Consider the following 72,089-nt stretch of genomic DNA (forward strand, 5'->3'; position numbering starts at 1 on the left):
CATATATATAATTATCATTTGAATCAAATATCAAAACCTAAACTTATGTCACAAATATACATTGTAGTATAGGAGAGCACTTATTTCCTCAATGTGGGAAACACTAGTATATCCAATACCAAGACTGAGTAACATTAATTTTTTTAATTGTCTCAGAGCATTTTCTGCATCATCTGAAATTCACAAGAAATGCTTACAGTGTAACATCATTCTGAGTTGAGAATCAATGGTGCATTAACAATAAACAGTAGTAATAGTAAAACATGCTTATTTAATCCTGACAAAAACCTTAAAAAGAAGTAATTATTAGCCTAATTATAGAAATAAAGAAGTCAAAGTTTAGAGAGGTTTCATTAACGTTTTTTCCAAAATCACACAGCTAGAAAATTCAGGAGCTGAAGTCAAATCCTGATCGTATTTTGATTTGATAAGCAAACTGCTATAGTTTTACCTATGTCTTACATCTCCTCATATGACTGAATTTAATTATCTACCAGTAACGCTGAATTCCATAAGGCTATACGTGTTGCAGCAAATACTCGGTGCCCAGAAGAGACAAATGACAAGCACTTGGGGAATCAGACAAGACTTTATTTTGCACCGGTGCCGGCCCAGCGGAGTGACCTCCAAAGGCTGAGCATCTGGCTCGGGTTTTACTGATCTTTTATAATATGTGCTTCCGGGTTGGGCAGACTAGTATCGTGGAGCTTCTGGTTCCTGGCTGCTGGCTGATGCAAGAGGCAAGCCAAGATTGCAGAACCCAAAAGCATGCAAGGGGAGTAGCCGGCCTCGGATGTCTGGCTGCCCCTTTTTATTTGCGTTTACCAGCTTTCCTCCTCACAGAAGTCAACTATTCAGGAGACTTCTGTTAATAGATTGGTTTGATGAATTCTCTAAATATCAACTCCCATAAAACTGAAGAGGCATGGAGGTAAATCTGGCATGATTTAACTGAAAATTAGATCAGTTCCACCCTTCACAGATAGAGATTTGTGACCTATACAATAAAACAGAAGAGTGCCAAAAATCAAGTATAAAAAAAAAAATAGGCCTCTCATTAAATTACGTTTCATGGACCTTTGTTACTTTAAGCCGGAATCTTGACCTGAGTGGTATCACCTGGGAACACTGTCTGATCTTTTGGCAAAATTCCAGAAGACTTTGTTCCATAACTTGACCACAAGAGAAGACCTAGTTCATTTTATGTCTTTGGACATTGTATAGTTAACAAAGCGTGATAAGAGTCAACTCTTTCTCTTAAGGGTATGGTTGCTTTAATTATATGCATCAACCTTTTCAGCAGGATAAGAAAATGTAATAAAATCAGCTATCAGTTTAAATCTGTTTCTATTGCTGGGAACATCCAGTTTTCTTACTTCAAATCCCATTTCTTGCCTACAGTCATAAAAAAAAAAAACCATGATAAATACTGTTCACAAATATGCCAGGTATGGCAAAACTAGAGAGTCAATACCCCGCATATGAATACGTATTGCTACTTTTACAACAGCTGGCAGAGCATTTTTTTCCATGTGATCCTGTTAATGTGAAACAAATTTAAATGAACAAGCTCATTTATAAAATACAGGCTCATTATGGTTTCAGTTGACCTTCTTCTTCCTTAAGTTATTGTCTACTCTGCAACTAACATTTATTAAAATTTCAACATCAGATAGCTTAAAAAAACTTCATAATTACACTTTCTCAAAAAGAATGCCACTTAAAATTTATTTTTAATGTATATTTATTTTTGAGAGAGAGACTGAGACAGAGCACAAGCAGGGGAGGGCGAGAGGGGAACACAGAATTGGAGGCAGGCTCCAGGCTCCAAGCTGTCAGCACAGAGCCGCACGTGGGGTTCAAACTCACTGGGGAACTGCCAGATCATAACTTGAGCTGAAGTCGGACACTTAACTGACACCCCATCTAGTAAAAATAATGTTTTAAGAAATTACGAAAAAGAAGAATACAAATAAAATTTTCTCTTTCTGTATCCAAGAAAAAGAAAAGGAGAAAAAGAGAAAGAAGAAGAAACAACGAAAAACAAAACAAAACAATTTAAACAAAAGCAAAAAAGCAAAAAAAACCCTAAACCCAAAGAGATGAACCACCAAACACAATAATGAAACCCGAATAAAGTTACATCCAGTTTCCGCTGGCATTCAAACTATAAAGCACTCTATATTCCGTACACTAAGCAGGTGAAGAGACTTGCGGTGGTCTTCTAGGGTGCTTGGAGGGCCCAGTTGGGCGGGGTGTGGTGTAAGGGCTCCATTCTCCACTAGGTGGCACTGCTGAGCTTACCGGGTGGTTAGATGTGTCGCACACACGCATCTGTGCGCATGTGCAGGAGAGGTGAAAATGGTGTTACCCAGCTTCCTGGTTTCTGACGCAGGAACTCTGAGCTCTCATTGACCCGCAATCAAGCACCCGTCATTTGTCTCGGGCTTCTGTCCACTCTCCTCTTCTCCACTGTCCAGCCCAAGGCATCAGCCTGCCAGGTGGCACTCCCTCCTGAGTTTTATCTCAGATGGAGCTATGTTTCCAAACCCCTTGCTTCTGAGAGTCCTGCGGCTTGGACCTGCTCCAACCCTCTGGGGAAGGGTCTCACTGAGCAATGGCTGGGTGCCGACCAGCCCCAGAAAACTTACTGTGATTGCACAGAGGCAAATTTTAGAGATTATGGTGAATCATAACGCAGTGCAGGTGCCAGGTTTCACTGCATTCTGGCATCTTTGCTCCAATACCAGCAAACGTGGCTGTTCCCCCCCAGGGTCTGCCGTGACCTTTGCCTATGGGGAGGCCATAGGGCCTCTACCAAATGCCCTCCAAGCAGGGGAACCGCTTCTCTCCATGTGCCCCCGCACATGAACTCTGGGACCTCACTGCCTCCTCCTTGGGATTTGCCCTTCCTCCCCACCAGAGCACCGCCAGGTATTGAGCTCCATAATTTCTGACTCTGCGGTCCCCTGTTTTATAGAGTCCTAATGGTATTGAAACCCTGTCCTTTCTTCCTGTCAGTGGTTTTGGAGAACATATTTCTTGTTCAGTCCCTTGTGTGTGTTTCCATTCTTTTTCTTTCTCTCTAGCTACTTTCCAGGGGAGTGCTTTTCCTGTATTCTCCCAACGTGCTGCACTCTACCCCCACCCCCTTTCTCTGTCCTCTCTCTACAAAAACAGCTCCCTACCCTCCACGGCTTCTCTCTCCCCCGGTTCACCTCTCTGTGCCGCATACCTACCACATCCTGTGGCTCAAGTAATGCAGATTGTTGTATTAATCCTCAAATCCCTAGGTGTGCAACACTTTTTGCTGCTGATCCAGCTGTATTTCAGGGATGAGAGAAAGATGAGAACTTCCATGCTGCTCTGCCATATTGGCCCCTCCCCCCGAAATTTGACAAACTTCTCAAGTTTTATTTTGACATCCATGTTTCTTGTTACCGTGATTTAAATTGCTTGCTTCCAAAACAAAACAAATAAAAAAAAATCTAAAATAGATAATAGATACCTGGTAATACTAGAGACTAATTCATTTTAACAAGACATTAAATGTCCTGCTGTGGCATGCTCTTCCCCATTGCCTGCTGTATGGTCCATGGTTAAAAGGCAGATATTAAAAGGCAGGGACCAAATAAAAATAATATTCAAGAGAAAATACACTGTCAAGCAAATTTGAAAGTAATTTTTGATATGAAAATATTGAGCAATTTTTCACCCATATATGGGTTAGTAGAATAGGAGAAGCCAATGAACAGATAAAAAATATCCATGCAAATGATTCTGGTAAAGGTAAGCATTACCAGCCAGGAAAAAGATAACAATATGTTTTATTTTTAATTTTTTAAATTATTATTTACTTGTTGAGAGAGAGAAGGGGAGAGTGGGGGAGGGGTAGAGAGAGAGGAAGACACAGAATCCAAAGCAGGCTCCAGGCTCCCAGTTGTCAGCCCAGAGCCTAATGCAGAGCTGGAACCTATCAACCATGAGGTCATGACCTAAGCCAAAGTCAGTTGCTCAACTGACTGAGCTACCCGGGTGTCCCAAAAGTTAACAATGTATTGCTATTAGAGTGCTTATTTATGTAAAATATAATTAGACATCTCTCACTCTATACTTAAAAAAAACCAGTTCCAAGTGGATTAATGACCTATGAAAAACAAACCTGCAAAACAAAAGCAAACACCTCAAAAATGCAGACCATGAAAAAGAATTGATAAATATGGCTATTCAAATTTCTGCACACACACAAAAAGACATCATAAATAACCTTAAATAAAAGCCCCAATCTGGGAGAAGATATTTGCAATGCATATAGCTTATAATAGATTGGTAACTGAAGGGGCCCCTGGATGGCTCAGTTAGTTAAACTTCTGACTTCAGCTCAGGTCATGATCTCATGGTTCCTGAGTTCGAGCCAGTGTCGGGCTCTGTGCTGACAGTTCAGAGCCTGGAGCCTGCTTCACATTCTGTGTCTCCCTCTCTCTCTCTCTCTCTCTCTCTGCCCCTCCCCTGCTCACACTGTCTCTCTCTCTCTCAAAAATAAACATTAAAAAAAAAGTAGATTGTTAACTGAAAAATAACTCCAAATCAGTAAGAAAAAAGATAAGCAAACCAACAGAAACAAAAGGCTCAAGTATGTAAAAAGATAATATTACAGAAAATATGAACATTCAACAAACAAATGAAAATACGTTTGGGGTGCCTGGGTGGCTCAGTCGGTTAAACGTCCGACTTCAGCTCAGGTCATGAACTCACGGTTTGTGAGTTCGAGCACTGCGTTGGGCTCTGTGCAAACAGCTTGGAGCGTGGAGCCTGCTTCAGATTCTGTGTCTCCTTCTCTCTCTGCCCCTCCCCCACTTGTGCTCTGTCTCTCAAAAATAAATAAATATTAAAAAAAATTTTTTAAAGTATGTTCAACCTCACTAGAAATCTCATAAATGCAAATTAAAACGATGAGATTCCTTATTAAAATTATCAGTTGAGGGGGGCGCCTGGGTGGCTCAGTCGGTTAAGCGGCCAACTTCAGCTCAGGTCATGATCTCACGGTCTGTGAGTTCGAGTCCCGCGTCGGGCTCTGTCTCCCTCTCTCTCTGCCCCTTCCCTGCTCTTGCTGTGTCTCTCTCTGTCTCAAAAATTTAATAAAAAAAAATCAGTTGAGAAAAACCGACAATATCAAGATGTGGTGGGTATGTAATGAAATAGCACTGCTCATACAATACTGATAAAACAGTAAATTGGTATGACTGACTGGAGAGCAATGTTACAATATCTCATGATAATGAAAACGCTCATACTTTTAATGTTTATTTATTTTTGAGACAGAGACAGGATGTGAGTGGGTTAGGGGCAGAGAGAGGGAGACACAGAATCCGAAACAGGCTCCAGGCTCTGAGCTGTCAGCACAGAGCCCGACGCGGGGCTGGAATCCACAAGCTGTGAGATCATGACCTGAGCTGAAGTCGGACACTCAACCGACTGAGCCACCCAGGTTCCCCAACGCTCATACTTTTAGAACTACTAATTACTATTATTAGGAATAGCCCCAGAGAACCTCTTCCATATGTATACAAGGAAATATGCACATACATAAATATTCTGTAAGATTGATTGTAGAGAAAGTTAGTGTATTAGGATTCTCCAGAGAAATAGAATAAAGGAGAGGAAGGGTGGAAGGGGAGGATGAGAGAGTGGGGGGAAAAAAAGGGGATTTTAAGGAACTTGGTTCACATGATTACAGAAGCTGACAAGTCCAAAATCTGTAGGGTAGTCTGACAGATCGGAGACCCAGGAAGATATGATACTGCAGTCTGAGTCTGAAAGTGCTATGTTGTCATAATTCTCCTTTCTTTGAGAGAGGGTTGATCATTTTTAATTAAGGCCTTCAACTGATTGGATGTGACCCACCAATATTATGAAGGGTAATTGGCTTTAGTCAAAGTCTGCTGATTTAAATGTTAATCTCACCTAAAAAATACCATCACAGAATCATGTAGAATAATGTTTGATCAAATAGCTGAGTACCTAGGCCTAGCCAAGTTAACATAATGTCAACTGTCATAGTTAGCAACAACCAAAATGCCCGTCCAGAACAGAATAGGTAAATACATGGTATTATATTCATAAAATAGAGTTACTCTATAAAACCAAAAGAATGTGCAAACCAGAGCTACAAATATCAACATTGGCAAGGTATGAAAGAAAATAGTAATGAAAAATAATTTCAGTTGCAGAAGGTATATATAGTATGCCATTTATATGCTCTTAAGACACATGAAAAGTAATATTCTATGTTCCATACACACACACACACACACACACACACACACACACAAAATGGGAAGAATAATGGCCCCACAGAAATGTCCATATTTTAAACCCAATGTTATGTTACACAGCAAGGGTGAATTAAGTTGCAGATAGAATTAAAGTTGCTAATCAAGTAACCTTAAAATAGGGACATTATCCCTGATTATCCAGGATGGTACAGTGTAATCCCCAGGGTCCTTCAAATTTGGGAGAGCAAAGCAGAATTGGAGTCAGAGATAGAAATATTGTAATGGAAGCATTTGCTGGTTTTAGATGGAAAGAAGTTCTTAGTCGAGGAATCTCGGTAGCCTGTGAAGATGGAAAAGGCAAGGAGGATTCTACTCTAGTGCCTCCAGAAAGAAGGAAGCTCTTTCAGTATCAGTCTTGATTTTGATCTGGTATATTAGTCTGTTTAGGGTACTATAACAAAATATCACAGACTAGAAGTCTTAAACACAGAAATGTATTTTCTCATAGTCCTCAAGACTGGAAGTTCAAGATCAAGGTGCCAACATGATTGGTTTCAGTTGGGAGCTCTCTTTCCGACTTGTAGATGTCCCCTTTTGTATATGTCCTCACAAGGCCTTCCCTTGGTGCGTGTGCATGAGAAGACACTAATCCAATCAGATCAGCATCCTTTATGCTCATTTAACCTTAATTACTTCCTTAGAATAATTAAGTTATATTGGTGTTAGGGTTTCAACATGATTTTTGTGGAAACACAAACATTCAATTGATGCCTACTAAGACTCATTTCAGACTTTTGACCTCCAGAACTATAAGATAGCAAATTTGTATTGTTTAAAGCCCTTGAGGTTTTTTTTTTCAGTGGTTTGTTATAGCAGCAATAGTAGACTAATATCGGTTTGGGATCTGGAAGTGGGGTGCTACTGCCACAAATACCTAAAAATGTAGAAGTAGTTTTAGGATTTGGAAATGGGTAGAAGCTGGAAGAATTTTGAGGAGTGTGAGAAAAAGCCAAAATTGCCTTAAGTAGATTGTTCCCAGAAATTTGGATATAAGGGACTCCACTGTCAGTACTCAGAAGGAAGTGAGGAACATGGTAGAGAAAATATGTACTATTTTAGAGGACATCTCCATAATCATGAACAGACTGATGGTAGAAATATGGATTTAAAGACAGCAAAGGGGAGGGTTCAAATGAAAACAAACAATGGAAACTAGAGGGAAGGGGATATTTGTTTTATTATGTCAGAAAGCTTAGCTGAACTGTATCCTACAGTAACTGTACAGTTACTGTCTTTTTTTTTTTTAATTTTTGAGAGAGAAAGAGAGACACAGAGCATGAGCAGAGGGGCAGAGAGGGAGAGAATCCCAAGTAGGCTCCACACTGAATGGAGCTCAAAGTGGAGCTTGGTCCTATCACCTTGGGATCATGACTTGAGCCAAAATCAAGAGTCTGACCCTCGACCGACTGAGCCACCCAGGTACCCCAGTATAAATTACTATCTTACTTTTTTAAAATTAGTAAGTATCTCACAGGGAGTTACTTTGAGACAGTGTAATACAGTATAATACAGCAGCATAAGAATACCACAAGTTTTTACCACTGATTTTAGCAGCCGTTCATGTTTTCTTGCGGGAATCTATTATGATGAGAACTGGCAAATGGTGATTTTCTAATTCCATTATTTCTTCTACATTTTTTTTAAGTTGGCTTCTGCAAAAACTAACTTTCCTTCCTTCTTTCTCTCTTCCATTCCTTTCTTTTCTTTTTTGGAGCAGAAAAGTTCTTGGGGAGCCTTGAATCATATTTAAAAAATGCCTTCTTACTCTAGCTACTGGATTAAATGGTGATTATTGTTTTCATTGCCATAGAATAATTAAAGGGAGTCAAGATAAACACACTAATGAACTTGAATTATGAGGATATTCCTTATTCTGCTTCTAACTGGAATCATTAGGTATCTCTACTTGTTCATTATGTTTGACCAAAAGTTGCTATCAGCCCTCCTCCCCAACACCCTATCACCCATCAACTCCCCTCCCATAAACACACCCAGACACAACAGCTCTGAGATTTCTAGCCAGTCCTGAGCTCTCTGGGAATGCCTGTGGTGCCTGATAGCTAGCTTGGCAAGCCCTCCCCTTCTGGACCTGGCACAAATAATGCCACTAGGAAACAGCCAGGCAAATCCCCTCTTTTTACCTGGGATGCTGTGTGTACCAATTCTAAACTGTACGTGAGCGTTTCGGTTACCTCTCATTGATGGGATCCGACATGGGGGAATTCTTTGGACTATAATGAAAGGGGGTCTAGCTCCCCAGTCATCCCAATATTTTCAACACTAGGAGCTAGTGGTGTTGTTAGGGTTCTACTGAAGATGAACAGGAATCCTTCCCCTAAGTCCTTATTTTCCTAAACACACTTTTCCTTTGCAGCAGCTAAATTGTAGGTTGGACATCTCCTCTCACTCAATCCAGGCTTTCTTACAAAACACAGTATGAAAATTCCTTTGTTTCGGACAGGTAGAAATCTTAGTTTATAGCCCTGGTATGAATTTATGCTTTTGCTCCTTTTAAAGGAGAATTTGTAAGGGAAGAGGTGGTAAATGTGTAAGGTTCAGAATACCATCGAAATTGATTGTTCACAGTTTGTTTAAAAACAAAAATCAAATATGCAAAGAAATATATCAATAATTTTTAATTCAGTTGTTTGATTGTTCATGTAAATAACAGACAGTTACTGCAGTTTCTACTCAGATGGAATATATACGTTCTATTTAATACCTGAGTGCTCTCCTAACTATCATGCTCTGTGAAAGACAGAATGAATACAGGAGCTAAACATTCCATGTGTAAATAATTACTTCAAAAATTATAACAATCCTCCAGTTCTATAATGAACTTTTAAATGTGTCCTTCTTTAGGACATGTCTTTTTCAGAAAATCATAAAAAAGTCAGTAATTTATATTCTTATCAATAATGAAAATTTTTTTATAGTAGCAGATTAGCTTACAAAAGAAGTTTAATATACTGTGACTTGCTGAACAAAAGACAAATACACGTTTTATTTTTCTTTGGTAATATGAATATTAAGTGTTAGTTTAACATAATTGTAAAGGAAACAAATTATATTCATTTTTAACTTGTTTGAACATACATTATTTGGAAAATAACATGATTGTTATGTGTGAAATAAATTGGAACCATATTTAATAAAATGCACATTTATATTTTTAAATTAATAAGGACTTAATTTGGTGTAAAATTTGAAAATAGATTGTAGTTCAGAACAATTTGCCACAGGAAGTTTCATGATTAAATGTAAAAAATTAACATGTCCTTTCTCTAAAATACACAAGGAAAAGGAAAATGTATAAAACAAAACAAAATGCATAAAAACATTTATAGGTAAGTGATATAGAAAATAAACTCTATAATTTGAAAAGTCATCGCATATACCAGGCATCACAGTAGAATTCACAAATGCTAGAAGTCATTTCAATAAAGAGAAAACCAATTAGTTTTTCCTTGACAAAGTCCCAGTAAGTACACAGACTTCACACTTTCTGAGGCTTTCATTGATCCCCTACCACACTCCTTCTTTTTATTCTGTGTTTCCACTCCTTTCAAAAAACATGAAATCCTAGATAAAAACAAAAATACAGAAATGAATTTTCAGCAACAAAGCACAGATCATAAATGTTAAGGGGTCTGATGAAACATAACATATCTGTTTAAGAGAAAAATTGACCAAATAAGCAGATCTGGGAAAAGTTGATAGCTTTAGCCTTCCATTTTAACAGCAATTAAATCCTGTAATTCTATTCACTTACTGATTACCTGCATGCATTTACATTTAAAAAAAATTTTTTTTAATGTTTATTTTTGAGACACCGAGAGAGTGCAAGTGGGGGAGGGGCAGAGAGAGATAGAGACACAGAATCTGAAATAGGCTCCAGGCTCTGAGCTGCCAGCACAGAACCGGACGCGGGGCTCGAACCCACAAACCGTGAGATCAAGACCTGAGCCAAAGGAGGATGCTCAACCGACTAAACCACCCAGGCGCCTTGCTCTGCATTCATTTAATTAATCCTCTGGTAATTTCTTTAAATTTCACTTTTTCACATGCCACTTAGAATATTCCTCTTTCAATCTTTCTTCCTTTCTCCTTCTCTAGTAATACAACTTTTCTTGAGACCAGAATACACTGTACACATTTCAGATTTTTTTTAGAATGACAGCCATCTTAGAGGTAGCAGGCATCTTAAGAGTTTTGGGGCCCAGTTTTATGATTTCTCCTGCAAACTGGTCCACCACGGTTTCTCCCAACTATCTCACTACATCAGTGTCTAACCAGACCCACTTCCCTATGATTTTCATCAAGTCCTATGGATTTTCTCTCATGTCTATCATTTTCCCTTATCTGTTCACAAAGAAAAAATTGAATTCTTATCACCATTCACTTGCAGTTGCACTATTGCAATTTTACCTCTCGTCAATTCACTTCTCATCTAGGCACCAGGATTTATCTTCCTAATAAAATAACGATTTTATTTATACCTAGTTTAAAACCAACCAAATAATTGTCAGTATCTTCCCAACAAGAAGTTGTCCAATATTTAGAAGTCCTTTAGAAGAGGCCCAATCTACCCCATAGTCATTTTCTGATAACCCCACCACAAATCCCAATCCCATTTTTCACCTATCCAAACACCCTGGATAATAACCTCTCTTCCCTTCGCACACCAGATCTTTAGTGATGGTATATTTACCTTTGGTCAAATGGTTCCCTATGGTTAAGTTTTGATTTTACTTTTCATGTGAAATAAACAGTGAAAACACAATTTTTAAACAGAACTGTGGTTCTATTTTTAATTTATACAGAAAATATTGAGTCTATCCCCAATGAGATAGAATAGCAAAATAAAATCCCAAAGGCCACTCATCCAGCTTTAATAATTAGTTAACATAACCTATCTTGGTTCATTAATTACTCCATCCCCTAGATCCCCCTGCCCTCACTCTCTTTATTTAAAAGTAAATCTTTGATATCATACCATTTTATACTGAAACACACTTCAGTGTGAACCCGTAAAAATTTGGACTCTTGTTTTTATATAAGCCGAATATCATTAGGATATCTTGAAAAAAACAATAATCCCTTAAAATATCATCAAATAGCCAATGTTCAGATTTCTCTTAAGTCCTTCTAAATGTTTTTTTATACTGGTTTGTTCAAATCAGTATCTAAATATGAGCTATAAATTACATTGAGTTGATGTCTCTTAAGTCTCTCTCTTATTAGGTTATTTTTATCTTTTTATTTTCCCAACATTTATTTGTTGAAATAACTGGATCCTTTTTCTGTATATTCTCTCACTTCCACTTTTTGGGGATTGCATCCCCAATGTCAGTGTTTAAGATACTCATCTAGTGGCTCTAAATCTTCCTTGCATATTGGAATCACCTGTCAGTTCTAAACAGCTTGCAGGCCTGATCCCACTTCCCGAGATTTTGATTTCCTATCTGGATGTAGTCTTGACCTAGGGAGTTTGGAAGCTATTCAGGTGTTTCTATTATGCAGCTAGGGTTGGAAACTATTGTGAGCCCTTGAACTTGGCTGCATATGGAGTCACCTGGGGAGCTGTACAAACTTCTAATTCTGAGCTTCTAATTTAGTTCAATTGGGGTATGGCCTGATACTTGTTTTTTGTTTGTTTGTTTTGTTTTTTCTCTTTTTTTTAAGTTTCCTATCTGATTTGATGTGAAGGTAAGTTTGGAATCACTGCTCTGTCCCACATAATTCCTCTCAAATGGCAGTTCCATCTAATGGCTTGACTAGTTATTTACTTTTATTGCAGTTTCACTCCTGTAGTAGATGATTTAATCAATCAGGAGGAAATCTTGTTTTCCTGAGTCTATTCCATGTAAGCCCAGATTCAAGCCAAGTTTCTTTTCCAATGCACTGATTTCAACTTTTAAATAAAAATTCCAAAGACTGAGGCCCTTCCTTATCACATGAGGTCCGTTTGTTATCATATGAAATTGCATAGACTCTCTAGAGAAACTAGTTACCTGTGAACCCAGAGTACCAGGAGAAAATGAAATTTAAGGGCTTGAATTAAATGGTGATCTTTGAATAAAGCCTATAAACTTAACAAGGTCATTTAAAAATGTACAGTTTACTAAACCATTTCAGAATGGTACTAGAGAAACCACCTAAACCCAAGATTATTACGGATAGACTCACAATGAGGAAACATGCACCAAGCATTACAGCTTTCATTTTCACATCAAGGTCTAAAGGGAACTGGATACCAAAGTTATCAGCATCTGTAAATGCCTCTCTCACAAAACCAGTCCACTGCTTGGAAATCTTGCCAACTATAGTTTCTTCATCAAGAGATTTAATCTAAAATGGGAAAAAAAAAGATTCTTAAAGAATTCTAGAAAAATGAAAACAAACTACCGTAAAAGTTGAAATAAAATGAAATTTAAAAGTTGAAATAAAATGAAATACTCTATTAAAATTATGTACCATACTTAACTATGAACATTGTATCACTCATTACATATATATGGATTCCTGTATCTACTTTTACATGCATGAAAAACAACTTTGCTGTAGAGAACTTACATGAAAGTAGTTCTGCTTAAATATTTAACATTTCCTATTCTACATTATGATAGGTAGCAATAAATGAATTGATCTAAAACAAAATTTAGGCAGGAAAAGACACAAACATAAAATGTTTCTTAGATGAAATTTCTAGAAGCCATCAGGAAGGTACTAAACTAATCCCCCATGTTACTTTTGTTGTAAGAGAAGCACAGAGAGTTTACATAGGCTGAGCATTTAAATGTGAGGGAGGGTTCACTGCCACCATCAGCAGGAAAATGTGAAATGCATAGATCCTGGAAAGGAGGACTGGCAGTTTTGAGTAAAGGAAAAGTTAAGTAACCAATAAGTAACTTGATGGGATGCCCCGGGTCAAGGGATAGGTTAAGACTGGACAGGGGTGGATGGACAGTGAACAACAAGAAGGATACAAGATAAAAAGAGCTCTGAAGTAAAGTTTTTCTAATTTTACAATTCTGCCTGAGGAAAGCCCAGGGCCATCGTAAAGAGTTGAACAGATTGTAGCTGGATAAATGGACTTCACCAAGTTGGCATGTGGGCGGATGAATGGAGCCCACACTCACCATGGCGTGTACATGGAGAGTTCTGTGAAACCAGAGGGGGAAATGTCCTTTTCAAATATGCACAAGGAACCACAAGTGCTAGCAACACCCACTGAAGCTCTAGTTCAGGTTGAGAACAGGAAAACAAATGTGGGGAAACTAAAAACAGTTGACTCATTTTATTTTGGTGTGGGTAGATGGGTTCTTTAAGATTTGAAACAAACATCTAATATGATAACTGTGATAACATCCATTACCGCTCAGCAAATATTCATGCACTACCCTCCCCCCGACAACTGTAGGCCCAGTATATATTCCTGCACACTGATAGTTAGGCTTGGCCATGTGACTTGCTTAACCAATGGAATGTTAGCAGATGTGACAAGAGAAGAGGGCTTCAACGTGGCTAAATGGTTTGGCCTGGCTCTTGCTCCCCAGTGATCAGCCACTAGAAATGCATGATCCAGGTAGCTGCATTTGCTACAGCTGCAGAATGAATATATCTGGTATAGACCTGAGGCCAATTTCCAGCCCAAATCAGAGCCAACTAGCAGAGTTGGATAGAGTCCCTAAGACAAAGTTGCCCTGCAGATCCATAAGCATGAAAATACATACCACTGTTTTAAGCCACAGAGCTTTAGGGGTTATTTGTCATGCAACACTATTGTGGCTCAACAGACTAACAGAAATCCCTCTTGCCTACCTGTTGTATACACTACTAACTGTCATCAGCATTTGAAGCTAGTAATGAAACCTTACATGTATTGTTAAATTTAATTTCTCAAGTGTTTTTTAAATGAAATATACAAAAGATAAAATAGCAACCATCACAGTCCTGCCACTGGACTTAACTAATATTGACATTTCTCCTTTATATTCCTAGAGCAAGAAATTTAAAAGTTTACATAAGAAGTAGAACATATAATTTTTTTATGAAAAGGCTCAGAAATGGGAATGATTTACAAATGAAAAGTCAATAGGATCAGATAATTTTTACCTAAATTTAGATATTTAAAAATGGAAAATCTATATAATGAAATGGCTGCAACTTCTCAAAATAATGAACTAGTATTATATACCTATGAAGCAAAACTTGATAGACGTATTCTAAAAATAGATCTATAGGTTCCTCTTATAATATAAATATAAATGCAAAAAATTCAAATTGAACAGTAGCACATAGACCTCAGGTAAGTATCAAAAGAATATACTGTAATAAATTGTATAATACTAGAAAATCATAGATTTCAAAACTTAGTGTATCAGACACTGAAAAAGTATTTTATTTACTTGCTAATTAAGCATTTATAGAATATTTAGTATATGTATAACATACAAATGCTTTATAAGTATTAGGTAATTTTTTTCTTCGTATCTTTATAAGATACATATATTATTAAACAGTTTTCATATGAAAAAACTGAGGCAGACAGAGGTCAAGGAATTTGTCCAAGTTCACATTGATAAGAAGACATGGGGAGGTTTTCAAACCCAGACACTCTGTTTCAGAGTCTGTAGTCAAGACCATTGTGATACCCTGCTTTTAGAAAGTTAAGTATCAATTTTTAATAAAAACCTAGGTCAGGGTGAGCGAACAATGGTCAGTGGGACAAATCTAGCCTGCCCACTGTTTTTATAAAAAGCTGTATTAGGACATAGTTATACACAGTATTCATGTATCGTCTGTGATTATCTTCATGCTACAATGGCAGATTTGAATAGTTGCACACAATGACCATATGGCCCATAAAGTCTAAAATGTTTTCTATCTCTTATGTAAAAAAGTTTGCGGATTCCTGATCTAGGTAAATAGTAATAGAAAATCACTATGAAAAACAGTAGCCAATGTCTTTCTAAATTATGAAACATTTGCTATTTCAATTGAAGTCATCAGCTTGATAGGTATTCACACAATTGGCATTATTATTCAGTTTTGCTGTGAAGTAGATTGGAAAAGAAAAGGAGCTAATTGGTAAATATGAGAAGAGCAAAAATGATTTCATTTACTCTGTGATTTTGTATCTAGAAAAATCAAGTGTAAATAAGCAAAAATGTTTCTTTTTTTTTTTAATCAAAAAAAAACCTTAGTGTTTTATTTATTTTTGAGAGAGAGACAGAGTATGAGCAGAAAGGGGCAGAGAGAGAGAGGGAGACACAGAATCCAAAGCAGGCTCCAGGCTCTGAGCTGTCAGCACAGAGCCTGATGTGGGACTCGAACTTGTGAACCATGAGATGGTGACTTGACTGACTGAGCCACCCAGGCACCTGAGCAAAAATGTTTCTTGAAGTTAAATATGAGAATCCAGTCAGAAGATTGGAGAAAAGGTAAACAAAAAAAGTAGTCTTTTTTAATATTAACAACAAGAACCTAACATATACATTCCTGCTTAGTAGTGATAATGCCTATAAATTACTTAGGAAAATGTTAACATAAAGAAAAAGAGGGAAGTTTGGGCACCTGGGTGGCTCAGTCGGTTAAGCATCAGACTTCAGCTCAGGTCATGATCACCTTGGGCTCTGTGCTGACAACTCACAGCCTGGAGCCTGCTTCGGATTCTATGTTTCCCTCTCTCTCTGTCCCTCCCCTGCTCACACTCTGTCTCTCTCTCAAAAATAAACATTAAAAATTTTTTTTTAAAAAAGGGTAAAGTTCTATATAAAGAAACCCATATGATCTTATGAAGAATATAAAATTAGATATGAATGAATAAAAAGACATAACACTTCTGGGATGAGAGAGGTTTAGCATCAAATATGCTAATTAAAAAAAACTGAATACAAATTTAATATAATAGTAGGATTCTATCTTCTGAAAAGTTGCCTTACTATTCATAGGAAAGGAAAAATCTGATAATAGCAAAAACCTATGATAAAGAAGAATAACAAGTGGCTGTTTGGCTAGGACTAGATATATAATGCAGCATTAAGTTACCATAATTGAATCATAAGGCACTTGAAGGAACAGATAATTAGATCAATGAAACAGAGACAAATCTAAAATACATCCCATTACTTGTGGGAATTTAATGTAATGTATTTCAATTCAGCAAGGAATGAATACTTTACTTAATAAATCATGGTGACATAGTTCTCTAGTCACCTGAAAGGAAAAAATGTTCAATCTTGTATAAATACAATTAACTCTTTATGAGTTAAAGATTTAAGTATAAAAAGATTTAAAAGAGGAATAAATAAAATAGAAAGTTGGGGGTAACTTCATAATCAAGACAGGAGAATCAGAAGATACTAAAATAGATATACGTGACTATATGTGACATAAAATAAATAAATGTATATAATAAGTTCCACAAAGAAAGGGTTGATTTGTGGAAACTAAGATCAGAGGACAGATGCAGGATCAATGTCTTCAACACACAAATTACATTTATAAATTGATAAGAAAAAAGTAAACAACCCAGTAAAAATACAGGCAATGGATATGAATAGACAATTCAAAGAGAACAAACACCATAGCCAGTAAAATGTTCATAATCCCTAATGGTCAGGGAATTACATATTTGATATAACCTTCCCCCCTCCCACTTGCTGATTTTAGATTTCCTTTTTAGTCTAAGTTTACATTTTATCTAAGTTGTCTCTGGGTGTCATTTCTTTTTCTTACCCAGAACTCCTTGCACTTTTTGATTCTGAAAATCCATGGCATCTAGTCTACAGAATTCGTATCCATTTATCTCTTTGGATATCATCTCAGTACATTTTCTGTATTCTTTTTCTGTGACTCCTCTTTGGCATATGCAAGAGTAGTTTATTCTAGCTTTCACATACGTTCAATTTTTTTTGGTCCCTTCAAAAATTTTTTTGTTTTAATTTATTTTTGAGAGGGGCAAGGGGCAGAGAGAGAGAGAGGGAGGCAGAGAATCAGAGCAGAGAGGAGAGAGGGAGAGAGCCTGATGTGGGGTTCGAATTCACTAACCCACTAACCATGAGATCATGACCTGAGCCAAAGTTGAATGCTTAACCAACTGAGCCACCCAGTCTCCCCATCCCTTCAAATTTTTATCTTTTCACCTCTCCTATTTATTTTCCTCCTATAGATCGTCCAGTTCATTAATTCCCTCTTCACCTGTATCTAATTTTCAGCTCAACCTTCCCAATGAGGTTTCATCCATGAGTGTTCTTATTTATGGAATTTCTATTTGGTTTGTTTTCAGATTCTTCTGTCCTTTTTAAAGATAATCTCCTTCTTCTCAGTTATTGGAATAATATTACATCAGAATCCTCTCCAAATTTTCTTTAATGCTCAATTGACATCAAATCCATGAATCAGTTTCCCCTTGGTACACTTGTGAAATGTCTCTGAATTATTTCTTCCTTTAGCATGGCTCCTGCTCCTGCTGTGTTCAGGCCATTACCTCTTTCCTACTCTAAGTATCCATGCCATTAACGCTATGATGGAGTCCATGTTCCATAGTGGCTCCTCATACTGATAATTCCTGCTTTCAAACTTTCCATTACCTAGCTTATAGAAAATGATTCAAGGGACTATTTTCTCAATCCCCTCAAAGATGTTACATAGTTAATGCCACCCTAGATGCACAGGAGAGTAGTTAATTTATTACATGTAACAGATGGTTTAAGGCATCCACTGAGAAGGGCTGCTGGTTAGTTTCTAAATTCCTTAGCATTAAATATAAAAGTTTCACAGTCCAGCTTGATTTGTTGCACCAGTATTTTCACTTACTTTCTACAAATATGTCAGCAAAAATTCTGTAATATTCCCTGAAAGAACAATTACCTCTCAGTCCTCTGGCTCATTCATAGGAATGATAACCCCTACATAGAGAACTATTATTATACAAAAACCTATAAAGTCTTTACACATGCATGGTATACATCCCCCCTACACTATGTATATGGTTTTGTAAGAGTCTTCATAAAGTCTCTACTGTATCACATGTGTTTCCTCAAAACTGCCAGTCTCTCTCATTCTATTCTGAAGTCAGTAAAGGGAAGGATTCACTTTTATACAACTAGGGTCTAACAGAGGAATTGAAAATCATATGACTAGGGAAGCCAGGCAGATAATATAAAAGAATGAAGCTGGACAGTGGCAAACTTTCAGAAGCCAGGGGGCAGTGGCAGATTTCATAAATCTTATCACAAAGGGGCAGCCCTCCTCAGTTTTAGATTTTTGCCCCTCTTGTGGAAAAATGTTGGTGTAGCTTAACATATTTTGATTTTCCACGAGAATCATGAGAGCAAGATTAAATTATAAAACTCTCCCTATTAAAAAAATTTTTTTAACCTTTATTTATTTTTGAATCAGAGACAGAGCATGAACAGGGGAGGGTCAGAGAGAAGGAGACACAGAATCTGAAACAGGCTCCAGGCTCTGAGCTGTCAGCACAGAGCCCGACGTGGGGCTCGAACTCACGGACCGCAAGATCATGACCTGAGCCGAAATTGGCCGCTTAACTGACTGAACCACCCAGGCGCCCCAAAAATCTCCCTATTTTTGAACATTTGCAACTACATTAATTTGGGCTACAAGGCTAGGACATCTATTGGACAACTGCTGTAATGAAATTCCTCCATGTAATAGATACATAGATTATCATGTGGTTTATAGTGATCTAATTTAATAAAAGGAGAAGGAAAGACATAATTGGGAAGTATGTTTTACACTATCTTTCTTAAAACTCTCTTTGTATCATGAGCATTTTGTAGGAACTCAAAGATGTCAGAACTTCTGAAGGGTCTAGAGCACTGGAAACCTGTATTTCAGACTAGGGAAGGATTCATATGCTTTGGCACTCAGACCTAGATGACAAGGTTAGCATTTTTTTTTAATGTTTATTTATTTTTGAGAGACAGAGTGTGAACAGGGGCGATGCAGAGAGAGAGGGAGACACAGAATCCAAAGCAGGCTCCAGGCTCTGAGCTGTCAGCCCAGAGCCTGATGGGGGGCTCGAACTCACACACAGTGAGCTCATGACCTGAGCTGAGGTTGGATGCCCAACCAACTGAGCCACCCAGGCGCCCCACAAGGTTAACATTTTATCTTAAATGCATAACATATGGAGCCTGCATATAGAAACTACCATGGTCAAATGTTGGATGTTTTGCATATATTTATTTATTTGACTAAGAAGCTCTGCTTCTCTTTTTTCCATTTAGTATAGTCAACACTGATGCGTAATCAGAGCAAAAATCACCTCTCTGACCAAAGTTAAATATATAAGTACACTGACTTCCTCTTGAAATATCAGGATACACAAATTTAATGTATTTATAACATCCTCCCAAATTATATTATTCTTATATGAGGAAAGCAAGACCTATAAATGTTATCACATCTCTTACCTCAAAATCAACATCTGCACAACAGCTGCACACAACACATGGACCAATAATTTTTAGTACATCCTCTCTCCTCTCATTTTGAATTGTAAACCTTGGCAGGCATGGATGCCAGGTCTGAGTAACATAACCTACAGGTACACCAGGAGGAGCATGGACTTCAATCTACAAAGGCAAAAGAATATACATAAATCATAATAATTATGATGCCTGGTAATAACTCATTTATTGAATACTTTCTAAGTGTCAGACACTGTTTAAAGCACCACTTAATTCATAACACATCCCTGCAGGGTTGGTGCTGTCATCCCTATGTATAGAGAAAGGAACTGAGGAAGAGAAGTTAATGAACCTGTATCAAGATTCCCAACTACAAAGTGGAAAAGATGAGATACAAACTTGAGGAGGCTACACGTATAGTCTCCACTCCTAAGCTTTGCTTTACTGGTCTCGTACATTTTTAATCTCCCCATTTATGAAAAATGTCCAAATTGTTAAGGAACTCTTTTCTTAAACTTTAAAAAAGAATGGTGGTTTAGATGTAGGAACATGGCTCTGATCGGTGGTGCAATTTTCAAATATGAATAGCAATGGCGCCAAAATGGAAAGAAAATGAGGCTTGGAGTCTTCGCTCTGCTACTAGGGAGGTGACCTTGAAAGTGCCTCAGTGTGCTCATCAGTAAATGATGACTTCCTAGGTCCGTTTTTTACCATCAAATAGTATAATACATGTTAATGTACTATTTATACTGTAGAGCATATTCCATCAATTTCTCAGTATTTCCGCAGAGATTCCTATGGATAAATATTACTCTAACCTAAAGGACATGGGGAAAAAAATAATTCAGTATGAACAACTTCGATTATCTTCTTAAAATAGGTACAGTATTAGACTTCAAATATTCATGTGCTTGTCACTCTGTCTTTCACGCTGGCACAGCCACCTGTATGGAATGACTGAGAGACGCCAGCAGAGCTGGTCTCAAGCCAACGGGGACACAAGCAAAACCCCACATCCCTGTAAAGTCTCTGTGCCCCGGCATCTCCCCTGAGATCCACATTCTCCATCACTGGGCTGCCAAGTAAATGAAACAGACACTTGGTCTTTCTGGAGGTAGGTACTCACAACTAGTATACGCCCCTTATAGGCGACTCAAATACATTAACTTTTTTAGGGATTCATAAAAACACAGGCATTGGTATTTTTCAGGGAGGGCTCCTCCTAAGTTTGTTTCTTACGTAGGTTGGCCAAAATTGTGAGATGAACACACTTAAGATATTTTGGGATATTTTTCTATAGTGTCCTTGCTTTGGCTTTGGCCAGGCCTTTCATGTTCATTTTAGGTAAGGGACTTGTCCAAGGTGCCCTACCTTCTCAACTCTCCATGAAGATCAACAAGACTGGTCTCTGAGATCTCTGATCACAACCCCATGAGACACACTACTCATGCAACATGGGGCTAACTGCTCAATTGTTTTTCACCTGCCTTTCTTCTTGAACAATTCACTTTCAAGTATAAACCAAGACCTTATGGACCAATTGTCCTTTAAATCTCTTTTGATTACATAAGTTCAATGAGAGGGTAAAAATTCTTTCTGAACTACTTTACAAATCACTCTGGTAATTGCTCACGGACCTCCTGAAGGCAGCAAGGGCAACAACAGCTGTCACACCTTAGTGGTCTCTCCAGAGTTATAACTTCTTGGCCCATATTATCAATAATCCTCATGGTAAAAGGCCGAGAAGCCCCACAGCAATTCCGGGTACAGCAGTCTGTATCCTCTACTGCAAAGTAAATCTTCTGTCCAAAGCTGTTCTTAATTTCATATTTATTATTAGTTTCAAAACCTGTTATGACTAAAAACATAAAAGAGGGAACCATTATGACCATTATATAAAAAGAATGTTGGATCTATCCTAAGATCCTACAATATGTAGTTACACCATTTTTGGATTATACTTCTAGTAAAACAGGGAGAAAGAAAAGGAAAGGTGTTTAGCGATGATCTAGACAGAGGAAGAAAGGGAAAGGGAAAGGAGAGTTTATTAAGGAATAGAAATTAAGCATCTGTATGTGAAACATGGGAAAGAAAACAACTCACATGTTCCTAATTGCATAGACTTCTTCCAGAAAGACAGACTGCTCCTAAGGGATGGAGCAATGCTGTAGATGATAATAGGTGTGCTAGGTGTATGAACAAAATATCCATCTGTTTGCTATAGTTTTCTTATATTCAGTTATGTAGGGGACTATGAGATGGTTGCTATGTTTATCCTCTACGATATATTTTACCAAATTGGTTTGAGATTATATATTTATGTATACACACACACCCTATGCATGGCTTATCTTTTTTGCACTGTATGAGGGGAAGTGATGAGAGGGCTTGCTCTTAATGCATACATGTAGGAAGGGAGAGGGTGAAAATGGAAGGTAAATTAGAACATCACATTGGGCCCAGAGGACCCTTGTTTAGCTTAGCGGTAGTTGTTCAGAAGTGGGAGATGAATATTCGACAAGGGGAAGAGGTGCTTGACAACAAAGGTTGCCACTCACAGGATGTCTAGACCAGTGGCAGCCTAAGTGAGCTCTGTACCTCAGAGGGGCTAATGTCTTCACAGGGAAACAGAAGTATGCTGGATGCGGACGCTCAAGTGGTATCTTACCAATGGGCTTCCCATACAGACCCACACGTTGCAAACCTCTCCTTGCTTAGAGCCAGGAAGGAACAATTAATGGTCTTGCTTGTCTATAATTCTTGTTAACATGGGTCATAGCAGGTCAGAAGCCACGAAAATAACGATTAAAAGATATACAGAGAGATAAAAATCATTCTTTAATATCTGAGTGATTGACTTTTAGTCAGATAGAGATGACCTTGATAAATTCCATCATCTTGACCTCCCTTCAGTTCCTTTGCTCTGGCTCAGACAGGCTCTGGACTCTTCCTTTGTAAAAAACACCCTTGACCTGCCAGTTAAATGTTATGCGAGAAAAAAAAAAAACTGATTCATAACATGGAATTCAATTATCTAAGTGTTTTACTAAGTAGCGTAATCTCAAAATTCTTCAGCTTGTTCATCTATGAAATGAGATCAGTGGGTTTATACAATCTCTAAGTTACTCAAAAAATGAGAATAAAACAAAAGAATTCTATGGCTATCATTGTTTATAAAGTTCTGAAATGGGAACTATTTAAGTGCCTGTCATAGACTCAGATGCTAAAAATAAATGGATTAATCTTCATCGCTCTTTAAATTTTTGTTTAGTTTTGAGAGAGAGAGGGAGGGTGCGTGCATGCAAGACTGGGGAAGGGGCAGAGAGAGAGGAGAGAGAGAAGTCCAAGCAGGTTCTGCACTGTCAGTGCAAAGCCCAATGTGGGGCTCGAATTCACTGTGAGATCATGACCTGAGCAGAGATCAAGAGTCCAATGCTTAATGGACTGAACCACCATAGCTTAGAGGCTCCTAAGCTTTATATCTCTTTATACTGTCATAATGTTACAATACACACTTTCATTGAGACAAGAAAACAGGACAATTAAAGACATCTCTTAAAAAAGAGAAGAATTAGTAACTACTAAATTTGGAGCTTACTTTATTTACATTTCATGATTAACACATACAAATTTCACAAATATATATAAAACTAACACATTTAAAAACTATAAATGGAGTGCTATATAATGTACAGTATCTGTTTTGTTTTGATGTCATAACCTCAAAAAAAATTTCTTAAGATAAAGCATTACAAAATTCAGGGCACAAGTTATCAAACAACAAAGAACTCCTTTCTAGAGAAAGCTTAGTATATACACACTAGCAAAACAAGAACATTATAAGTATCTAACAATGTGCATTATAAGCAATTTAAATAAAATAGGCAACAACTGTATATTCTAACCAAATCTATTACTCTGCTTTTACAATTCATGTTATATTTCTACCAGCAGATAGGGACTTTGCAGAGAGGTGAAGAAGGACTTAACAGATATATTCTAAAAACTAGTCAAATGTTCATTAGACTCTTTATATCTAGAAGAAAGACACGGGTTCATGAATCCATCCAGTTCTCTTTCCCCTGGCAAGAGTCCTGAAACATCTAACAGCTTAAGTTTATCTTGCATCTCAGGAGTGCCGTACCCAAGGAGATATTTATTGAGGTTAGGTCCCATTCACAGGAGCAGGACTGCTGTTCTAAGAAGCCAAGCCTTCAGGCTTGCTGGTCAGCATCCTCCAACACTCCAACAGAAGCCTTGCAAACCCAAGGCAGGAATACAATTTTCCAAAATATACCCATCCAAACTGAAGAAGTTTACTTGCTTTAGAAATGTACTGAGGTAACTGAACTACTGCATGTGGCTCTGTGTCAATCTCAAAAACATCACAGACTGGGGAAAAAACAGCTGAAGTGATGAAAGTCATGTAAAATGACAGAATCACTGGAGTGATTTCTAAAGAGCAGGGGGAGCAAAAGTAAGTTTTGTTTGGTTTCCTTCTAAGGTAAGGTCTGTATCATGAGGACAGATTGTCAGAGTAACAGTATTTTACTAGTCGACTCCTAATTTCCAGAAATGAGCTACTGATAATTGTCATCATTTTGTTATCATGAAGAAGAGAGACATTTGTAAGCAACCAGATTTAACTGTTCCACATCAGTGAAAGCATTACATTTGTGGTTGTTGATATGCGTTTATCTGCATAAATATCTTCTCTTTCTAGAAATATGATCAATACAATGAATACATACCTTCCAGAAGCTCAATTTGCTGATGAACCAGTATCTGATCTATCTATTATAGTAAAAAAAAAAAAAAAAAAAAAAAGCTGTAAGTATATTTCCATGTTTTCTATGCCAACTAAATTGATAGTGTTTTTATATTTTAAGAAATGCACATAATCACTTATCAATATTTATCAATATTTAATAATATAACTTTATACCTAAAAAAGTATAAAATTAAAGTCAATATATCTTTAACTGAAAATCTATTGAATGTGTTCACTATTAATGTGGGTAAATCCAGGTCAAATAAAACTGACTTACTCTGGAATCCCTCTAAAAATTAAAAAAAAAAAAGTTCCTTCTTGAAAAGGCTTAAGAGATATTAAGATTCTTTATTCATTTTTAAAGAGCTTCTGTCCAAATCTAAAAAAAAATTTAGAAGTGTGCTTGATATCCTTTGGAGCAGGTAATAATTTCCTCTATATATTTTGTAAGGCCTTGATTTAAAAAAAATATTTAAGGTATTTCTTGGAAAATGTATGAACTACTAAGAGTTCTTACAATACTTGCTGCCCAAGTGCATTGTGGGAAACTAAATTAGTACAGACAGTACAAGAGAGATAATTCATTTACTGAAAACTGGATGGTTACCACAGGGATATTTGTTTATAGATTAGACATATAGAATTTCATATTCCTATTCTACCTACCAGATTTCTAACACTAAACAAATACTAGCCCTCACATCGCTGGGATATGGTATCATGCAGTACATTATAATCCAGGATTTTTCCCCCTTACTGATGGCATTAATAAAATTGGTTCTTTCAAAGCACAAAGCATCATAAAATACACTCTCATTAATTATAATAAAAAAGTGACTCATGTTATACACAAAATATGAACTCTTTTTTTTTTTTTTGGTACCACTATTGACACTCAACACTAAATTTAGTTTAATGTTTCTTTCCACCTCCTTGGATGTTATTTGGTGTTGGGATTAAAGAGAGTGAAATCCAGAACCAAGATTACAGTAGCAAAAAGTCACTCCCTCTTCCTTAGTGTTTTGACTCTGAGCAAATTATATAATTTCTCTGGACCTCAGGTTCCTCTTCTGTAAAATGATGGTAATTAATAGTACCTATATTATAGGTTTCTAAAAGGATTAAATAAGTTAATACATATGTTACACTTAGGGACAAAGTCTGGAAAATAGTGCTTAGTAAAGGTTTGCTATTGGTCATTACCATGGATTATATTCAAGATCATAGAAAACACAATTTCCTAAGACATTTGTACTTTGCTTTAAAAGTTAACTTGACCTAGAAGAATTATAGTAATTTGTTAGGGAAAAATGTTTTGCCATTTCAGACCTTTGTGAATTAGTCATTTGCTAATTTCATTAAGTAAACTATAAGCACAGTTTTATTAAAAAATAAAATGAGTGTTTCATTTATTTGAAATTACCTGACTTAAATATTCCAATCCGGGTGGACAGCCTGATGGAGGTGGTGGTGCTGGCATCCATGGTACCCCTGCAGGTCCACCTGGCTGATTATACACAGGCTGGTGTTGGACAGGAAACCCTACTGGGCCAGCACCTGAATAACCAGCTGGTGGAATTGAGTAGCCAGCCTGGGGGCCAGGATAGCCAGCCTGGGGGCCAGGATAGCCAGCCTGGGGGCCACGATAGCCAGCCTGGGGGCCAGGATAGCCAACCTGGGGGCCAGGGTAGCCAACCTGGGGGCCAGGGTAGCCAGTATGTCCTGGAGGTCCTAAAATAAAAACAAGTGAAATAATTTGTAACTGCACAGAAAAATGGAAATATGAACTCTTTTGGGATTACTCCTAAAACTCTACAAACTCAAATTGCAGCTCAGATATCTTGTTTCTACGAAGCTTAAACTCTGTGTTTTTATCCTTCAGTGATTTTTCAATGAATTATCTGTAGTTTCATATCCACTCTTACAGGGTTTGGGGCTGTGAACAGAGTTGGCCCAAGACTTACCCACCATTCAAATCTCAGTTGCAAAGATACTTGAAACCTAAGAAAGTGACAGAAAATCAACAGTGGTCTAGAGTCACCTTTATAAGGATTATGGAATGCCTTAAGAGAAACGAAAGATGGCAAGAAAGAGTAAAAGGTCCAAAATAAAGGCTTTGAGTCAGCATTTCTAAAACCAAAGCACTCTATTTTTTAAAAAAAAGATTAATTTATTTAAAAAAATGATTGTTAGAAATGGTACCTCCTTTATGTACAGAACTGGGGGTGGTTTTGCCCCCTCAAGGAATTTTTGGCAAGCTCTGGAGACATTTTTGGCTGTTTATAGCTGGAGGGAAGAGTGATACTGGCATTTGGTAGATAGAGGCCCGGGAAGCTGGTAAATATTTCCTAAAATGCCAGAATAGTATCCTGAAAAAGAAGAATTATCCATCTGAAAATATTAGTGTGCTGCTGTTGAGAAACTCTGGCGTAGAGGTAAAGATGCATCCTTACTTCCAGAACTGTCCAGATGCTTAACTGGGTTAACAATTTGCCTGAACTTTTACCCCATGGTGCACTCCTATCCTAAGACTTCCTACATGAAAAGTAAAAAAAAGTAAAAATAAAAAATAAAAAGAAATCATTATTGATAGTTAGGTTACAAATTTAAATTTCATAATTTAGCACCCTCAGCACTCTGGAAAATACAGTTGGAGAACCAAGGAAGATAAAAAGTTACAACAGGCAAACTTGCCTTGAGTATTTAATAAGCACAGGAGAAGAATAAATTTACTAAGTGTATACTCTGTATTCTATGTGAATTTGTAATTACAATGAAGCTTCATAAGCTTATATGAATAGTCCACAGAGTAGTAATCCATAGCAATGGAATACAATTTCAAAGGAATGTGTTCCATAATATTTTAACAGAAAAGGCTACGTAAAATTTAATGCTTAGATTATACAATTTATAAATACTTTAAAAAAAGACACTGATGGCAAAATACATCCACTATTAAAAAGATTTCTGGGGCACCTAGGTGACTCAGTCGGTTGAGCGTCCGACTTCGGCTCAGGTCGTGATCTCACGATTCGTGAGTTCGAGCCCCGCGTCGGGCTCTGTGCTGCTAGCTCAGGGCCTGGAGCCTGCTTTGGATTTTGTGTCTCCCTGTCTCTCTGTTCCTCCCCTGCTTGCGCTCTGTCTCTCTCTCAAAAAGTGAATAAAGATTTTTTAAAAAATTAAAAAAAAAAGATTTCTTAGGAGATTAAACCTTCTACTAGTATCTTTTAAATATAGTTTTTATAATTCATTCATTCTCACAACAAATAAATATTTACAGATGTTCTATAATGTGGGTGGCTCTGTTCTAGAATCAGAGGATTCAGTTCTCAACAAGGCAACCTGCCCTCAGGGAGTTTACAGGCTACTTTTGGGAGAGAGGAAATAAATTTTTTTAAAAAGATTTCAGATTGAACTCACAGAGAAAATGCATGGTGGAGAGGGAAAGGTATCAATTAGGTACTTCAGATAGAAAAAAATTCTGTTGAGATCTAAGATATGAGAAAGGTAAAGCTTTGTGTAAAGAGCTGGTAAGAAATGTTGCGGGAGGAAGGAAAACCAAATGCAAAAATCCCTGATTTCAGGAATGAATTTGGCATGTTTGAGGCAGAGAGAAACATCATAAGGGAGAGGAAGAGTGGAAACTGTTGTCAGTGAAAACCTAGAAACAGTTCATGTAGGGAGCCCATTAATAAGGAGCTTAGATTTGATTCCAAGTGTGATCGACAGGCCTTTGAGGATTTTAAGCAGACAAGTGAGTTCCATAATCTGATTTATATCTTACAAAGTTGGTGGGAGTGCTGAGCACTGGGATTTAAAATAAGAAATGCAGATGCCCTCACTGCCTAATGGGGAAGATAACTTCATATTTTATCCTTTACTCTAGGGATCTACAACACCAGTATGATCAATTGATTAACTAGAATCGAAGACAAGCTCTTTGAAAGGAGGGACCAGATTTTTATGACTATATGCCAGAGGAAAGTGATGGGATGGGGAGAGAGAAAAGGGAGGAGTTAGGACAGTTTCCTTGAGGGCTGCCTTTGAGCTGAGATCTAAAGGATACAAAGGAGTAGAGAAGACCAGGGGCACAGAGAAAAACGTTCCACAGACAAGCCCTGGGATAGTAACACATACAGGGTTCCTAATAATCTGTAAAAAGCCAAGTCGACTTGAATAGCAGAGAGCCAGGCTTAATAGACAGGTAAAGAGAAGGCAGGGGAGGCCCTGTCTGGTGAACCAAATTAAGCCTTTTGGCCTTTATCCTAAAAGCAATGAAAAACCAATGATGTACACACTGAATACTGTCTGTAATATGGACAGATAGGCATTTTTAAAGATCAATGGCTACAGTGCAAAGATCAGACCACAGGCAAGCCAATGAGAAGGACATGTGAGTTCACATTAGCATTATTTTAATCTTCTCAAGACCCTTGGAGAGAGAGGATAGTTGATTATTTCCAAAATAACGGATTAAACATACAGAATTACCTGAAATTTGGATATTTTCATTTGTATAAGGTGTAACTGATTAAACAGATTAACATAATTGCAAATATCTGTCACTCAGTATTTGTAAATCATTATACCAGGCGCTTTTTTTTTTTTTTAATTTTTTTTTCAACGTTTATTTATTTTTGGGACAGAGAGAGACAGAGCATGAACAGGGGAGGGGCAGAGAGAGAGGGAGACACAGAATCGGAAACAGACTCCAGGCTCCGAGCCATCAGCCCAGAGCCTGACACGGGGCTTGAACTCACGGACCGCGAGATCGTGACCTGGCTGAAGTCGGACGCTTAACCGACTGCGCCACCCAGGCGCCCCTACCAGGCGCTTTACGTATACTCTCATTTAATCTCCAAGCTAACCTGAATGAGAAAATGTTATTCCTGTTTTATAGCTAAGAACTGAGACTTGCAGGTATAACGAGTTGTATGAACCACCACACAGCCATTTAGTGCAGAAGCCAGAACTTGAAACCTGATACAGCCTCTCTTTGCCTTTTTCCCACTTGCACACTGGGTACATGATGCTATTTACCTCCTAAGATTGACAGTTAAATGAGTTTATTCACATTATGCACAGTAAGCTCTCAATTTTAAACTGTCACTATTGTTAGCATCATTGTCATATTAAGACCTGCACTATATATGGTCTTGGACTTGTGAAATAAAATTAGGCTATTTTTCTCACAAACTCTCAAGTCTGATTATAACTGAATTTAATTATGTATCACCTCATTTTAACTAGCTGTGGGGTGGATTAAATCATTCTCCAAGTGCCCTGGATGAATATTCCAGCTTGCTAATAATTCATCAAACAACCACCATATAAGAATTTACGGCAGCGGTTCTCAGCCCTGGTTGCACATTACAACTAACTGGGTAATTAAAAAAATTACCAATCCCTGGGTCCCGTGACCTGAGCTTCTGCTTTAATTCTCCTGGGATAGTGCCCTGGTACAGTGTTTTAAAATCTTCCACGTAATACTTAAGGGCAGGCACCCTTGAGAACTATCTCCTTAGAGATATTCTAGCTCAGATTCTTCTAACTGCAAACACCTGGATGTGATCCAGGCCCCGCTGGGAAGTTTCTTGGCTACACAATTAAACAAGCCACTGAGTTCCCAAGCAGAGTTATTCACTCAGAGTAGAATACAAAATGGATACACCCATCTACCCAAACCGGATACCTTTTGATCCTAAGTCTCCAGAGTGGTCTCTCGGTCTCTCAAGAAGGAAGTAGCCTGACTACTTGCAAATCTGGGTACACCATCAATTTTGCCATGTAGTGAAGTTCTAGTAATTTTGATAACTGCATTTGTCTACATGAAAATCTCTGAGGTCTTTCAATAACTGGTTCAAAGGGAAAAATGTACTCCCTAGAATGTAGTGATAGGACTCGATTACTTTTCTTAGATATAAGGCATGATTAAGCATGCGTACAAAAAGCAAAGCTTTCATATATGTTACAAAGTGAACATGAGAATGACCCCCAAGCAGCTACACTTTTATTACCTACAGCTTCCAGTTTTAAGCACTCACGTCTTTTCTGTGACTCTCACTGTACACGATTACCCTCAGCTAATATAGGACTCAAAATTACCCAGGGATAAATCTAAATGTGATTACGTGATGACAATTTTCAGAACAGATGAAGGATCAATTAAATCTTTTACTTCTAATGTATATTTTGGTGCAAACTTTATTTTATTTGCTACATGTAAATGGACTGTTTTTGTTAACTCTATATCTTTACTATCCTGCATAAGTAAACATTACTTTTATGATATTATTTATGATAATATATAGTCAGAAAAAAAAATCAAGAACTAGGCTGCCAATTTAATAAAAGACATTACTAAAATACACAAAGGCAGACACACAACCATACATATGACCTTTGGGGAATATCAGTAATTGAATAATTTTGGATTTTTATTCTTAGACAAATGTTTTACCTTGGAGTGTTGCTGAAGGATATTGAGGGGGATAGTCAGGTGGTAAATTCGTTCCTGGGTGAGGAGCATTCATTTGTCCGTCTGCAATTTAGGGAAAGGTAAACATATATTTGCTTTAATGAAATATATATTAGAAAAAAATAAGGGGCGCCTGGGTGGCTCAGTCGGTTGAGTGGCCAACTTCGGCTCAGGTCACGATCTCGCGGTCCGTGAGTTTGAGCCCCGCATCGGGCTCTGTGCTGACAGCTTGGAGCCCGGAGCCTGTTTCAGATTCTGTGTCTCCCTCTCTCTCTGACCCTCCCCCGTTCATGCTCTGTCTCTCTCTGTCTCAAAAATAAATAAATGTTAAAAAAAAAAATTAAAAAAAAAGAAAAAAACAAAAAAAAATATGTATTAGAAAGAAAAATACATTGTCCTTAGATAATTTCCATTGATATGATCTTTATATGATCTTGTGCTGTACTAAAATAAAGTGATTTCTTCACTTAACAAAAGCTGTTATCAGACTTAATTGGCAGGAGCATCGGTTTCAAACAAATTCCTCTTTGAATAAAATGAGACAGCTGAGTTACCAGGGCTGAACTTCTAGCTTTCAAACATGTCTGATGAGTGTTCCATATTTGGAAGTGTTCCAAGTGTTAATACCTAATTCCATGTTGGTATTAGGGGAAAAAAGTGTTTTAGAACCACATACAGACTGTAAAGGAAGACAGAGAGAAATGAAACTACTTGGATATAGGGATGATGATGGAAATAGTATGATGCTTTTTAAAGATATGTAGTTATTGCTATACCAATTAGCCTTTTCCTTTTATCTTTGAGACAGAGAGCACATGCGCATGCGTGCAACCAGGGGAGGGGCAGGGGCAGGAGGAGAGGGAGACCAAGAATATTAAGCAGGCACAACGTCCAGCGCAGAGTCCAACATGGGGGCTCGACCTTACAACTATGAGATCATCACCTGAGCTGAAATTGAGAGTTGGACGCTTAACTGACTGAGCCATCCAGGGGTCCCAAAGAATTATTTTCAAAATATTTAAAATAGTGCATATATTTCAATATTGAATATCCTTTTTATGCTTACTCTGCAATTACCCAATAAGGTTGAATTCCCAATAAGGAATTCAAGAATATCCAATACCAATAAGAATACCCAATAAGGAACTTCCTAGTATCTGACTGGTTTTGCCCAATAAAATCATAACTAACAATAAAATACCACATTAAACATTGAATATTCTTAATATACGAACAAATGGTTGAACCTCCTAGTCCTTCATATTTGTGTTTCCTAGTCACTCATTTAGCAGCCGCCCCAGCCAGACAATAAATACTTGTTGGCCATCTCCTGTATTGCCTCTGAGCTAAGCTCTGAGGCTATCCTGGCCCTGTCTTCATAGAACTTAAGGTCTAGTGGACACTACATTTGTCCCATGTCCTCCTCTGGCTCATTATGGCTTGCTAACTATAAACCCAAAACAGTTTCTTATTGAATGATGAGCACATGGCATCAATACAGAAGAAAAAGTTAGTCAAACTTTCCATCTGATACACTGTCTACACACTTCTTTATCATAGGCCTTCAAAGACTACTCAACTCATGTGGTTTCAGTGGGAAAGCTGGGTTGTGAGCCAGCCTTCTCCTTCACTCAATCAACTTCATGATAACTTCAGCAGACTGGAGTCCACAGAGCTGGTGCATATTCCGGTAAGAGAACCCTCTACTTTCATCAGGGCTTTTCCCTAAACAGTTGCCGCAACGTATCCTGACTGATTGCAGATCTCTCAAATACCACAAAAGTCATTCCATCCCAACCATTCCCTTGTTTGTTGGCTTCGAGTGGCCTAGTTCCTAGTTCTCTAGCTCTCAAGGCTTTGCCCACCGCTGCCACTCCCCACCTGAGCTGGAAACAACCGGATCACGCTTAACAGATCTCAAGGAAAACACTGCAAGTCTGACTAACATACCTACTCTTAAATGATAGGTCACATTTTGGCACCTCTAGGTACCAGTGTTTGAACAATAGTAAATACATATACATATCTAGGAGCTGACAGATTCAAGAAATTAGAAGCTCATAATCTCTGGGGTTTTGGTTCCACAATGTTAATCCTGGCTTTAGGAATTTCAGCAGGAATTCATACAGAGGGAAAATAAGCAAATAGTGGTCAAATATACCAAAGATCATATGAATTATGAATGGATTTTTGCATTTGTGAAATGGAACTTAAAATAATTTATAGATACCATAGGACTGTCACATTAATATAAAGATATTTTATTTTTACTTCTATATGTATTTATATACATGTATACATTTAATTCCTATTTATGCACATATACACAGATATACAAACAATTATGTATATGAAGATGAAGAGTTAAAAAGTGACTATGACTGTGGCAAAAAGAATCTTTCTATGGTGATCTGAAGCATCCTAATGCTTGTAGCAGATATAAAGTGTAATACTGTATCAATTTACATTTAAGAAGCCTTGAGTTTTGTAAGTAAAATTAAATTCATATAGCAAACATTAAGAGATCATGAAGCTTCATGAAGGAAAGCTGAGGTTTCTAGTCCTAAAGAGTATCTAATACAGCTAGTAAGGCTGACATTATGGTGAGAGATAAACATGTCTTCAGTATCTAAACAAAAGTAAACAGATAATGTAAATCTTCTCATAAAACAGGATTTTTTTTTCATATTTTCCCCCATATGCATTGCTTTTCTCTTCAGAACTTTAGATTAAAAAAAACAAAAACAAAGTCTTTTATTATATGCTTGGTCGATATCCACCTTATTTAGAATTTTCTTGATAGGAAAAAAGCCAGAACGTAATCATTGGTATTTATTAAACCTGTTCATGTGTGGATGTTATGAAATATATAGCAGGGATATATCCAAAGATTTTGTTACAATGATCTAACATATTAAATTTCTTATCTGGTTAATTTGAGTTGAATGATGTTTATGTATATAAAATGCACACAAAAAGGGGAAAACTAACCTAAATGGAATATAGTATAAATTATATAACATATTTCCCAGTAAGACTAAAATTCCTTAGGCTTATCTAAGGTTTTATTTTTACAGGAAAAACTAGCAGTAGTGGATATATGTGTACATTGTCTTTACAGTAAAAAAAAAAAAATGACCTAGACTTCGGGTTCTGGAGCATAAACAAAGTAAATTACATCCTTTCAGAAACTGAATACAGCATCATACAAGACAAAGAACATATTTTTTTTTTTAATTTTTTTTTTCAACGTTTATTTTTTTGGGGACAGAGAGAGACAGAGCATGAACGGGGGAGGGGCAGAGAGAGAGGGAGACACAGAATCAGAAACAGGCTCCAGGCTCTGAGCCATCAGCCCAGAGCCTGATGCGGGGCTCGAACTCACGGACCGCGAGATCGTGACCTGGCTGAAGTCGGACGCTTAACCGACTGCGCCACCCAGGCGCCCCTACAAAGAACATATTAACAACAGATTTAACATTATAAAAGGAAGTCAACACTTAAATTACTTACTTTGCTTTTCCATGATTTACAGAGTTCTGAAAAAGAAGACCTGATATTACTACATTGTCTACAAATTTATAGGTCAAATATGACTGTTGTAACAAGATATTATGAAACTATACATACACATAGGATATTCCTCTATTCATCTAGTCTACCAGAATCTGGTTATTTAAACCCTTTGGTCTTGATCCCATCCCCTGTTGGTGTGATTCTGAGTATGACTTAAGAAGTTGTGCGTCACCCCAGGATGGTGGATGTTTTCCACAAACCTTTGCGGGGAGAAGGTCCTATAAGGCAGAAAGCTGAGAGGAAAACGTTGTAAGCCTAAGACCCCACCTTGTAACCAAGTCAAAAACTGAAGTCTTCCAGTCTACACAAAGGAGGCTGGGCTCTAAGTTCACCAGGACAGACAGACGGGTTAGCTATCAGATCACACTAATGCAAATATCTCTGGATTCCAGATTCTATGGATAAGTTCTGCCCATCTTGAACAGCAAATTTGAAAAGGCCTGACTCTTTGTTATGTTACAAGATATACTTTTAGCCAGAAAATCCACTCTCAGGGGTTGTCATAGTTGTAGCACCGTCACAATCCAACCAAAACTTTGTGTTAGGTTATTTCTATACAAAATAATAATTAAAAAACCCAAAAAAACCATTGTACTCGGCACTTCTGATGAGGTTTTTGGGGTGACAGTGGGGTTTGTGGGATCCGGAACTGACAGCCAAGAAAGAATTCTTGGAGATGTTTTTGGTGTAAAAAGGTGATTTTATTAAATAAAGCACGGGGACAGGACCCGTGGGCAGGAAGAGCTGCCCTGGGACTTTGAGGAGAGACTGGCTATATAATAGGGAGTTGGGGGGGTGGTAAAGTCCAGGGAAAGTTTCCAGTGAGATTTGCATATGCTAAAGAAGACTCCCAGGATACTGGAGGCCTAACTGTTGTCAAGCTAAGGTTGTTTTCCCTCTAGCAAAGCATTAGCCTTAAGACAGTAGGGACTTCCTGGAGAAACAGTTTACTCGGCCAGACTCAAGTATTTGTCAATGGGCTGCAGGTTACAAGGAAATTTAGTTCTGCCATTTCCTTCTGTTTTTGTCTTCCACAGCACTATGGAGGGGTGATGCTGAGGCTCCAGGAAACGAGGTCCATCGGTTTCTGGAGATTGGGCTATTGATATTTGTAAAATATTTGTAAACGGGAGACTCAGGTACTGGGCACAATGATCTCTATCAGTTAACCATTTCTTTTTCCCCTTTCCTTTGTTCTTGGGCAGCCAGGAGTGCCTGAGGAGTATCTCATGGATTCCCCCCGGGGTGGGGGTGGGTTGCAGCCTGTCAGCTTGCCTTAGGCTCCCTCACCACTTCTGCCTTCCAGTTCCTTGATTCTTTTCCCCCTGATCTCTCCACTTTAAAGCCCAACCCCCTTGATGCCTGTTGATTGCAATTAACTCATAAGGCAATCGCCCAGAGATCCCAGGAAGTGAAACTGAACAGACTCTAAAGCAGAGCTTATTTGTCCCTATTTGCTCTTTTCTTTCCAATTTGGTTACATTATTTTGAGTTTTAAAATGGCACATGTGTGAGAATAAGTCCCTAATGGCAAAACTATTGCAGAACATAATCTGGGTCCTCTTTTTGCTGTAGGTTTTAGAATTTTTGCAGTTAAATAATATCTCAAGCACAAAACGTGGCATGTCATAAGTTCTGGTACAAAATGTTAAGTGACAGTTGTAGCCACCTGTGTGCCAGGTAGAATAAAGCACTTGTGGAATAAAGATGATGCCACAACACCCTGTCCGCTCCTGTTTGCTGTTTTGAAGATCTTTTGATTTTCTCAAACTTAAGGGTCTATTAACAAGAGGTAATGTCACTCAGTTTTGGAAATGACTAGGCTGAGTCCTGGGTGATTTCATTAATTAATTAACATGATAACTTTTAAATAATGTTTTCCACTACTCTTTTTGTTTTAAATTTATTTATTTTAAGTAGGCTCCACACCCAATGTGGGGCTTGAACTCACAACCCTGAGATCAAGAGTCACAGGCTCTACCAACTGAGCCAGCCAGGTATACCCCTGCCTTCCACTACTCTTAATAAGAAACAAATCCTAGAAAATTTTCCAAGAAAAAGAACATCATATTCATCCTGTACTAAAAAAAAAAGTCTCTAAGAAAGTCATATATGTTGTACCACTGGAATCTTAATTACTTCAAGACAAATATATAGTTTCAAATTATAATCTGATTACTATACACTCATCCCTAACTCTGCTAAATAAGAGTTTCTGAGATTTAACACATCATATACTATATACAAGTAAGTACATCTCTGGTAAAAATTATTCTATTAGACACCATAAGACCTGATGCAATTTGAAGTGGGGTTCATATGCAAATGGCTAAGAAAGAATTCCTGAGACATGTTTCGTGCAAAAATATGATGTTATTAAAGCACAGGATCAGAACCTGTGGGCAGAAGAGCTGCTCTGAGACTGTGAGGAGTGAGTGATAATGTATTTGAAGGTTTGTGGAGGAGGGGACATAAAGTTAGTTTCTAAGAAATTTCTGTATGCTGAAAGCAGGGTCTTACAGGACGAAGATTTAGCTACTGTCAGGATAAGGTTGCTTCTAGTTTTTAATGGAATGTAAACATGAAGGCCTTAAGGCAGCCATAAATTCCTACGGAATGTTACAGACTGCAGGTCTCTGGTATCACTGGGCTTCAAGCTGTAAGGGGATTTAATTTAAACTACATTTTTTTGCCTTTGTTTTCCTCATCAAGACCCATTGCTGCTCTGGGCTATTTGAAAATGATAAATCTCTTCCATCAGGCATAAGGAGAAATGATGCCGGTGACATTAGTCATGGTTCCACAGTTCACAGGACAGTGACATTCTTGACCCATCTATCTCTTGGGGTCCTGGAATTTCTATCTTATTGCTTTCCAAAAAAGTTATTGATGTAAAATCTGGAACCCAAGGGAAGCATCCATAATTTTGGAAGTTCCTAAGACTCCTATGCCTATATACTAGGCATAAACTAGATTTGGATTCTTTATCCACATTTACTTCTTAATTAAGAACAAACCACTTAAATATTCTTCTGAGTCCCAAGAGGCAGACACATGTTCTTAATTATTTTAGGAAAACGTTACTGCTCTAATGACAATGGTAGAAATCTATATCCCTAAACTTCCTTTGAATCTGAGAGCCAAAGGTAGTCTAAAATCCACCAGGCCATGGGTTGGGGGTTGAGACAGGTAGTTAGGCATTATACACAGAGGGAACTGTACAAGTCCTGTGGCTACAGGGAGCTTGACTCATTCAAGGAAATGAAAGACTTGTGGATTATAAAAAAAAAAAAAAAAAAAAAAAGATAATCAGACATGAGAATAGAGAGGTACATGGGACACAGTTTGTACCCATTTAATGTCTCTCTACCTGCATTCTATGCTCTCAAAGACCAGAATATGGCCTGTCTTGTCCAGGACAAGAGACTTAACTGCTGCTTGTTAACTGAACAATATGTGCACAGTATGATTTCACTCCTTTTGTTCATAAAGAACAGCTCCCTTACTAATGGGAAGGCTGCTGAATCTCTGACCCAGCCACTTATTTTACATGCCACTTTTCGGTTTTTTTTAATATATTAAATATAATTTATTATCAAATTGGTTTCCATACAACACCCAGTGCTCATCCCAACAGGTGCCCTCCTCAATACCCATCGCTCACTTTCCCCTCTCCCTCACCCCTCATCAACGCTCAGTTTGTTCTCAGTATTTAAGAGTCTCTTATGGTTTGCCTCCCTCCCTCTCCATAAGGTTTTTTTCCCCTTCCCCTCCCCCGTGGTCTTCTGTTAAGTTTCTCAGGATCCACATATGAGCGAAAACATCTGGTATCTGTCTTTCTCTGCCTTATTTCACTTAGCATAACACCCTCTAGTTCCATCCACGTTGCTGCAAACGGCCAGATTTCATTCTTTCTCATTGCCAAGTAGTATTCCATTGTATATATAAACCACATCTTCTTTATCCATTCCTCAGTTGATGGACATTTAAGCTCTTTCTATAATTCGGCTATTGTTGAAAGTGTATAAACATTGTGGTACAAGTGCCCCTATGCATCAGCACTCCTGTATCCCTTGGGTAAATTCCTAGCAGTGCTATGTCTGGGTCATGGGTAGATCTATTTTTAATTTTTTTAGGAACCTCCACACCGTTTCCCAGAGCATACATGCCACTTTTTGTATCCACTGCAGAAATCCACTCGTTTCCCTTTTCATTTTAAAAAAGGGAAAGATGAGTAAACCGTATTTCTCAAATTGCTCAACTAGGAGAAACAATGCTCGCCAGTTCCTGGAACTGAGAAGCGGCCATTCCAAGATTTACTGGAATAACCCTAGAAATAAAACCATGTGGGAACCAGATTCATGAGTTTAGAAGCAGGGATTCTGTCAAGTATCAAAAATAATAAAAGCTAACCTTACCGAGTACTCTTGGGGCTAGCACAGCTCCCACAGCTTTACACTAATACACGCCATACTGTAACTCTTGTAACTCGTTTTTGACCATCGCACAATTTCAGAGATGAGGCAAGGAGAGCACAAGGATGAAGAAACTGGTTCAGAGTCCACAGCAATTAAGTAGTAGAGGTAGGATTCAAATCAGGCAGGTGGACTCCTGAACTAATTAATGGTCTTAGCTTCTATGCTATAAACCAGCTCTATCTTTCCAATTCGTCTGGTGTTCCAGAGTGACTAGCACAGGTTTAGGGTACACCGTACTCCTAACGAATACATACTGTTCTATGACAGCTAAGAGGCCCCACTAATCATCTCTTCTAATCCTCCCAGCGCGACAGCGGACACCCACTGGTTCTTGCCGGGTTTTTCAGCGCGGCCAAGAGGTGGGCAGTAGTAGTACAGGGGCGCTGAGCACGCAAGGCAGTTTCGGGCAAGAAACACCTTACCAGTGGTGCCGGGTGGTGGGGCCTGGGGGCCAACTGGGGCCACTCGCGAGTCGCAGCTCCGCTTCCGGGGGTCGCTACCCCCCACCCCGCTCGCCCGCCCGCCTCCTCTACTCAGCTCACCCCGCACAAACACAGCTGGCCGGACCCCGCGCCCCGCCCCCACTAGCGGCTCCCAGCGCCGCGCAACCGGCCCGGGAACCCACGCGAGTCCGGCGCCCGGTGCGCGCGCGGGGCCGAGGGGCGAGAAAGGCGCCCGCCCACCTGGGGCTGCAGGTGCTCCGCGCTGCCGAGAACCTCCGAGGTGCGGACACGCTCTCGGTTTCGTTTCCCGGATCCTAGGTACACAAAAGGGCTCTCCCACCGGCGCGCCCGCGTCGCTGCCGGAGGGCGTGAGAGCTGCAGGCCCCCGCCCCCTTCCTCGCTCCCCGCAGAGATTCCGAAGTCAGTTCAGCGGCGAGGGCAACGGAGAGCTAACTAACTGGGAGGTGGACGCCCGCTCCGACACGTAAAGGCCTCCGCAGGGGAGTGGCTGCCGTGGGGGTGCTGTCGTGGGCGCCAAACCGTAGGGAACTTCCTTTTCTCGGCTCTCAACCTGCATCACTTACATTTCTGTTACTTTCAAAGCTTGTGAGCAGCGCTGGCCCCGGGGACCAATGAGGACGGGTCCGGCGTGTTTGTCTCGACGGGGCTTTTTCTCTGTAGCTTCCTGACTCTTTGTCTCTCTCCCAATGTCTCTGTGTCTCATTGTCTCACCCTCTCCTTCTTGCCCGTTTTTCCCTTTCTCTGCCTCCCTCTCTCCTCTGCCCTCTCCCCCCCCCCCCACGCCATTAACAACTTTTAACAATCACAGCGACTAGACGTGTTTAGACTGTTGAATTTTTCTGCACCGCCGCCCGACCGGCAGACTCAGTAAACAGGTATTTGTTGAGCTGAGCTAAAGGACTCATTGAGTTTTTTTTCATGAAATTATTTTATTTACAAAAGGAACCTGTGATCTTCCACACAATAAAGATGAGTGTGGAGAAAAGGTGAAGCATACTTTCTCCACCTCCCCTCCCCTTTTCTTCCCCTGACTCTGTTGACAGATACTTGAAGGATTACCAAGACACCTCCTTGGAGGAAGGAAGAGGGTACTGGAAGGGAGGGGACTAGAAAGAGATATTGAGAAAAAAAGTAAGAAAGGAGGGAGGAAACCAGCCGCTTGAGTTTGAATCCCTTCTCCTCTCTGTGACTGTGCAAATTAGAATCTCTGTGCTTCTTTTTTAATCTGTAAAATGAGGGTATTTTATCTATCTCATAAGATTTTTATGAGGATTAAGGAAGTTAAAATACGCAAAAAGTTTAAGTGATGCCTATCACAGAGTAAGCACTCAATAAATATTAATCTACCACTGTTCTTCTGCCAATAAAGTTTTACCACCTCTCCACTTCCTGAATATCAACTCTAAATGTTTGCTATTCTAATTGGCAAGTATGACCTTGTTATTGTTTTTGTTAATTCTGACTGTTGGTGATATTCAGTAATCATTCAGAGGGTTACTGAACATTTTAACATTTTATTCTGGGTTATGTCTGACATTTAATACAGAGTTTTCTGTCAGATCGGGATTGTTTATTTTTGAGACAGAGAGAGAAAGAGCATGAACGGGGGAGGGTCAGACAGAGAGGGAGACATAGAAACGGAAGCAGGCTCCAGGCTCTGAGCGGTCAGCATAGAGCCCGACGCGGGCCTCGAACTCATGGACCGTGAGATCATAAACTGAGCCAAAGTCAGACGCTTAACCGACTGAGCCACCCGGGCGCCCCAGATTGGGATATTTTTTGCACTTGCTGATTTGTTGTGCTTTTTACATTTTGTGGACTGAATCCCTCATTTAACAGAGGCCTACTTACTGAGTCTCTGGATTATAATCTTATTTAAAGTTGCTTTCATAACTCTTTCATTTTTAAATCATCTTTTACTGTGTTTTTTACTTTTCACCTCTGGGCTTTCTCTCTTATTTTTAAAAGCCTACTGTACGTTAGGACATCCAATATGATTCCTTCCTTACACCTGTTTATTCCCAATTGCCAAGAAGTTAGAATTTTCTAGTTACCTTATTATTTATAGTTGCATTGTGGTCCATGAATATACTATAAATAGTTTTAATCATTTGAAATTTTTTGAGACTTGCATTATGGCCCTTCAGTACATAGCCAATTTTTGTACACACTTTATAAATACTTGAGGGGCGCTGGGTGGCGCAGTCGGTTAAGCGTCCGACTTCAGCCAGGTCACGATCTCGCGGTCCGTGAGTTCGAGCCCCGCGTCAGGCTCTGGGCTGATGGCTCAGAGCCTGGAGCCTGTTTCCAATTCTGTGTCTCCCTCTTTCTCTGCCCCTCCCCCGTTCATGCTCTGTCTCTCTCTGTCCCAAAAATAAATAAAAAATGTTGAAAAAAAAATTTATAAATACTTGAAAAATAGGTATATTCTTCAGTTGTTGAGTATGGTATTGTATTTTTTTGTGTTAGGGCAATTTCTTTTAAAATTTATTTTTTTTAATGTTTATTCATTTTTGAAAGACAGAGAGAGATGGAGCACAGCAGGGGTGGGTCAGAGAGAGAGGGGGACACAGAATCTGAAGCAGGCTCCAGGCTCTGAGCTGTCAGCACAGAGCCTGATGTGGGGCTTGAACCCACCAACCGTGAGATCATGACCTGTGAGATCATGACTGGAGCCAAAGTCAGACGCTTAACCGACGGACCCACCCAGGTGCCCCATGTGTTAGGTCAATTTCTTAATTATGCTGTTACCTTAGCTGATACTTTGTTTGTTTATTCTACCAATTATTCAGAGGAATATTAAAATTTCTCATTAGAATGATAGATTTGTTTATTACTTCTTGTTTTGACTTTTTTGCTAATAGTTTTTGGTTTGTGATTAAGCAAAAACTAAAAGGAGTTCTATTATCCTGGTGAATTGAACCTTTATCAATAATGAAGTGATCTTTATTTCTAGTGATGCTTTTCCTTCAAAGTCCATTTTGTCTGAAATCCATGCTCTTATTGTAAGTTAAGGAGTTTACAATGATACTTCGATCGATCCATCCATCCATCCATCCATCCATCTTTTTGTGCATCCATCTTGGTGCACAACTGGCACCAAGGCCCAGAGGGTGAGTTTTCTCTGTGCCCTTCCCTCCTACATGGTGGAGTTTACTTCTCTTTCATATTACAAGGTGGTAATTCTATGAGCAGAGATTTTAGTGGGGGGTCTTCTCTTAACTTTTCCTTCTTGATGGGCCAAAATTTATCTTTGGTTTTAACACTTTTATGGGAGTCAAAGTAGATGCCCAAAGTCTCCAATGCTTGCAGAAGCTTCTTCTTAGGATTTAGCTTCCTGACTGCTGAACTTCTGCTGTAGATGGGGCAGGAAAACTGTAGAGATCTAGTAGATAACACTTTCAATGTTATTTTTCAACCTTTCCACCTTGATGAATATTATTTTTGAATCCCGAGATATTTCCATTCTGTTTTAAACAGAAGTCTCCTGTATCTTGTTTAGGGTGGCACGTACCATTTCCATATTCAATCCATGGGGTAGGTGAATAGGCTTCTTAATTCAGGCTTTCAAGCATTCCTCCCTTTAATTTCTAATTTTAAACTTTATCCTCTCTTTATTTGTCATCACTAAGTGCTCTGTCTCTCTGGGAGTCTGTGGAGGTAAATTGAATCTCAATTATTCTTACACATTTTATAACTTCTTATGTCTTACAAAATAGTTACCACATCTGACTCATCTAATTTCTCAAATTTGTTGAAATCTTATTCCGCCTGTACATTATTACCTTTTTGTAACCCTTGTGGTTTTTACATCTTTTGTGTTTTTTTATTTTGTTTTGTCTTTACTGTTTTCTATTTAGTTTTATTATGATATCCAAAAAAGAGTACCATCTTTAATTAGAAGATATTTAGGTAGGGTATAAACTATTAGTGGCCTCCCCAAAACTTAGTATTTTCTTTTACAGGGTAAAATAGTGGTTCTCAAATTTTAGCATGCAGCCAAACTACCTGAAATTCTCCTTAAAACTCAACTTGTGAAGCTCCACCCTCAGTTTTTCTGAATCAGTAAGGCAATAATGGACCTGGAGGGAATCCTACTTTTGTAAGGTATTGGGGAACAATGTGTTTATGGAAGGAGGGTCCTAAAGCAAAAGATGCTTTTTCATTACTAGAAAATCAGCTTCTTTCCTTATGATTGGTTTGCATGTGGGCATATAACACAGATTTGGCTAAGGAAAAATCTTCTAGAGGACTTCTAGAAATCTGCTTTCTGCTTACTTGTATGAATGTATATATGTGTATGTGTGCATATATATATGTGTGTGTGTGTGTGTGTGTGTGTGTTTACACATATACACATACATGTAGGCAAACATATACATGTATACACACACATACATATAGGTATGTATATGCCTCCTTCTCTATATATGGCAATGATATGTGGAATTGTCTTGAGACTGTGAGGACAGGTCTTGATGATGATAGAATCAAATTGTGGAAAGAGCTACAGCACTTATCATGGACTTACATAGTTCCAGACGACTTGTTCTGTGAAGGTTAGCTGATGGTTATGGACTCTCCAAGGACATTTATATTTGTTTTCTGTTCAGTTTCATACTCAAAATAAGCAAGCTTCTTTATTGTTGTTCTCTTCTGCATGGTGGTGTGTAGGATTTTTTAATTTTACACCTCGGTTGTATCTCTTAGTGTTTCAGGCTTTTTATTTAAGCTATTTAGGGTTATTTTCAGTCAAAAGCATTGTACCCTTGAGAATCTTGAAGGTATTCTTTCCAAAACTCTCTTTATTGCTCTTAATCTCTGTTTTCTTGTCCAGGCTAACTGCTGTAGATATTAGCTCTGAGAGTCCCACAGCCCCAAGATAGAATTGATATAGTAGGGCTTCATGGAAACAGCATGAGAAGGTCGTGAAATCTGGGTGCCTTAAGTTTATTTGCGTAGGACAAATTTTTCTATGTTGAAATATTAACCTTAGCAAAGATTTTTAACTTTCCAATTAGATTATCAAACGCAAATTCTTTAGTCATCAACATTGGTCCATATTATTTGGGGGTACTGCTGTTGGCATTATCAACCTCCAACTCCAAACTTCAATGACATACCAGAAAGCTTGTTTTTTTTTTTTTTCTTTTTACATGATGTAACAACCAATGGAAGTGTTCCTATGCTGGGGTAGGAGCTCTGCTTTACAGCATGGCCCAAGGACCCAGGCTAATGGACGCACTGACATCTTTAGTACATAGCTTCCATGATTTTTCTGGGCTTTGACACTGAGTCTGCAGAGAGGAGAAAGGAGAAGTTGGTTGCATAGGGGAGGTTTTTATGGGCCAGGCCTGGAATTGACACACATCATTTCTGGTAACATTTCCTTGGCTGAGCTCAGTTGTATGGCCACACTGGACTGCAAAGCAAGCTGGGAGATGCTATCTGGTGTCTTCCCAGAAATATAAAGAAATAATTTATTATTAAGCAAGAGATTTTTAGATTTTTATATCATCTTCTACAGGTTTTTCTGAAGATAAAAACAAACCAAAAGCTCCTCTTTTAACAAACTATCTATTGCCAGATGTATGATCACAACTGTTTATAAAATCTTAAGTTCTGTTACTTTACCAATAATATTTTCAGAAATTTGTCAGTGTGCCTGGGTGACTCAGTCGGTTAAGTGTCCGACTCTTGGTTTTGGCTCAGGTCATATTTCATGGTTCGTGTGTTCGGGCCCCATGTCAGGCTCTGTGCTGACAGCTCAGAGTCCGCTTGGAATACTTTCTCCCTCTCGCTCTGACCCTCCCCTCCTCATTCTCTCTCTCTCTCTCTCTCTCTCTCTCTCTCTCTCTCAAATAAATAAATAAAAATGAAAAAAAAAAAGAAAGTTGTACCAAGAATTGCTCCAAAAAGTCAAGTTTCATTTGCGATACTCATAGTTTTCCAGTCCCACTGAGAGGAGAAATGGTCATTTTTAAAGTAAAAACGTATATAACTGAGTCTATCAAGATTTTCCAAGCACCTGTTACAACAGGAAAATAAAGAATCTATAGAGAGGATATTCACCCAGAAATAAGAATTCTGTGATGGCTTTCTCTATAAAAAGATTTTTCAGCTAGATTTTGAAAGAAGAGTAGAAAATAGCCATAAGCAAAAAGCAGCAGCATATGCAAAGTGAGGACATATATCTTTCAGAAATACAAGTGGTTGAGTATGCTGCGGCGTAAGCGGGGGCAAGATAGGGACTTGAACTTTTTTTTTTTTTCAACGTTTATTTTTTTATTTTGGGGACAGAGAGAGACAGAGCATGAACGGGCGAGGGGCAGAGAGAGAGGGAGACACAGAATCGGAAACAGGCTCCAGGCTCTGAGCCATCAGCCCAGAGCCCGACGCGGGGCTCAAACTCACGGACCGCGAGATCGTGACCTGGCAGAAGTCGGACGCTTAACCGACTGCACCACCCAGGCGCCCCGGGACTTGAACTTTTGATGTTGAGGCAAAGACAATGACCTGTTCGCCAAAATTTGTGTTTTCTTTTTCTTGGTATAGAATTGCTGCTGAGAAGCGGTCACCTAACATGTGGCAGTATGGCAAAATTTTAGCCCATAGAATGTGAAAAGGAACAAAGCCAAGGTTCTTAGGAAGTAGGTGAACCTTCACCGTGCTCTTTCCCTCCCATTGAACTGATGCAGAAGATGATGAGACCCTATGAAATGGTGGAGCTACAAAACAGAAGGATCCTGTGGCCCTGAAACACCATGTGAATAAAAACTGCCCACAGACTAGAAACTCCAACCTTGATAAGTAAGTAAGAAATAGCCTTAAATTGAGAAAAGCCATTGAAATTTGTTACAATAGTTATGATGATCGAAACCCATCAGTCCTGGAGAAGGTAAGCAGCAAGCCACAGGGAGAAGTTCATACACTATGCTAAAGAGATGGTGTTTGATGTTGGAGGGTGGATTGATGGCATAATTTTAAGTATGAAAAGGACACTATTAGGTTCTTGCTTTAGAAAAACTAAATTAGTGTCAAGAATGATTTGTAGGATAGGAAAACCAAAGGAGAGCATTTTAGTGACAATTCCAGACACAAGATAATACAATATTGAAAAATATAGTGAAGTGTGTTCAGTGAAATTGGAAGGAAGGGGATGTACTCCAGGGATAGAAAGAAAGAAGGAAAGAAAGAAGGGAAGAAAGAAAGAAAGAAAGAAAAAGAAAGAAAGAAAGAAAGAAAGAAAGAAAGAAAGAAAGAAAGAAAGAAAAAAGGGAATAGGTTTTGCTTGGTGACTGATTTTGGGTAGGGAAAGGGGACAGAATTATTTTAAGAATGTTTTCATCTTGAACAATTGAATGAATGGTAATGCACACATATAAATAGGGATCACAGAATAAGATTAGGATAGAGTCCAGTTAAATTAGTTGAGTTTAAGATGCCTGTGGGACAAAGGGCAGACAACTGGTAGATTGTTAAAATATTCCTACTTACCTGTTGAGAGAAACAGAAATATGCACAATAATCAAATTTTCAAAACAGGTAGACTCCCATCATTGAAACTTTGCAGCATGAGGAATGGGTCAGGTATGGAAATAAGAGACACCAGTATTTAGAGATCATGGGCTCTTTATCTGTTGCCAAAACAAACAAACAAACAAAAAAAGAAAACCAGGAATGGCGAACAAGGATGTGTAAAAAAAAAGAAGTGTGATAGTTCTGGGGCACTTGGGTGGCTCAGTCGGTTAAATGTCCAACTCTTGGTTTTGGCTCAGGTCACCATCTCCTGGTTTAGTAAGTTCGAGCCCCGTGTCGGGCTCTGCGCTGACAGTACAGAGCCCGCTTGGGATTCTCTGTCTCACCCACTGTCTGCCCCTCCTCTACTCACGCTGTCTTTGTCTCCCTCAAAATAAATAAATAAATTTAAAGAAAAAAAAAAAGTGTGGTATTTCTAAAATTGAGGTGGGAGAGACTTTTAATGAAGTAATCTCTGGTGTCAAAATCTGCAGGAAGGAAAAGGAGTTGCAGCTGTGGTGCCGAGTGCTGTATGTAGGTAAAACATCATGTTCTTTTGCTTATATCCAATGACCGGAAGAAGTGCTCACACATAACTTCTGGTTAAACACAATGCCTAATTTATTACGCCTTCCACTTCCCCAGTTCTAGTAGGAAAGGGTGGTCACTGAACAGAAAACATATCCCATAATCTCATACCACAGTCTGAAGCCTAGTAGGTGGATATAACCACAGTGGAAAGAAAGTAGGATCTCACTCTATTTCAGGTCCCTCTAATGTACTAGTTCCCATTCCTTTTCAGGCAGGAGACAGAGACACAGAGTGGGGTGGGGGTGGGGATCCTGTGTTCAGTCGGCAGAGTGAGATTAACCAATGCTGCTTTATCAGGTTGTCCTGGCAGGGTTACAGGGCTAAATTTTTTCACGAGTTATACCAGTTGTAGCTATGGTCTATCAGTCACCATCTGATAAGCTTATCTCTTTTAGTTCTTCACTTTGCAAATATCGGTTTTCACTTACCCAAAATCCAAACCAACAAAACAGAACAAAATGGTTGAATTTAGGGCCTAAAAGTTTCCACTTATTTAGCCAATATCAAATGACTGTATAAAGGGAGAATTATTCAAAATCTATAAAGAACTTATCACACAAACTCAACACCCAAAAAACAAAGAATCCAGTGAAGAAATGGGCAAAAGACAGGAATAGACACTTCTCCAAAGAAGACATACAGATGGCCAACTGACACATGAAAAAATGCTCAACATCATTCATCATCAGGGAACTACAAATCAAAACCACAATGAGATACCACCTCACACCTGTCAGAATGGCTAAAATTAACAACTCAGGCAGCAACAGATGTTGGCGAGGATGGAGAGAAAGAGTATCTCTTTTGCATTGTTGGTGGGAATGCAAGCTCATGCATCCGTTCTGGAAAACAGTATGGAGGTTTCTCAAAAAATTAAAACTAGAACTACCCTACAACCCAGCAACTGCACTACCAGGTATTTATCCAAGGGATACAGGTATGCTGTTTTGAAGGGACACATGCACCCCCATGTTTATAGCAGCACTATGAACAACAGCCAAAGTATGGAAAGACCCCAAATGTCCATGGATGGATGAAATGGATAAAGAAAAAGTGGTATATATATACAATGGAGTATTACTCAGCAATCAAAAAGAATGAAATCTTGCCATTTGCAACTACATGGATGGAACTGGAGGGTATTATGCTAAGTGAAATTAGTTAGTCAGAGAAAGACAAATATCATATGACTTCACTCAACTGAGGACTTTAAGAGACAAAACAGATGAACATAAGGGAAGGGAAACAGAAATAATATAAAAACAGGGAGGGGGACAAAACAGAAGAGACTCATAAATATGGAGAACAAACTGAGGGCTACTGGACGGGTTGTGGGAGGGGAGATGGGCTAAATGGGTAAGGGGCACTAAGGAATCTACTCCTGAAATCATCGTTGCACTATATACTAAGTTGGATGTAGATTAAATAAATAAATAAATAAATAAATTTAAAAAGATAAAGGGAGAATTATAAGGTTTAGAAAAAAAGGCCAGAAAATCTAAGCACAGAAGCGATTTTTTATTTATTTATTTATTTATTTTATTTAAAAATTTTTTTTTTTTCAACGTTTATTTATTTTTGGGACAGAGAGAGACAGAGCATGAACGGGGGAGGGGCAGAGAGAGAGGGAGACACAGAATCAGAAACAGGCTCCAGGCTCCGAGCCATCAGCCCAGAGCCTGACGCGGGGCTCGAACCCACGGACCGCGAGATCGTGACCTGGCTGAAGTCGGACGCTTAACCGACTGCGCCACCCAGGCGCCCCCAGAAGCGATTTTTTAAATATACATTTGTTTTGGCTTTCAGTTAAAGAATTAATAGTTTTCATGAACTCTATCAATGAAAAGGCCATTGCCAACCTTAGCAAGGGCAACTTTATTGGAATGGTGTGGGGGGGAACCATATTTCAATGGTTTGCAGAATAAAAGTGAAGACAATGAAATATAAACAAGTTTAGGATTAAAAGTAAAACAAACTATAATTACTGCTAACCATGCTTACTTAAAAGTAATTATGAGCAAATATCAAGATTACTAACACCAGGTTATAATGAAAGACCCAAAGGAGAATCAAGTTCATTGGACTAAACCTTTTTTTAGTTGAAAACAAACTTTCCTGGCTGTATCACAAGCAAAAACAAGAGAAGAGATATTTTAATGAAACTCTAAGAACAATTTGAAACCTTGCTAACTGGAGAATTTAATATTCAGATTCTAAAGTTCATGCTTATGAAGTACAAATATTTGGTTACTGAGTCAGTGGCTGAGCTTGTATGTCATACTTTTTTTTTTTTTTATGAGTGCTAAATGTAAACAAACAAAGTAAAACATTACAAACAGAAACCCATAGGTCAACAGTGACTTCAGCTCCTCAATAAGTCATGTCAGTAAGGATGTCATATGTCAACCTGAGTTCACCGTATAGATTATATATTCAAAAAGGTCAATGGATAAAACCTCAATTATTAGTTCCATTGTATCATGTTTACCTTCTGCTTGCTCTCTCTTCTGTACTTATTAGTACCACCTACAATCAGGTTGCCAGTAGAATCAAACACTGACAACAAATAATAACACGGCAACCATGTGTCACAGTTTGGTTAGAGATTAGTTCTGCCTACACCAGTTCAGTACTGTTGGTAATTCAATATTTTAACTGCATTTTAAAAAGAAGAGCACCTTGGGGCGCCTAGGTGCTCAGTCGGTTGAGCATCCGGCTTCGGCTCAGGACATGATCTCACAGTTTGTGGGTTCGAGCCCCACATTGGACTCTGTGCTGACAGCTTAGACCCTGGAGCCTGCTTCGGATTCTGTGCCTCCCTCTCTCTCTGCTCCTCCCCCACTCGTGCTGTCTCCTTCAAAAATAAATAAAAACATTTAAAACATTTTCTTTTTAATAAAAAGAAGAACACCTTAAACTTGAACTTTCCAGTAAGGATATGTCTTTTGTGGTAAAAAGAAGAAATTGCTTGTTATTTGATGTTCAGTGTAGGTTTGCAAATACAGATGTGAACTAAATTCATTTACAAAGTAATCTTTTAAATGTATACCAGAGAAGGAATGATATTTATTTGTTTAGTCATATATTCATCTGTAAAGAGATAATAGTGAAGAAAAACTTTCATAGCCATGTGTGATAAATACAGTGATATTAAAAAAAATTTTTTTTTAATGTTTATATTTTTGAGAGAGAGAGAGAACCCACGTGTGTGTGCACACGAGCAGGGAGGGGCAGACAGAGGAAGACACAGAATCCAAAGCAGGCTCCAGGCTCTGAGCTGTGCTGTCAGCACAGAGCCTGATGCGGGGCTCAAACTCACCCACCGTGAGATCATGACCTGAGCTGAATTCGAACACTTAACCAACTGAGCCACCCAGGTGGCCCTAAATACAGTGATATATTAAGGAATGTGATTTGCACTTATTAGCCTGGTAAACAGATTCCAAACCATCCCTTCACTGGGTACTGATTTCTAATTCATTCTTTAGGCTTATAGGATTAGTACGTATTGGGGCATTAACAAATAAGGTATAGTCTAGGTTGTGTAGGTGAGGAATTCAAACAATCAAGGATAGATGCTGGTTTTTTTAAAGCTAGTATTGGAAGAAAAAATTTTAAATGAAGTTAAATATTCATTTATTTCTTTTTCTTTTGAATCATTTTGTGAACCTAAATTTCCATGTAGATTTTACAGTCAAAGGACTTGATCATTTTAATTGTTTTTATATATCTTGCTAAAATACTTTTCAAAAGGATTATACCAAATTTATTTCCACCTAGACGTTTATTTATATTTCTACTTATACAATGAAATATTTTTTAAAAAAGGATAGCTTTCCTAAATTAAAACTGATATACATAAAGTTTATTAAGCTTTGAGTTAGATGCTTAAATCTAATTTTAATGACATAAAATAGTTTTGATAAATGTAGCCTCTTTATATCTAATCATTAAAATAATGAATTCAGTTAAAGATTCTTTCTTATGAACATATATACGAACCTTATTTTATTATGTCAAATGTTACTATAAGGCAATGATAAAAGCATAAATGTTTTGAAAAGTCACAGAACAATCTCTATGGTTGTCATTTACATAAGAATATTACTTAACATCACAATCCCAGACTTCAAGCTATACTACAAAGCTGTAATCATCAAGACAGTATGGTACTGGCACAAGAACAGACACTCAGATCAATGGAACAGAATAGAGAACCCAGAAATGGACCCACAAACATATGGCCAACTAATCTTTAACAAAACAGGAAGGAATATCCAATGGAATAAAGACAGTCTCTTCAGCAAGTGGTGCTGGGAAAACTGGACAGCAACATGCAGAAGAATGTACCTGGACCACTTTCTTACACCAGACACAAAAATAAACTCAAGATGGATGAAAGACCTAAATGTAAGACAGGAAGCCATCAAAATCCTCAAGTAGAAAGCAGGCAAAAACCTCTTTGGTCTTGGCCGCAGCAACTTCTTACTCAACATGTCTCTGGAGACAAGGCAAACAAAAGCAAAAATGAACTGCTGGGACCTCATCAAAATAAAACCTTCTGCACAGCAAAGGAAACAATCAGCAAAACTAAAAGGCAACCGACAGAATGGGAGAAGATATTTGCAAATGACATATCAGATAAAGGTTTAGTATCCAAAATCTACAAAGAACTTACCAACTCAACACTCAAAAAACAAATAATCCAGTGAAAAAATGGGCAAAAGACATGAATAGACACTTCTCCAAGGAAGACATCCAGATGGCCAACCAACGCATGAAAAAATGCTCAACGTCACTCATCATCAGGGAAATACAAATCAAAACCACAGTAAGATACCACCTTACACCTATCAGAATGGCTAACATTAACAACTCAGGCAACAACAGATGTTGGCGAGGATGCAGAGAAAGAGGATCTCTTTTGCATTGTTGGTGGCAATGCAAGCTTGTGCAGCCACTCTGAAAAACAGTATGGAGGTTCCTCAAAAAACTAAAACTAGAACTACCCTACAACCCAGCAATTGCACTACTAGGCATTTATCCATGGGATACAGGTGTGCTGTTTCAAAGGGACACATGAACCCCCATGTTTATAGCAGCACTATGAACAACAGCCAAAGTATGGAAAGACCCCAAATGTCCATGGATGGATGAATGGATAAAGAAGATGTGGTATATATACACAATGGAGTATTACTCAGCAATCAAAAAGAATGAAATCTTGCCATTTGCAACTACATGGATGGAACTGGAGGGTATTATGCTAAGTGAAATTAGTTAGTCAGAGAAAGACAAATATCATATGACTTCACTCAACTGAGGACTTTAAGAGACAAAACAGATGAACATAAGGGAAGGGAAACAGAAATAATATAAAAACAGGGAGGGGGACAAAACAGAAGAGACTCATAAATATGGAGAACAAGCTGAGGATTACTGGACGGGTTGGGGGAGGGGGGATGGGTTAAATGGGTAAGGGGCACTAAGTTACACTATATGCTAACTAATTTGGATGTAAATTTAAAAAATTAAAAATTAAAATTAAAAAAAAGAATATTACTTAAAATAATCTAAAGATAAACTAAGGTAGCAATTTCCCAATGCTTTGTGTTCGTGTTTTTATTATCTTAACTGTCTTCAAAACTCATGTGGTAGTAGGATGGAAAACAGAAACATTTGTTTTGATTTAAGACATAGCATACTTAGTGTCCAGAAAATGCTCATGAGGGATGAAAGCAACAGTGACATGAAGGAGAAAAAAGCAATGTGAGGGGTGTGTCAGTGGCTCAGGCGGTTAGGCATCTGACTCTGATTTTGGCTCAGGTCACAATCTCAGGGTTTGTGAGATAGGAACTGCAATTTCCAGCCCCACATAGGTCTCTGCACTGACAGCAGTCCGGAGCCTGCTTGGGATTCTCTTTCCCTCTGTCTCTTCCCCTCCCTTGCTCTCTCTCTCACTCTTTCAAAATAAGTAAATAAACTTTAAAAAAAAAAAAAAGAAAAATAACAAAGTGCCAAATCTAAGTGATGACTCTAGGGAGATATATTATAAACCGAGGGTTTTCTTGACACTTCTGTATTTAGATATTCTTAGAATTTTTATATTCAAAGAGATGTTAGGCCCTTTGGTTCAATTTATTTTGGGAAATCAGGAAACCAAAGTGCTAAAAAGTTAATTTGTCAAAGGAATATATAGAATTAATGGCATATGTGTACATAGCAAACTAATTCTACAGAGTAATATTTGCTTTAAAATATCAAATTCTAAAAAATATGTAGACATTTTATAAAATATATAAATAAAAACATGTAAGAATTACTAACTCTACCACCTATTAATGACCTCTATAACACAATGTATTCCAGTCTTCTTTACAATGTGCAAGTATTTTGTGTTTTTAATAAAATTAGACTCAGTGGATACAATTTAGTATCCTCCTTTCATTTAATATATAGTAATCCTTTCCTTCAAAAATCCACGGAAAGACTGCATAATATTTCATGTAGTAATTGTGCCATAATTTATTTATTAATATATATAATACTGTGAACAATCTCTTCCATCAAATATGTGAGCCTCTACAATTTTTTTTTTGTTTATGTATACATTTTGAGAGAGAGAGAGAGACCAAGTGGGAGAGGGGCAGAGAGAGAAAAAGAGAAAATTCCAAGCAGGCTCCACACTGTCATTGCAAAGTACAATATGGGGCTCAAATTCACAAACTGAGATCGTGACCTGAGCCAGAGTCAGATGCTTAATTGGCAGAGTCACCCAGCACCCCTAGAATGCTTTGAGTGGGTTATAATCCTAAACATAAAATTATTAGATATCAGTGCTATTTTTCCTTGGTAATAAATACTTGTACAAAATGGGATTATTCTGCATAGAGAAAAAATATTCAGGCATTTAGTTTTGTGTTATGTAATTGTAGATACAGTGTAGGAGCCGATACGTAGCACCCAACTTGCTGTATTTCGGCCGTTAGCTGGTTCAGGTAAAACATTACATGGCATGGCTAGGTCTGGTAGTTAGCAGTTGCTTGGCTGCACGCAAGGTGTACTGATAAGTTGGGTGTTTACAGTGGATTTGTATTGCTGCTGTTAACAAATGACCACACATTTACCAGCCTAAAATAACTTCACTTTGTCATCTCACGGTTCTGCAGGTCAGCAGTCTGGGTTGGCTTGTCTTGGTTCTCTGATCTGAGTCTCACAAGGTTGAATCATCATCTCTGCCCCTTGGGCTTTTAACTGGAAGCTCTGGAAATAACCCACCTTTCAATTCATTCAAGTTGTTGGCAGAATCCACTGTGGTTGTAGACTGAGACCTCAGTGTCCTTGTTGGTTGTCAGCTGGTGGCCTGCTCGAAGCTCCTCAAGGGTCCCCATACCTCAGAGCCAGTGACTGTCCTTTGAATTCTCCTTATGCCCTGAATCTGTCTGATCTCCGTCTTTGCTGCACCTTTCCTGTCTATCGCCCCTTCTGCTTTTTAGTCCTCCTGTGATTCCGTTGGACCCACCCAGACAATCCAGGAGACTAGCCCCATCTAAGGTCAGCTGATCAGTAAATTTAGTAACTTTCACAGCAGGAGCTAGACTGGTGTTTGATCAAGTAACCAGAAAATGGCAAACTGGGGGAAAATCCTTAGAATTATATCCACTCCAGCACCTATCTTGATTGCTTGGGCCCCATGCCAGATGAGTTATACTTTTGATTTTAATTCCTGAATATAATCTACTGCTCATAGCAGTGAGCTATGGGCTTCACCTTGGGTGTCAGCCCTCTTCCTTACTCACAGTAACTGGTTGAGGGAGCACCAGTTATTCCTGGAGTCCAAACCTTGCGGTTATAGCTGTTTCAGCTTGTGGACCAGTCCTGATTTCCTCTTGGCACTCTACCAGGGGTTCTGCAAAGCTAACTTCCTCTCCAGGGGGACAGCCTCTCAAGGATAAATCAAGTTAAACTTTACCATCAGTTGCGCCTATAAAAATAGTTTAAGCTTTGAGATTTGGGAAAAAGCTGCTTGTTTATTTGGTACTTATCCTTGGGCTCATAGATAATAAGAAATATAGGGCTGCTTTAGCTCCAAATGACAGCAGTAGGTCTCAGTATGATGTGTTGTGGAAAGACCTGTTTTTGATTGGAGTGAAAATTCAGAATCCATTCTTCAGAGAAGTGTGAGGCTGCAATAACCATAGATTTGGCTCGGAGCATTTGGGATACGGAGAGATCTCTGAAAATAAGAGCATTATCTCCATTTATAATTAGAGCTGAGCCATTCTTTGCAAGTAATACTTAGAAGGCTGTCTCACACACGTCTGGAATTTTCCTTTGCAGAAGAGCTGGATCATTTTACTTAAAAAAGAGTACTCATGAAATGTGAAACAGAACACATAAATTCAGGAAACAAGCTTCAGTTATCCTCTGCCCTCTACCCTTCCTCCATTCTTGGGAAATGAAAAAAACAACCACCCAGGTTAGCTTCCTCTGGACCAGAGCAGCCTGCTTTTTCTGTGAGTCTGATACCAGGTGCAAATATTACTGCTCTTTCAAATGGCCAAGGTCAACCAGCGTTCCTCTCCTAAGAGGGTGTTCAATTTCACCTTTTCCTCATTTGCATTCTTCTTCCTTTCCCTCCATCCTCTCCTTCCTCTTTTTCCCTATTGTCTTTCCCATTTTTTGCTTGTAAAATTTCTTAGATTTTCTCAATTTATCTTTTATACCCTAACTTAATTGAAAACTTTTCCCTCGTGAAAACTTTTCCTATTGTTAAACACCCTCCCCTCCGCCCCAAGCATGTCCTGCCTTATAATTTCCTATCCTTCCTTCTGTACATTGTTTTTTCACGTCTGAGAGGAGATTAATTATGGGGTTTGGGTTTTGTTTTGTTTTGCTATTTTTTTCAGCAGTGTATCTGGTTTTCTTTTCCAAGTTTTGCTTTTCCTTTTGTTTGTTTTTGTCTCTTGTTGGAGGCCGTCTCCAGGTTTTGGTGATTTTTAGACAGCCCCCTTACCCAGATGCCAGAGAAAGTAGAAGAACAGATTTCAGCAGCACGCCTTGCTGATTGCGTTGCCTCAGTGGATGGTAAATGAGTAGAAAGCTGCAATTTTTTTTTCTTTCAGGTGCCCCCCACGTTTAGTTTTCTTAGGCTCTTCAATTTCCTTGATCCTTTGTTAATTTTGTGACCATCTGCATATTGCAAAACTCTTCTAGCTTTCTTGCATCCTAATGAAAAAGAGTAATTAGCAAGCTCAATGTATGTACAATATAAGAGAGAGAGTCTGAGAGAGGAAGAAAGAAAGGAAATGAAAAAGAAAGGTAATTTTAGATATCCTGTTAGGAGAGGACCACAGGTTTGCCTTGTTCATTAAGAACAGAAGTAACCTTTGCGACCAGGTTTGGACTCACCGACTAGGCTCCCTAGTTCAGAGAGTACTAACCTCTTTCTGTAGGCAGCAGTTTAAAGTGGAAAAAACTAACTTCTATGTCGGTTCTGCTCTTTGAAATCATAGCCAAACAAAGCCACCAAGGAACACAAACTCAGTCACACACTGCTTCATCCTGAGTAACCACCAACTGATTGAAATTCTTCCATTTTCTAGGACAGGTAAGTGTCTCTAGTATGAGCCTTTATCAGCCATTTACCAGGTTCAGCGTTATGAGACATGGAAACAGCCATAGACCCTCTCTCCAACATCTGGCTGGCACAATAGGATTTTTAGAGACCTGTCACTCTGCAAATGCCTTCACTCTGTCCTGCATATTCCCACAGATATTTCCTCTGAGTATAAGGGAAACATATGCATCTATTTCCACTTTAAAAGGACCGTCTCAGACTCCAATGCCTGGCACAGCTAACTGGAGAGTGAGAGAGACAATGATCCAAATTTTTAGATTTGTGAAAGGGCAGCAGTTAAACTACTACTTCTATTAAGACTCCTTGGGGTGCCTGGGTGGCTCAGTCAGTTAAGCTTCCAACTTTGAGTAGTCTTCAGTTCTTGAGTTTAAGCCCATATTTGTTTATATGTTCTAAAATTCTACAACCACAGTTTATATACTTTTCTATTGAAGTAAAAATTTCTTTGAAAAAATCATATTCCTAGACCCTGACATTCTTTTTTTAAATTTATTAAATTGTTTTTAATGTTTGCTTATTTTTGAGAGAGAGAGAGAGACAGAGACAGAGACAGAGCACCATCAGGAGAGGGGCAGAGAGAGAGGGCTCCAGACTCTGAACTGTCAGCCCAGAGCCTGACATGGGGCTTGAACTCACGAACTGAGAGATCATGAGCTGAGCCCAAGTCGGACGCTTAACTGACTAAGCCACCCAGGTGCCCCAATTTATTTTTTAATGTTTATTTTTGAGAGAGAGAGAGAGAGAGAGAGAGAGAGAGGAGTGGAGGAGGGGCAGAGAGAGAGGAGGCAGAGGATCCGAAGCAGGCTATGCCCTGACAGCAGTGAGCCTGATGTGGAGCTCAAACTCACCAACCATGAGTAGGACCCGAGCCAAAGTCGAATGCTCAACTACCGAACCACTCAGGCACCCTCTAGCCTGACATTCTTAAAGCCAAGTAAGGAAAATTATTTTTACTGGAAGTCTTTTAAATGTCAGAAATTATCGCAACCTTGTAAAATCACAAGTAATCTACATAATATTTTTTTTCCTACAGATTTCAAAAATATTTAGATAGGTCATCATAAGTCTAATACGTCTAATAGGTATAATATGTGACACCTTCTCATAGACGTTCCTTGATGAGTGCTGAATAATTTACCTTACTCAGAGTATTCCTTGGGTAACACAAGATTTAATGGAGAGTCATTCTCTTTGGAACACTGGAAGAGTTGAGACTGTTCAAAGATTTTTGAGTACTGGTATTGGTCAGCTTTGCCATTCCGGATATAGCCTTGCTAGTACTAAAATTTGGTGCAAAAATTTGGAGAGCTTGATGTAGACAGTCTCTTAAATATAAATAGCTAACTTATTAAAATGAATTCCTTCTCAATGGCAATGTAAGCCCATGTCTAAAAAAGTAGTGGCAGAACATGAATTTGATATCCTTCCTAACGGCCATGATCCTATGTGAATGGAGAGCCTTAAGGAACTAATGCTGGCAACAGAGCTAGCAAAAAGACATCAAAAGACAGGTGACTGTGTTACTTAGAAATGTCTTTTTAAATTCTAAACATTTTTTCTAACTTTTTGTTAAAGTATTGCCCTCCCTCTTTTTGCCTTTTATTCAGTATGAAATTAGTTTTTAATTTTTTTAATCTTTATTTATCTTTGACAGAGAGAGAGCATGAGCTGGGGAGGCATAGAGAGAGAGAGAGAGAGAGAGAGAGAGAGAGAGAGAGAGGGAGAGAGAGAGGGAGACACAGGATCTGAAGCAGGATCCAGGCTCTGAGCTATCAGCACAGATCCCAATGCAGGGCTGAGGGATGAGATGGTGACCTGAGCCAAAGTCAGACGCTTAACCAACTGAGTCTCCTAGGTGCCCCTGAAATTAGTTTTTAAAATATTTGTCCAGATTCTTTTTGTTACAGTTTGATAAATATTTCATGTGTGCTTCAAAACAATATTTATTTTTTATCTGTCGCATATGGGCACCAGTTCTAAAACTGCGGTCAAAACTATTTCCTGTATCACTTAGATGTTATTTGTCTTTTCCACTCTCTCTCATATGAGAGTACAGTGGAAATTTCCAAAGAGTTGTGATAATGGTGATAATATCACCACTCTGAGAGCTAATGGAATGTGAACTTGTGCTTTTTGTTTTTAACAGTTTCTGTTTTAATCTCTAATTCGGGTAGATGTCACTAGATAAAGCCCACATAATCAAAAGCTCTGTGGGGTCTTCATTTAATCTGGCTTCTATTAGATTTTCAACGGCCTTAAATAGCTGATGTACATTCAGTACAGGTTTTAATAGTGATATTAAATGGGAAAGACGGGATGCATTGTACTTAATCCATATTACCTGGATCTGGAATCTTTGATTCTTTTCTGAATTCTATTCTTTTTATGTTATACTGCATATTATGTATGTGTATATATATGAACATTATGAACTGTGAATCATATAATGTATTTAGTCAGGATTAATTAGTTACAGGTATATTAAGATTTGACATTTGTGAGCAATTAATATTTTGATGATCTTTTTTTAATGTTTTGCCATATTTACCTCAGATCCTTAAAAAATTATAAACTATTTTAGAAAAAGTACAGAGAATAATCTAACAGACACCTATATATTGGGGCAGTTAAGAGCTCTCATTCTTGAGCCAGGCTGCCTGGCTCTGTAGTGTGGCATTATCAAGGTTACTTAACCTCTCTGTTCCTCTTTCATTTTTTCCCATTATTTTCTGAGATCAGATTAGACAAATTTAGGGAAATAAGGAGACATGACTGATCAGTGAAGTCACATCTGAAGAATGATGAGGATATCACCACGCAGGATAGATGTACTTGGAGAATTGCCATCTTTTCAGAGCAGAATGATATTCCTCTGTGTGTGTGTGTGTGTGTGTGTGTGTGTGTGTGTGTGTTGCATTTTCTTTATCCATTCGTCCTTCAATAGACACTTTGGCAGGTTCCATGTCTTGGCATGTAAATACTGCTGCAGGAAATATGTGAGTGGAGATTTTGATTTCATTTCCTTTGCATATATACTCAGGAGAGGAATTGCTGGATCAGATGGTAGTTATATTTTTAATATTTTGAGGAACCTTTATATTATTTTCATTAGTGGCTCTACCAATTTAGGGTTCCTCTTCACATCCTCACCAGCACTCATTTTAATTTGTCTTTTTTTTAAATAGCCATTCTAACAATGAATATCTCATAGTAGTGAAATAATATCTCATGGTGAAGTAATATCTCATGGTGGTTTCGATTTGCATTTCCCTTGTCATTAGTGATATTGAACACTTTTTTATGTACCAGTTGGCCATATATATATCTTCTTTTGAAAAATGTATATCCAGGTCCTCTGACCACGTTTAAACATTTATCTACACAAAATACAGAATAATTCATTCCATTCACTACAATAACATTATTCTTAGCTAGTAACTAGTGTAGCCAATAGCATTCTTAGAAATATGTTAATTAAATGTCTTTAAACACTTGTCTATATGCTTTACACAGTCATCAGCACATCCACTCACTGAAAAATCACTTTTCTAAGTATGGCAAGTAAGAAGCATATTTAGAAATATATACAATGGGAGGCACGTCTGTTCACTGATATAACACTGTTCTCAAGTGCCGAGCATGAAACACTCTTTAGAATCATCTCTTACATATGTATTTAATACTCTCTGCATACATTACAAAGGAGTCAGCACATCCATTCAACAAACAATAAAGTTCCATTCCAATCAAGTTTCTTACTTACCAAGCAACTGGTAGCACTGTTATTTTTTCTCTTAAAAAATTTCTTTCTTGGGGCACCTGGGTGGCTCAGTCGGTTGAGTGTCCGACTTCGGCTCAGGTCATGATCTCACAGTCTGTGAGTTCAAGCCCCGCATCGGGCTCTGTGCTGATGGCTCAGAGCATGGAGCCTGCTTCCGATTCTGTGTCTCTCTCTCTGCCCCTTCCCTGCTCATGCTCTGTTTCTCTCTGTCTCAAAAATAAATAAAAACATTTAAAAAAATTTCTTTCTTTTTTCTTTTTGCTCCTTTCACCTATTTTTCCCTCTACCACTACCACCTGACTCTGGCAACCAGCAATCTGTTTTCTGTATCTCTGAGCTTGGTTTTTTGTTTGTTTTAGATTCCACATAAGAGACATAGTATTCGTCTTTCTATGTCTTACTTATTTCACTTAGCATAATCCCATTCAGGTCTCTGTCCACGTGGCAAGATTTCATGCTTTTTATGGCTGAATAATATTCTGTTGTGCATATATATACCACAATTTCTTTATCCATTCATTCCATCAGTAGAGACCTGGGTTGTTTCCATTTCTTGGTTTTTGCAAATAATGTTTCCATTTCTTGGTTATTGCAAATAATGGGTGTGCATATATCTTTTTAAGATACTGTTTTGGTTTTCTTCAGATAAATACTCAAAGTAGAATTTCTATATTATATGGTAGTTCAGTTTTTTAACTTTTTTTACTATACTGTTATCCATAATGGCTGCACCAATTTCATCCCCATTAATAGTGTATGAGGGTTCCTTTTTGTCTACGTCCTTGTCAACACTTGTTATTTCTTGTCTTTTTTATAAATGCCACCCTACAGATGTGAGGTGACATTTCATTGTGGTTTGATTTGCATTTCCTTGATAAGTGAAATATCTATCTATATATATCAATATATATATGTCTATATATATAATATATATGTCTATATATATAATATATATGTCTATATATATAATATACATTATATATTATTTATATATTTATATATTTATAATATATAATATATTATTTATATATAATATAAATATATATTTATATATTATATATTTATAATATATAATATATTATTTATAAAAAGTGACAGTTTTACTTCTTCTATTCCAGTTTAGATATAATATATATAATATATATATTATATATTATTTAGATATAATATATTATTTATATATAATATATATATTATTTATTTATAATATATAATATATTATTTATATATAATATAATAATATAATATATATAATATATAAATATAAATATATATTTATATATTATATATTTATAATATATAATATATTATTTATAAAAAGTGACAGTTTTACTTCTTCTATTCCAGTTTAGATACCTTTTAGTTATTTTTCTTGCCTGATTGCTGTGGCTAGGACTTCCAACACTATATAGAATAAAAGTGGTGAGGGTGAGAGAGTAGGCATCCTTGTCTTATTCCTGATCTTACAGGAAAAGCTGTAAGTTTATCACCATTAAGCATGATGTTAACTGTAGATCTGTCACAGATGCCCTGTGTGGCGGTATGTTCCCTCTATACCCACTTTGTTGTGAGTTTTGTTATAAATCGATGTGGAATTTTGTCAGCAGCTTTTTGTGAATCTATGTCAATAATGACATAATTTTTATCCTTCATTTTGCTAATGTGGTGTATCACGTTGACTGCTTTGTGGATGTTGAACCATCCTTGCTTCCCTGAAATAAGTCCCACTTGAGCATGGTATATGATCCTTTAACTGTATTGTTGAATTTGGTTTGCGGATATTTTGGGGAGATGTTTGTATCTATGCTCAACAGGGATATTGGCCTGTAATTTTATTTTCTTGTGGCATCTTTGTTTGGTTTTGGTATCATGGTAATACTGGCTCACAAAATTAGTTTGGAAGAGTTCCCTCCTCTTCTATGTTTTGAAAGAGATTGAAAAGACTGATATTCATTCTTTGAATGTTTGGTGAAATTTATCAGTGAAGCCATCCTGTTCCGGACTTTTGTTTGTTGGGAGGTTTTGAATACTGACTCAATCTCTAGTAATTAGTCCATTTAGATTTTCTATTTCACCATGATTCAATTTTGGTGGGTTGTGTGTTTCTAGATATTTATTCATTTCTTCAAGGTTTTTTAAGTTTTCGGTGAATAATTGCTCATAGTCATCTCTCATATATTTCTTTGATGTCAGTTTGATGCCTTTGTATTTCTGTCATGTCAGTTACAATGTCTCTTCTTTCATTTCTGATTTTATTTATTTAAGACCTCTCTCTTTGTTTCTTGGTGAGTCAAGCTAAAGATTTGTCAATTTTGTTTATCTTTTCAAAAAAAAGCTCTTAGCTTCACTGATCTTTTCTGTTGTTTTTGTAGTTTGTTTTATTTATTTACACACTGATCTTTGTTATTTCTTTCCTTATACTACACTGGAATGAGTTTATTCTTTTTCTAGTTCATTGAGATGTAAAGTTAGGTTATTTATTTGAGATCTCTCTTATTTCTCAATGTAGACATTTATTGCTATGAAATTCCCTTTTTGAACTACTTTTGCTGCATCCAATAATTTTTTGTATGTTGTATTTCTTTTCTTTTTCCAGGATGTAGAAGGTATATTGTGTGTGTATTTTCATTTGTTTCAAGATTTCTTTTTTAAATTTCTCTTTTGATTTCTTTTTTGATTCAATTTGTTCAGTAACATATCGTTTAATGTTTACATATTTGTGAAATTTCCATTGTCTTCTTATACTTGATTTCAATTTCATACCACTGTAGTATGAAAAGATGCTTGGTATGATTTCAGCCTTCTTAAATTCATTAATAGTTGTTTTATGGTCTAACATATGCTGTATCCTGGAGAATATTCCATTTGTACTTGAGAAGAATGTTTATTCTGCTGCTTTTGAATGGAATATTCTGTAAAAGTCTGTTAAGTCCATCTTATTTACTGTAACATTTCAGTCTAACATATCCTTATTGATTTTTCTGTCTTGATCTATCCATTGATGACAGTGGAATATTGAAGTCCTCTACCATTATTGTGTTGCTATTTTTCCCTTAATGCCTGTTAACATTTGCTTTATATATTTAGTTGCTTCTATGTTGGATGCATGAATGTTTACAAATGTTATACCTTCTTGCTGGATTGACTCCTTTGTCATTATGTAATGACTGTCTTTGTTTCTTATTGCAGTCTTTGTTGTAAAGTTGATTTTGTCTGATATGGGCATAGGCAAAAACAGGGGTGCCAGACATGTGCATGATCTCCTTTCTGGGATTCTGGTGACTTGGAGTAAGGCAGAGGGAGAGCCTGAAGATTGTGCCTACTGTCTCCCTGTCTCTAGAGATTATTGTAGTTTGCCTCTTGATGTGTGTTAAAATAGACGCTTGCTCCTCAGGCCCAGCTATTATGAGAAGCTGATAGTCCTTTTTCAAGGAAAGACTGGGCAAGTTTCAGTCTGGGCTCTTTGCACTGTGCCCTGGGGAGTGGGGGGGTGAGTCATGATGAGTCACATGAGCCCTTTAACAACTGTCTCTGCGTTCACCATAGCCTTGTGGGTCCCCTGGATGAAAGCCCTACTGGCTTTTAAAGCTAGATGCTTTGGAGGCCCATCTCTCAGGTGGAAGTATTAAAAATTTTGGTGCTACCAGTGGGGTCTGAATCCTCACTCCTCAGGGAGAAGTTGGGAGTTGGGAGTTCCTTCTTGTTTTTTTGTCCCCGAACTAGGAATGGGATTTATGGGGAGATTGTGTCTCAGCCTCTCTTACCTGTTTCAATGTGGTTTTTTTTTTCCTCATTCACTTCATGTGTAGGAGTCAGTCAGTGATCTTTTCGATTTCTTTCAGAGGGAATGGTTCCATATATAATGTAGGTGCAGCATGTTCGTGGGCAGAAGTGACTTTAGGAGCTTTCTGTGTAGTCATCTTGAACCATAACCCCTCAAACTTCATCTTTTTAATCATTCTTCTTCAGATGTCCTCCAATTTGCCAGTGTTCTTAGACTTTGGAATCTATTAGTATAGTGCTTCTAGCACCTAGGATGGAGGATTATTGACCCACATAGTGCTATAGCTACCACTTTTTTTATGGACATTATGTTTCCATCAATTCATCTTTTTTTTTTTAACTTTATTTATTTGTTTTGAGAGAGAGCATAAATGGGGGAGAGACAGAGAGAAAGGGAGAGAGAGAATCCCAAGCTGGCTCCACAATGCCAGCACAGAGTCTGATGTGGGTCTCGAACCCACAAACCATGAGATCATGACCTGAGCTGAAGTCGGATGCTCAACCGACTGAGCCACTCAGGCACCCCTATTAATTCATCTTAATAAAACTTCAGCTTCTTGGTGGTTATTCAAGCCTGTATTTAAATAAAACCCTTATTTTTCTTTTATATAAAATGTTGAATTTTGAATTCTTAAAGATCCACTTTGAATTCTTGAAGATAATTTTTAGTCAGATTTGACATGTTACATGTATCTGCTTAAAATTTTTATTTATTCCACAATAAGAAAATACATATCGGGGCGCCTGGGTGGCGCAGTCGGTTAAGCGTCCGACTTCAGCCAGGTCATGATCTCGCGGTCCGTGAGTTCGAGCCCCGCGTCAGGCTCTGGGCTGATGGCTCAGAGCCTGGAGCCTGTTTCCGATTCTGTGTCTCCCTCTCTCTCTGCCCCTCCCCCATTCATGCTCTGTCTCTCTCTGTCCCAAAAATAAATAAATGTTGAAAAAAAAATACATATCTATTCAAATTAATTATGTGCGATGACACATTGCAAAAAATAGCTTAAAGGCAGAGCCTGCCATGAAGGAGCTTATAGTCTAGTAAGTAATATGAATCATAAACAGAAGACAAATACCTAATATGTACAGTAAAATGTGCTAATTTGCATAGTATCACCATTTTATCTTGGCATGAAGAGAATGGAGAAAGGAATACCAACTGAACAAAAATTAGATAAGTATTTTAGGCAGAAACAGTTTTGGCATTAAAAAATGAAGAACATTTGGACAGACAGAAAAATGTAAAAACATGCCACGATGAGGGAAGCGTATAAATAAACGTAGGGAAATAGAAGTGCTTCAAGTATAGCTAAACTTGAATAAAGGACATGATCCTAAGATTATGTAAAATCTAGATATTTTCATTCTTTGTGCTCTAAAATTAAATTTGAAAATTTTCATAATAATGTTTTAACAGTGGGATTTCACTGCCTTCCTCCCTTGTGAAGCTAATAGATGCGTAGGTTTGTTTTCGTTTGTAATTGTCTACAAATATATCAAGTGCAGGAATCAAAGGCTGTTACCAGTGTGGTGATTCTTGATGCCTTGCCTGCCCTCACTACTGTCCCATTTGCTGTTTGAGAAATTGAAATATTACATCCTGCAAAGGGATTTACATTTTGGCATCCTCTAGAAGCTACAACCAGGCATAAACCAGTGAGTGATGCACGTATGCAAATGCTTTCTGCATTCATAAGTGTATATAGTGGACCTATTTTATTAGAATATTTGTGGTATAGAATGTGAGAGTCAATTGCCATATCTTTTTAATAATTATTCAATGCACAATTTTTATCCATTGTACTTTATTCCTGGTATTCATTTTTGTAAAAATGCATGTTAATTATAAGGCAATATTATAATGTTTTTACACATTTGACTCATGTGATAATTGCATAGTTCATTCATAATGGTTATTAAAAACAGGTAAAGGGGCACCTGGGTGTCTCAGTCGGTTAAGCGTCCGACTTTGGCTCAGGTCATGATCTTGCTGTCCGTGAGTTCGAGCCCTGCGTCAGGCTCTGTGCTGACAGCTCAGAACCTGGAGCCTGTTTCAGATTCTGTGTCTCCCTCTCTCTCGGACCCTCCTCTGTTCATACTCTGTCTCTCTCTGTCTCAAAAATAAATAAGTGTTAAAAAAAATTTAAAAATAAATAAATAAAAGTAGGTAAAATGAGAACTAATTTTCTATAGGTTAATAAAATTTATAATAAACTTATTTGTTAGAATTTTGCATTTTTCTGGAAATAACAATATTAAAATCTAAGAAAGGAGTTAGTGGGTTGCCAATTATTTATAGGTATCATTCATATAACAATATATTTATAATTTTCTTTTCTAGTATTATGAAATAATATAGAAAAGTAATTAAGCCTTTATTTTCTTTTTTAAATACACAAATGTGGCTCCAAAGTCTTGTGCCAAAGTGCAGAGCCGGTGGTACACTTATTAAGCACATGTAAACAAAATGTTCAGCAAGTAATATATGCCTTTTCTTACCTTTTCTCCTTTTGATTAATGATATATTTATTGCTGTTATTTACTTTCATCTAAGAGTTAAAAGACTTAATATTTAAAATTGGCTAAAATTAAAACTATGCTCTTAATTAATACTTGTAGTAAATATTTCCTGGGAAGGAAATAAAACTCTTAGTTCAAATAGAAAATTCAGATTTTTTTTAGCTTATGATACTAAATCACAGAGATTCTAGGAATGTAGTAATGTTACTTTCTGAGAATTCTTAACATTTATTTGTTTTCATGACCTGCTATTCTTTAGTGGATGTACTGATTTTTCCAATTCCTCAGTATACACTGGTGTTTTATTCTAGAGTTCTCTTTATATTTATTTATATACTCTCATGTATTTGTTTCTTCTTTGTTCAGCAGTTTTTATTTATCTTAGTCTTCTGTCTTGCCATATATCTGGTAGTCTTAGTTTATTCATATTTAAGAATAGAAGACTGCTGACTGTTGTCATTTTCCTCTGCTTTTTTTATGCCTGTTTCTCTGCTAGCTTTCTCCCACCTGTGTGGCTAGGATTGGTAGCTCAGATCTGAAATACTTCTTGTCACCTTTAGGGTGAGCAGACAAGGAAACTGCTCTTTGAATGCTAAAATGAGGAAAGGTTTATTCTGTGGCACTGGAAGCCATTCTATAACATTGGAAGTCATATGCTCATGCAGTTAATTATGATTCTCTGAGTGCTATTTTTGGATGCTTGGGAGTATATTACTGGGCTGCAATGCTCAATGAGCATGAGGGAAAGGGATGGATTGGAAGTAAGTGAGTGTGGGACACCTGATTAGTATAATATTTCAGTATACAGACTTTCAATTAGCTCTGTTTTTAAAGGGTTTCTATTCCCACCTTGCATGACACTGCTCTTTGAGCCAAGTACCTCCATGGGATAAGTAAGGGCTTTCCTCCATTGTTGACTGTTCATGTGTACACAGGGCTGCCTTTTGCTTCTTCTGTTTTTCCACCAGTGTCTTCATTGGCTGTAATTTTATTAGACACTTAGGAGAAAGGGGGGGGCAATTTCTTATTTTTAGTTGTTTTGAAGTGGAAGAGACATTTTGAAATAATTTTTTGGAAAAATCAATGTATCCGTTACATGGAGAATGGACTGTAGGAGGGAAAGTCTGGGGCCAAGGACATAAGTAAGTCCACTCAGAAATAAGATAGTGACAGCAGAAATGGAGATGAAGACAGAGACATAAGAGGTAAAAGGAAGATAGAATTTGTAGTATTTCGTGACTAATTAGCTTGTCACTGGCTATTGTAAACACACAGGAAGAAATAGTTTCTTCCTTTTTCCTTGACCAGTAGACATAATTTTCATATAAAAACAATATGTAGAACTCCAGACTACATGTCTCTCCAGAATTATTTTCTAACTGTATATAAAATTAGATTCTAAGTAATTAAAATTTGATCTACTGACTTTAATTGGTACATTATATTTTCTGAAATCTAATATGGAGCCATGATGTTTGGAGTTACATGGAAAGAGTATGGAGCAGTTCATTGAAAAGCAGTAAATCATCATCTAATTCTTCACTGTTTGTCATTTTTTTCTATAATTTCATAACATGATATCTGGGGTTCAACCTTTTAATTCATGTTAATCAAATGTTTATGCTTTTGATTCTGGAACAACTACCCAACACTTATCATAATAAAAAGTTTATCCGCCTGTTTTTGGTGTATTATTTTTGGTGTATTATTCTATGGGCTTTGCTTACATTGTTATTTTCTCTGTTTCTACAGCATAGTAAAATACTCCTTGCCTGATAGACCTGACATTGATACCCTCTTCCAGATCCTCATGGTTGTTGATGTTTGCTCTCTATACTTATTCCAAATTATTTTTATTATATTAAAAACATTCTTCATTCATTTTCTCTGCTTCCTTTATTTTTATCATGCCCAATTGCATGAAAATAGGACTCTTAACAAAATTCATTTAATACTACCTTCTGTAGGGCATAATAATAGTCGAAGAGCTAAATCCAAAGAAAATAACCAAATCGTGTCCCTTTTTTTTTTTTTTAACTCACTATCCACTGAGCGTGCTCAAATACTACTCACCTCAAGGAATTTTTCTTCTCTTAATTTTTATAGCAGCACACTCTGTCTCTTTTCTTGCTATTCTACTTTGTCCTTTGTGGATTCTTCTTCCTGTTTGCAGTTTTGAAATGTGGTGTCCCAAGGCTTTCTTCCACTTTTAACACTCTTCTCTTTTCCATGCACTCATGGCCTTGGTTCCCAAATATGTTTATTTTTTCAAGAGTTAAACATAGAAGGTTTAATCTTAGACTGTGCATATTATATAATTTTTCTATTTTATTTTATTAAAATTTTTTTTAATGTTTATTTATTTTTAAGAGAGACAGAGCATGAGTGGGGGAGGAGCACAGAGAGAGGGAGACACAGAATCCAAAGCAGGCTCCAGGCTCTGAGCTATCAGCACAGAGCCCTTTGCGGGGCTCAAACTCATGAGGTGTGAGATCATGACCTGAGCCGGAAGTTGGACATTTAACTAACTGAGCCACCCAGTCGCCCCTATTTTATTTTATTTTATTTTATTTTATTTTATTTTATTATTTTATTTATTTCATTCTATTCTATTCTATTCTATTCTATTCTATTCTATTCTATTCTATCCTATTCTATCCTATTCTAATTCCAGTGTAGTTAACATACAGTGTTATATTAGTTTCAGGTGTACAATATAGTGTATTGACAATTCCATATATCATTCAGTGTTCAGCACAAGTGCCCTCCTTCATCTCCTTTACTATTTCACCCATCCTGCCTCCCCTCCCCTCTGGTAACCAACGGTTTGCTCTCTGTTTCTTGTTTTGTCTTTTTCTCCCCCCCCTTCATTTGTTATGTTTCTTAAATTCCACATATGAGTGGAATCATATGGTACTTGTCTTTCTCTGACTGACTTATTTTGCTGTGCATTACACCGTCTAGTTCCATCCATGTCATTGCAAATGGGAGGATTTCATTTTTTTATGGGTGAATAATATTCCACTATATATATACCACATCCTTTTTATCTATGTATCTATCAGTAGGCACTTGGGCTACTTCCATAATCTGGTTATTGTATTTTTTTCTTCCAAGTTTTTCTTTAAATTCCACTTAGCATACAGCATACTATTAGTCTCAGGTGTAGAATTTAGTGATTAATCACTTACATAAAACACCCAGTACTCATCACAAGTGCCCTCCTTACTACCCATCACCCATTCACTTATTTTACCCATCCCCCCTTTCACCTCCCCTCCAGCAACCCTCAGTTTGTTCTCATAGTTAAGAGTCTCCTTCTTTGTTTTCCTATTTTTTTTCACTCTATGTTCATTTGTTTTGTTTCTTAAATTCCACCGTGAATGAAATCATATGGTATTTTTGTTTCTCTGATTATTTCGCTTAGCATTACCCTCTCTAGCTGCATACATGTTGTTGCAAATGTCAAGATTTCATTCTTTTTATGGCTGAGTAATATTCAGCCATATATTAGGCATCACAATATGGCTGAGTAATACACACACACACACACACACACACACACACACATCTTATCCTTTCATCAGTCAGTGGACACTTGGATTGTTTCTGTAATTTGGCTATTGTAGATAATACTTCTATAAACACCAGCATGTGTCCCTTTGAATCAGTATTCAAATCCCTTGTATCCCTTGGGTAAATACCTAATAGTGCAATGCTGGATTGTAGGATAGTGCTGTTTTTAACTTTTTTAAAGTTAAAAAAGTTAAAATGTTTTTAAAGTTTAAAAAGTTTAAAGCTTAAAAAAGTTTAAAAACTTTTGCATTTACACCAACTGTGCAAGTATGTTTCTTTTTCTCCACATTCTTGCCAATACTTGTTTCTTGTGTTTTTGATTTTAGCTATTTTGACATGTGTGAGGTAATATCTCATTGTAGTTTTGATTTGCATTTCCCTGATGATGAGTGATGTTGAGCATCTTTTCATGTGTCTATTGGCCATCTGGATATCTTCTTTGGAGAAATGTCTGCTCATGTCTTCTGCCCACTTTTGAATTGAATTATTCATATTCTTGGGTGTTGAGTTAGAAGTTATTTATATATTTTGGATACTAACCCTTTATCAGATAAGTCATTTGCAAATATCTTCTCCCATTCCATAAGTTCTCTTTTAGTTTTGTTGATTATTCCTTCACTGTGCAGAAGCTTTTTATTTTGATGTCGCTCAATTGTGTATTTTTGCTTTTATTTCCCTTGATGCAGGAGATATATTTAAAAAAAGGTTGCTATAGCTGATGTCAGAGAGATTACTATTTGTGCTCTCTTCTAGGACTTCTATGATTACAGGTCTCACGTTTAGGTCTTTTAATGAATTGTTTCTTTTTCTGCATGAAGTAAGAAAGTTGTCCAGTTTCATTCTTTTACATGTAGCTGACCAGTTTTCCCAACACTATTTGTTGAAGAGACTGTCTTTTTCTCATTTGATATTCTTTCCTTCTTTTTTTTTTAATGTTTATTTATTTTTGAGATGGGGGCGGGGCAGAGAGAAGAAAGCATAGAATCCAAAGCAGGCTCCAGGCCCTGAGCTGTTAGCACAGAGCCTGATGTGGGCTTGAACCCATGAACTGGAAGATCTTGACCTGAACCGAAGTCAGACATTTAACCAACTGAGCCACTCAGGTGCCTATCATTTGATATTCTCTACTTCTTTGTCAA

At 37.7% G+C, this 72,089-nt stretch overlaps 1 protein-coding gene across 1 annotated transcript; it reads right to left on the reverse strand.

The window, feature by feature from the left end:
- Positions 1-8,946: 8,946 nt before the first annotated feature.
- On the reverse strand, positions 8,947-40,077 carry LOC124526851 (phospholipid scramblase 1-like). The gene is made up of 9 exons (XM_047100033.1): positions 39,764-40,077; positions 34,540-34,565; positions 31,009-31,089; positions 25,972-26,279; positions 24,529-24,571; positions 21,415-21,635; positions 19,781-19,942; positions 12,525-12,686; positions 8,947-9,917 (listed from the first exon to the last, which is right to left on the reverse strand). The coding sequence occupies exons 2-9, from the start codon at positions 34,550-34,552 to the stop codon at positions 9,879-9,881; spliced, it is 1,029 nt and encodes a 342-aa protein (XP_046955989.1). The 5' UTR covers positions 34,553-34,565; positions 39,764-40,077; the 3' UTR covers positions 8,947-9,878.
- Positions 40,078-72,089: the final 32,012 nt, after the last annotated feature.

The sequence above is a fragment of the Lynx rufus genome, unplaced genomic scaffold (assembly GCF_022079265.1).
Source record: "Lynx rufus isolate CCGP_SWC_20201006 ecotype Redwood Valley unplaced genomic scaffold, mLynRuf1.p SCAF_5, whole genome shotgun sequence".
Classification (NCBI taxonomy): domain Eukaryota; kingdom Metazoa; phylum Chordata; class Mammalia; order Carnivora; family Felidae; genus Lynx; species Lynx rufus.

Coding starts and splice junctions, on each gene's coding strand:
- LOC124526851 (XM_047100033.1), bottom strand. Junction 24,572..25,971: donor GATTGGAATATTTAAGTCAG/GTAATTTCAAAT, acceptor TTACTATAATAG/ATAGATCAGATACTGGTTCA. Junction 19,943..21,414: donor GCCCTTGCTGCCTTCAGGAG/GTCCGTGAGCAA, acceptor TTGCCTTTGTAG/ATTGAAGTCCATGCTCCTCC.